At 40.8% G+C, this 68,655-nt stretch overlaps 9 protein-coding genes, 1 long non-coding RNA gene and 1 pseudogene across 14 annotated transcripts; 7 read left to right on the top strand and 4 right to left on the bottom strand.

Annotated features, from left to right (window-relative positions):
* Positions 1–572: 572 nt before the first annotated feature.
* Positions 573–2,936, bottom strand: LOC135609701 (inositol oxygenase 1-like). Its single transcript, XM_065103233.1, has 10 exons — positions 2,789–2,936; positions 2,593–2,710; positions 2,317–2,398; positions 1,738–1,942; positions 1,588–1,647; positions 1,441–1,493; positions 1,246–1,368; positions 1,015–1,163; positions 863–944; positions 573–790 (listed from the first exon to the last, which is right to left on the bottom strand). The coding sequence occupies exons 1-10, from the start codon at positions 2,805–2,807 to the stop codon at positions 764–766; spliced, it is 918 nt and encodes a 305-aa protein (XP_064959305.1). The 5' UTR covers positions 2,808–2,936; the 3' UTR covers positions 573–763.
* Positions 2,937–9,451: 6,515 nt separating this feature from the next.
* On the top strand, positions 9,452–12,794 carry LOC103980921 (RGG repeats nuclear RNA binding protein A). The gene is made up of 6 exons (XM_009397455.3): positions 9,452–9,835; positions 10,057–10,471; positions 10,587–10,731; positions 11,941–12,099; positions 12,191–12,253; positions 12,332–12,794. Exons 1-6 carry the CDS (start codon positions 9,667–9,669, stop codon positions 12,524–12,526), a joined length of 1,146 nt encoding a protein of 381 aa, XP_009395730.2. The 5' UTR covers positions 9,452–9,666; the 3' UTR covers positions 12,527–12,794.
* Positions 12,795–16,469: 3,675 nt separating this feature from the next.
* Positions 16,470–18,804, top strand: LOC135609702 (calcineurin B-like protein 7). Of its 3 annotated transcripts, XM_065103241.1 has the most exons (10): positions 16,470–16,533; positions 16,612–16,657; positions 16,835–17,068; positions 17,225–17,307; positions 17,382–17,441; positions 17,510–17,618; positions 17,721–17,773; positions 18,007–18,087; positions 18,192–18,304; positions 18,551–18,804. In XM_065103241.1, exons 3-10 carry the CDS (start codon positions 16,882–16,884, stop codon positions 18,624–18,626), a joined length of 762 nt encoding a protein of 253 aa, XP_064959313.1. In that variant the 5' UTR covers positions 16,470–16,533; positions 16,612–16,657; positions 16,835–16,881; the 3' UTR covers positions 18,627–18,804. The 3 variants fall into 3 exon arrangements, with proteins under 3 accessions (XP_064959313.1, XP_064959315.1, XP_064959314.1); XM_065103243.1 differs by having other exon boundaries at positions 16,472–16,657; XM_065103242.1 differs by having other exon boundaries at positions 16,472–17,068.
* A 473-nt stretch (positions 18,805–19,277) lies between these two features.
* On the top strand, positions 19,278–22,471 carry LOC135609706 (wax ester synthase/diacylglycerol acyltransferase 11-like; annotated as a pseudogene).
* A 5,280-nt stretch (positions 22,472–27,751) lies between these two features.
* LOC135609697 (wax ester synthase/diacylglycerol acyltransferase 11-like) lies at positions 27,752–31,218 on the top strand. Its single transcript, XM_065103228.1, has 7 exons — positions 27,752–28,129; positions 29,064–29,663; positions 29,745–29,817; positions 29,898–30,007; positions 30,089–30,301; positions 30,575–30,712; positions 30,831–31,218. Exons 1-7 carry the CDS (start codon positions 27,806–27,808, stop codon positions 30,978–30,980), a joined length of 1,608 nt encoding a protein of 535 aa, XP_064959300.1. The 5' UTR covers positions 27,752–27,805; the 3' UTR covers positions 30,981–31,218.
* Positions 31,219–31,655: 437 nt separating this feature from the next.
* On the bottom strand, positions 31,656–32,701 carry LOC135609707 (uncharacterized). Its single transcript, XR_010485847.1, has 2 exons — positions 31,924–32,701; positions 31,656–31,826 (listed from the first exon to the last, which is right to left on the bottom strand). It is a non-coding gene; the product is annotated as an uncharacterized LOC135609707 (long non-coding RNA).
* A 926-nt stretch (positions 32,702–33,627) lies between these two features.
* Positions 33,628–35,744, top strand: LOC135609696 (aspartic proteinase NANA, chloroplast-like). Its single transcript, XM_065103226.1, has 2 exons — positions 33,628–34,320; positions 34,800–35,744. The coding sequence occupies exons 1-2, from the start codon at positions 33,734–33,736 to the stop codon at positions 35,629–35,631; spliced, it is 1,419 nt and encodes a 472-aa protein (XP_064959298.1). The 5' UTR covers positions 33,628–33,733; the 3' UTR covers positions 35,632–35,744.
* Positions 35,745–37,308: 1,564 nt separating this feature from the next.
* Positions 37,309–37,988, bottom strand: LOC135609695 (large ribosomal subunit protein eL27-like). Its single transcript, XM_065103225.1, has one exon. It carries the CDS (start codon positions 37,913–37,915, stop codon positions 37,508–37,510), a length of 408 nt encoding a protein of 135 aa, XP_064959297.1. The 5' UTR covers positions 37,916–37,988; the 3' UTR covers positions 37,309–37,507.
* Positions 37,989–38,301: 313 nt separating this feature from the next.
* Positions 38,302–46,572, bottom strand: LOC135582502 (uncharacterized). Of its 3 annotated transcripts, XM_018824186.2 has the most exons (11): positions 46,329–46,572; positions 46,167–46,246; positions 44,140–44,243; positions 43,683–43,844; positions 42,804–43,035; positions 42,051–42,155; positions 41,718–41,846; positions 40,666–40,715; positions 40,481–40,578; positions 39,150–39,434; positions 38,302–39,060 (listed from the first exon to the last, which is right to left on the bottom strand). In XM_018824186.2, exons 4-11 carry the CDS (start codon positions 43,750–43,752, stop codon positions 38,533–38,535), a joined length of 1,497 nt encoding a protein of 498 aa, XP_018679731.2. In that variant the 5' UTR covers positions 43,753–43,844; positions 44,140–44,243; positions 46,167–46,246; positions 46,329–46,572; the 3' UTR covers positions 38,302–38,532. The 3 variants fall into 3 exon arrangements, with proteins under 3 accessions (XP_018679731.2, XP_064959295.1, XP_064959296.1); XM_065103223.1 differs by lacking the exon at positions 44,140–44,243; XM_065103224.1 differs by lacking the exons at positions 43,683–43,844; positions 44,140–44,243; positions 46,167–46,246; positions 46,329–46,572 and having other exon boundaries at positions 42,952–43,031.
* A 2,024-nt stretch (positions 46,573–48,596) lies between these two features.
* LOC135611312 (E3 ubiquitin-protein ligase ATL42-like) lies at positions 48,597–50,038 on the top strand. Its single transcript, XM_065106980.1, has one exon. It carries the CDS (start codon positions 48,597–48,599, stop codon positions 49,866–49,868), a length of 1,272 nt encoding a protein of 423 aa, XP_064963052.1. The 3' UTR covers positions 49,869–50,038.
* A 1,300-nt stretch (positions 50,039–51,338) lies between these two features.
* LOC103980913 (aspartate aminotransferase, cytoplasmic) lies at positions 51,339–64,784 on the top strand. Its single transcript, XM_009397443.3, has 12 exons — positions 51,339–51,497; positions 51,809–51,880; positions 51,957–52,018; positions 52,533–52,616; positions 61,388–61,487; positions 61,571–61,691; positions 61,831–61,994; positions 62,308–62,445; positions 63,302–63,423; positions 63,610–63,704; positions 64,053–64,173; positions 64,459–64,784. Exons 1-12 carry the CDS (start codon positions 51,396–51,398, stop codon positions 64,541–64,543), a joined length of 1,266 nt encoding a protein of 421 aa, XP_009395718.1. The 5' UTR covers positions 51,339–51,395; the 3' UTR covers positions 64,544–64,784.
* The last annotated feature ends 3,871 nt before the right edge of the window (positions 64,785–68,655 follow it).

Raw genomic sequence — 68,655 nt, 5'->3', positions numbered from 1 at the left:
GTTATTAACTGATACATTTATTACATTCTCTGCAATCTAGTTTTCAATTACAGACGTCGACATCTTGACATCTGCAATCTACTAAGTCGTCTCCAAGAACAATTTCAGTGGGTGACTCCCTTTCTGGCAATTACAGAAGAAACTGACCAAGTCGTCATGTCATTTTCTGTGGCTCGACAAATGATTTAGTCACTTTCTGGAAACGCCATTGAAGTTTCTAAGAGCTCTTCCCATGCCTTTTCTTGACTTATATTTTCTCGTGATCATAACAAATCCATCTTTGTGCTGCATGGGTGGGGTCACAGATGCTGCTTGTTCCATTCTGCTCGTTAGCCTGTATTAGATTGGCTACTAAGCTCAGTAGTCCGTCCCGATCACCCCAAGGAGAGAAGTGGAAACAAGTCCAATCTTATTCATTCCCAGACAAACGGACATCGTACGTTGGATGGATCGACAATAGCTAACAAGTAGCCAACCAAGAAAAAGGATTCCTAGATATTATAAGCCACGCTACTGTGGATAGAATCATTCACCTAACTTCCAGCATTAGCAACTCGATGAAAACTCCTCTCTTGTAGCTCGATAATTGTGGTTTAATTATTCATTTAAATAGATAACATACAGCACGCGATACATGGACCGACCATTACTAGGATGCCTTAAACAAGACTACAGCCCTAACGGAGGCTACGGTGGTAGCACCAGAAGTAACTTTATTCATCCCCGACGCAACTTTACGGTGTCTTACTACTGCCATCGCCATTCACCATCTCAGCTTTTCCGGGAAGTACTGCATTCGTAGATATCAACGAGTCAGTCATTAATGATCAACGATGCACCGTCTCACGAGTCGTTCGCTTACCTTCCCAATAAGAGACAGATAGTATGGTTTCACTTCCTCCAGATCTATCTTCACCTTGCTCTTGCTGTAGAGATCGTACTTGCTGCTCATTCCATACGTCAACAGTCTCTTAGTCCACATACATAAAACGGGATGAGGTAGAGAGGACGTACTTGAAGACCAGAAGCCACTTGAGCATCTCTCGGTCATCCTCGTTCATGAGGTAGGTGTAGGCAACAGAATGGTGCAAGGCATAGAAGGAGTGGAAGCGCACGATGAAGAGTGCTGCAGGGGGAAGCTTCGTCTCATTCCCCTTCATCACCTGTTGCATTCATATGTAGCAGAAAACAAGAGGATTCCATGCAGAGGGTGTGTCATAAACAAATAATAAGATGGAGACCAACCAGGTACATGTACTCATCGTGGCCCCAAGACATGGTGACCTTGTCGAGCCCGCAGTTCTCTGTGTACACTCCCAATCTCGTGCGGAACAGTGAGTTGTTGTAATCTGGGTTCTCCTTAAAATACTGCACGTCAACGAGTTAGCAAAAGAAGGCGTGGTTGCATAGCATTCAGTGTGGAGTGAGTCGAATGCTTACCCGATGGTGAACGATGGATTCGTCGAATGCACAGCCCAAGGGAAACGTATCCCCTGTCAGATGCACCGACACAGACTACCGTCAACAAATGAGGACAGATGACAGCTACCGTGAACATATATGAGCGAGAGACGAAGAGCCGCTTACCAACCACACACCATTGGGGCTCTCCACCAAAAGTAGGGTGCAGTAGTACTTTGCCCAGATCTACCACAAAACAAAGGAATTATTCTATGGAACAGCTGCAGCTGTTACTGCTCTGAAACAGTCATTGTACGACCGGAGAACGATGGATACCATGGATGAGAGCAGTGAGGTGAAGCCAGTCTTGATCTGGGTAGTCTCGGCGGATGGCCTCGGCGGATTGAAGAAGGTGTTCGATCTGGGGCTCATCAAGGTCTGGATCGCTCTCGTCAACGAACTCATTGAGAAGCTCCACGCATTCCCATATGCTCATCTCCCCCTTCTGCAGCTTCCCATACTCTTCCTTCTTCCTCTTGGCCTTTGCGCACCGATCAACCACAGTAACGTAACAATCAATCTCAAATGTTTCGATAAAGAAGAGTCATGGCGTGCAACATCAAAGGAATACGACCGATCCAGTGAGAGTCTGACACACAGACTGCGTAGCAAGTACGTTAACCGTATTCAGTGGATGTTTTGCTGTCAAAGCAGCGTATGTGACCAACGCGTGCATGTCATGTCATTGAAAATTAGGCGGCCTATCTATATACAATTCAACAAAGATTACGTCTTTGATGAACTGGGATCACACAGATATACTAAATGAGAATTTATCGGTCTATTTTGGTACTGGGAAAGATAATCTTTTAACAAATTCCCCAAAGAAATCGACAATATAAAGCAACAGCTCACGAAATCGTATGTTTGGTAGATGTGGTTGACACGGTAGAACTCCTCCACTGTTGCTCTTCTTGCGGTCTCTTTCTCATAGTCCCTGCACCACCAACAAAACAGCAGCTGGTATAGGGAAAGGCACTCACATCTACCGCAAACCACTCAAGAAAAATAATCTGTACCGACTTGTCATCGAAGATAAAAGCTATCCCATGAACACGGCGACAAAATGATCGGAAGAACGAAACAAAGAACTGATGGAGTTGTAAGGGGGAGATGGAAGGTCACATATACCTGAAGGAGTGACCAAAAGCGTTGCTTCCGGGCACTACAAATTCTCCGTCGAGATCCAAAGCTCCGCCATCCTTTTGCTGTTCTTCCACCGAGTTGTGGTTCTCCTCAAGAACCGGCTCTATAGCAAGTCAACATGAAGCCAACTCTAAGGGCCCGACTCTCACGAAACACAAACGACGACGGGAGAGGAGCGTACCGGGGACGATGACCGTCATGATCTCCAAGGAGCGGCAGAGAGAGAGAGAGAGAGCGTCAGCGAGGTGACAGATGTGGGGAGAGGGTGAGAGAGAGAGAGAGAGGGAGGCCTTTTATAGCCTCATTCTGTTCAATGCCCCGACGAAGTAACCCTGCTGATCGTTGAAAACTCCGGGATTGCCACAGAGCCCCCACTTCCATGTGTTGCTTTTGCACACCACTACTGCATCTATCATCTGCGTCACGTGGCGAAGTAATACTGCACTGCGCAGGGTGGTCGGTGTTTTCGTGAATGAGGAGACGGTGGAGCGGATAAAGACAACTACGGGGCTTCTGGATTACGTGACGGTGGAGGGATTGTTATTATCAAGAAGGCCATTGCGTTAATCTGGGGTCCACGAACTACTGACGGGGTGAAAAGTGAGCGGGTGGGTGGAATGGGAGTGCGAGTAAGGATCTGCGTGGAAGGAAGTCCCAGATCTGACGTGGCGGTCAGCGGGTTACCGGTGAGGTGTCAAATATCCCCCATGCAAAATCTCCCCCTTTTTTTCGGGGTGGAAAATATCTGCTTTTAATTTATTTTTGAACGGGAATTTTTCATGTCTTGTTCTGTTTTTATTTATAAAATGTAATAGCATAATTTTCTTTGGAGATATCAATTATACCCATGGATGGATATGGTACTTGCTCGGAGTGAAAATAAGGAAGAAATAAGGATAGATAGAATAATCTTTGTCTCATTATTGTATTCGTACCTTTCATTAATATATGAGTTGAGATGTTAGGCTCCGGAATCTTTGTCTCATTATTGTATTCGTATTTTTCATTAATACATGAGTTAAGATGTTAGGCTCGGATGAATCAATCGTCCACCTAATTAAAATTAGATTGTATCAAGATTTGATTGAGTTGATTACGCACTAATTAGTTTGATTGAATTAGATGACATAATATTAATAAATATTTTTTTTTATAATTAGCTAAATTTATATTTAAATTTTATTATGATATATAAATTTTATAATTATTATTATTTAAAAAAACTTTAGTATTATTAATTAGTATTGATAATAATTTTATTTTTAAAAAATTAAATTAATAGAATATAGAGAACTTAAGTATGGAGATTTTCTATCTTCATTCCCACTCTATTTAAATGAGAGAATGAAGTAAGGGTAGGGATGAAAGAATATAGGAAAATACTCATCATCTTGTCTCGCTTCGTTAACATCTATAGTTTTATTGAATATATTTATTATTTTATTGATAAAAATAGGAGAATTTTTTTTATATAGAAGTTAATCTCAGAGTTTGATTTTATCACCGTGACTCCTAATGCTTAGCTTGGATACTATAAATGAGCTACTAAGTGTGTGTTCGAGATGACGAGAAGAGAAGCCAATCGAGAAAACAATGCATATTTTGTGCTGAGAACACCAAGTCAAATTTCCTCCATTGTAATTTTCTTGTTACAAAGAAATCCAATGATGACGAATGATCATGAGGCGCTTCTCTCGAGGCATATGACTGGTACAGTGGCCGAGACACGAAGGTCGTTTCTTGTGGTCTTTTTAAAATAAAGATCAATTGCATGGCCTATCCTCGTCCTACACATATTAGATATATTATATTATATAATTTTATCTAATATTTTTAGATTCTGATCATGAATTCTTTAAAAAATATTTTTAATGAAACTCTCTTAATTACTTATCATAAATTCTTTATCTCGTCTCTTTGTAAATCGATATCGTTATAGTTTTCGGATTCGATGATATTACACATGCATATTAGATAAAAGTTTTATAAATAAAATCGAAAGGTATATATCATAAATTTGATATATCATTATTTGATTTTAATTTTTATCACTATTTTTTTTTAATTATCCTGGTAGATCGATGTTATTATAATTTTTGGATTCGATAACATTATATTTATAGATCGAATAAAAGCTTCATGAATGATGTCAAAAGATATATATCATAAATTTAATCTATCAATACTTGATTTTAATTTTTGATATTAAAATTTTTTATAATAATAATATATTATAATTTTTATGATTATAAAACTGATGAAGTAGGATAGTTTTACCATGTCAAAGAGACGAGAGCGGCTCTTCTTCTTGTGTAGGCGAGAGTGACTGGCCACTTGGGTTGGGGTCCTTGTGGTGACGAAGAAGCTGCGGGAGATGCCTCGCCTATCCCCCTTCCCAAGTGTCTTGAGTCCAGCCAAGAACAAGCTGTGCTCTTCCTCGGTCCATGGAACTCCTAAGAATCATGGCACAGTCATGATAAATTCATGATATGAGTTGAGAATTGGCTTAACCTGTCTTCCTTTCTTGAGTTCTGGAGTGCATCATATCGGAGAGAGAACCATGGGAAGTGGTTTCTGTGAAGGTGATGATGAAGCCGACGAAGAAGGAACAGCTGCAGGACGAGCGCGGGACAGGCATTCCGTGCTAAAGCTCTTCATCATAGGGGAAGGCGTATGAAGTTGCACCCCAAAGGGCCTCAACCCGTTACCTCCCACCATTACTTTTGGGCTGGTGCAAGACCTCGAGTTGAGGCCGCTGCAGTCACAGCGAGAACACCTCCTCACCATCCTCAGCCCATGGATTTGGAAGGAGAGGTGATGTTCTAGTAGCGTATTCCCTACAATGACATTGATTTACTCTCATATTTACGTGCACGCAATTATGTTGGAAGCATGTCATACACATGTAGGTGATACCTGATAACAGTTATAGATTTTTTCGAGTGCATGAGGAAAATTCTCCCTCTTAACTTGTATAAATAGAGAGTATGTATCAAACATAATATATTGATGTTAATTAGACAGGAAACTTTGATGATATAACATCTACGTCATGGTATATTATTTTCCTTGAAATTAATCCAATCAGTTAGAGTTCTAAAAAGCAAAAGACAATTGCACGATCTATAACTGAAGCTAAATATCATGTCATTGTCATCGTTACTGTAAAACTCAATTGGATCATGAATCTGCTCCAAGAACTTGATATCAACTCCACCTCTACTCCTAAAATATATTGTGATAATGTCATATCTACTTATCTATGCATCAATCCATTGCTTTACTCATACATAAAAAACATTATCATCGACTTTCACTTGTGCGAGATCAAGTTGTCAGACATCAATTCTATATTCCTCACGTGCATACAACTAATTAACAAGCAAACTCACTCACGAAGTCTCTCGCACGTAAATTATTTTCATCACATAGGTCCAAGATCGGTATTCTTGATAAAGCACAATCTTACGGGAGTATGATAGCAGCTAAGATTTTCCCAACTACATGAGAAAATCTCATTACACTATTAAGAAAAATTCTTCATCCTAATCTGTATAAATAGAGAGCATTTATCGATGGCGATGTAGGTGGAAATATGCAGGATACATAGAAGTGGTATAGTAGCTACATTTAGTGTGTATTACGTGGAGGAGGATGTGATGGTGGGATGTTAGCGAGGCTATTTTCCTTACAGAAACTCAACTTGGCGAAGAAGACAAGTACGTCTGAGCTACGGATAATTATATCTACAGAAATAATTCTCTGGTAGTTGACTTCGAAACGAAGATAAAGTACTGCTAAGAAAAAGATTAATTTTCATATGGAATAAAGATGTGAATAGGTACAAATGATTTAGAGAAGACATAGCTTAACTCTATCGAAAAGATTTAAGAGAACTCAGATAAAGATCTTAACATCTTATGAATTACGACTTATAGTGATCAAATCAAATCAAACCAAATGCAGTTGGGAGCTCTTGTCGTTTCTTTTACTAGTACAAGACCCAATCGCGTCATGGTGCTATCATATGCAAGATTTCTTTTGTCGGTTGCCCTTTAAGAACCTTTCTTTCTAAGATGATAAGATGGAGGATGTGGCTGAGGAATTTTATATGTTTGACTTTGTGCTTTGAGTTATGGCATCCATTTTTATGCCTAACTCTCAACACTATTTCTTGTCATCTTCCTTAATAACTCCTTCCATGTATTGTCGGCATTTGAAGAAAATTGACAAGTTATGGTGACTCAAAGTGATGGTTTATGCTTCCTTTCAATAGAATAAGCAACTTAATGCTCAAAAGCATCAAAAAGAGGAGGAAAAAATCTTATACGACATACTTCATTTTTTTTTTGGAAAAATATTGGAAATAATGTAATTTGATAGACAATTATTAATGGAGAATTACTACAACAAAAATATCTTACGCTATCTAAGAAAAATCATCTATTACTATGATTTAAAAATCATCTATCTTTACTTAGAGTTGTCAAAATCACAGGTATATATTATCTTCAACCATAGGTGTAGATCTTGTTTCGATTTAAATCGCAGGGATATATAGGAATAAGCCGCATCGATCTTGTTGCTACTTCAAGTGTCTTATAAAGCTTTGTCCATGGTTGATGGTGATGGTTTAGTTAGGTGGATAGGATTTAGCTGTAGATGCATACTTGAATGTGGATGCAATGATCATGAGATGAGATGCGTAAAGCAAGTTTTCACCATGGCCTGTGCTGAGAGCTTAAAGGTGAAGTCGTGTGATCTTATTCGACAACACACACCGAATGCGGACGTCGTGGATGTACATCTCAGCAACGAAGTCAACGTTTGACGAAGGACATTAGTCGAACACAAATATATGTTTATCACGATCCCTCCGAACAAATCGAGGGCTAATTACATATATTTGTATTTGGATTATATTAGTATCTTAATTTTTTACTTAAAAAAATATATTAAAATCTTAATCATTTAGAAAGTGAAATAAATCATCTCATTTATCTTGACATCGTTGTTGAGTGCAACACAACTAAAAGCCGTGACATTACGTACTTGATCGACACGAAAATGATAAATAAAAATATATTTTTATTTATTTTATTCAAATTAAAATATCTTAATCGATTATAAAATTAAATAAAAACTTATAATTAGAGTTTACAAGTGGGCTTAAATGAGTGTTCTTTTGATCTCTCCACCTGCCAACTCGGTTCTATTTTTCAAACACCCTACTCATCCTCTTGGTAGGGTGTTCAAATGTTTTCCCAAATGAAAGAGAGAGAGATATGATGGTTCCCAAATTTTTTGGAACACCCTACCAAAATAAATGAGAGAGAGAGAGAGAGAGATATGATGGTTCTCAAATGCCAACGTTTTCAAATGTTTTCTTAATGTCTCACTCGTCACTTCCAATCCCTTCTCTTAGCCACCCTCCTTGGTGTAACTAATCATATTTATGATCACTATTTGTACTATTCCCTCGAGTGCAACCACCAGTAGTCCCATCGTCTCTTGCCCAATGAGGTGGCAACTATTGAAATTCACTAATTCAAAGAGGGCCATCATGGATGACGAGCACGTCGACGTCCATAATCACCATCACACCTCGACTACAGGACCCATCGTTACACTAAACCGTATCGTCTCACAAAGGCTATTGCTTTGACATGACAAGGGAAACGAGGAGAGATGAGGGAACAAAAACACATGAATGAGGTTGTTATCGTTAGCTCTTATCTTGGTTGCCACCGTACTCTTAGGTAATACACGTATGTTCCATGAGATGAAGGACTTGGTGCTACAAATTGACAACGTATATGACAAATCATCGAGTTGAACATAGGAGAACATGATTAGGACAAAGAGAAGGCCAAATCCTTTGATATTCCAATTATGCTATCATGTTTACAAGTTTACAATTTATTTTACAGTCGACTAAGATATTTAAGATATTTTAATTTAGATAAAATAAGAAAAAGAGATTAAAATTATCATTTCGTCTATTAATTTTGTATGGATCTTCATGTCATGTGTATATTTTTTGTGATTGTAATTACAATCAATGATATTAGGATAAATGAAATCATTTATTTCACTTTCAGAATTATAGAAGTTTTAATATAAATTTTTTAGATAAAATTATAATTTTAATAGAATCATATATATATATATATATAGTCCAAATGAAGATGCATCGTCACACCTCGATAAAGCTGAGTCCGTACTTTCACAACCTATTAACCTCGGTCTTCACGCCGAAGACAAAAATCACATGAAGTTGATCCATCATCATCATCATCATCTACAACATATTAATCGCCATTTTCATATTGCTGGTTTTTCAGGCGGTGTATACTTTGACGTCGTGTTACATTTTAGCACACGATTTGTCACATTCCATTTGACAGCGGTGTCATGATTCCTTCGACCCACCTCAATATATCACTCTAATATATATACACACACACACACGCTGTCAATGGATAATACAAGAATACAGATATTTTAAGGGCATACATGTGATCAAAATGCAATCAGACAATTGCGATCATTGATGCGACCCGACGTGAGCGGGGAACCACCAAACCGATCGTTGCCAGATACACGATCGCGCCACTAAACGTATTTGATCCGCACGATCTTAATTTAACGGTCTAGATTTTTCTTCTGGCACCATGACCGAACCAGAAAAATGCGACGAGCGGAGGAAGCGAACTATTTTACCCAAACACCCGTACTTATCCTCTCGTACAACGCATAAACTTCCTAAATAAAGGCATCTAACGAGGGTAGTTTAGTCATTTGGTTACCGAACGAATAGCGATTTAAACCCGAAGGGGTTGGTCGGAGTCCCGTGAGGCCGTGGCGGCTAGGGTTTCTGCATCGCTCGTCGCCTCGTTCTACGCCGCCGTCATTCAAAACCCTACCTTTATCGTCTCGATCGAGGCGTCTCGCCGCCGATTCTAGGGTTCTCATGGAGATCGTCGAGTTGGTGTTGTTCTAGTTCGAGGTTTCTCTCGAGCCCCTCCGACCCCGGCTCTTGGGGATTCTTTTGCGGAGATGGCCACCGTCAATCCCTTCGATCTCCTCGTAGATGACGACAGCGAGGACCCGTCGCAGCTCATCGCTGCCCACCAGCAGAAGATCGCCTCCAAGAAGCCCGCTGCGACCGCTGCACCTCAGGCGCCGGCGAAACTTCCGACCAAGCCGCTTCCTCCTGCTCAAGCCGGTCAGTTGCTTCGCGCTGGTTCAATTCCTCGTTAAGTGTTATTGGGATGAAAGTAAAAGATTGCTTTTTTGATAGTTTTATCCTTCCAAATCTGGATTTTGTTTGTTGGGATTGGCCTCAAAAGTTGGGTCTTTTTTCCTTGCCAGTCGAAGTGATCGAAAGGCTTCATTGTTTTCCCCTTCTCTTGTTCTTATCTGATTCGAGTTTATTTGTTCTTGCAGTGCGAGAGTCAAGGGAGGTGAGGAACACTACCGGGGTACGTGGCGGGGCTGGCCGAGGTGGGCCTGGTCGTGGTAGGGGTGGACGAGGAGGTTCGATGAGTCAAAATCGTGATTTTGGAAATGGGAACATCGGTGGAGCTTCACGAGTGTATGAGGGTGCTGATGGTACCGGAGGAGGCGAAGATGGTAGGCTTCAGGAGAGGGAACGCCCTCCACGTCAGCCATTCAGTGGTGGCCGTCGTGGTGGATTTGGTGGCCGTGGTGGATATGGGAATGAGGAGGCTGGAGGTGACTCTGAACGTCCTCCACGGAGGTTCTACGAACGGCGGAGTGGCACAGGCCGTGGATACGAGATGAAACGCAATGGAGCAGGCCGTGGGAACTGGGGATCGGCCACTGATGAGTCTATTCTGCAGTAAGACTCGATTCTTTATCATTAGGATGTGTTTGTAAAGGAACTATGTGCGGGTAGCTTATCATTGTTTTCAATAATGTTTAGTTTTAAATTGTCATTCTGTTTGTGTTGGCAGAGAAAACGAAGAAATTATTAATGTGGGCGACAAGACTGTTGCAACTGAGAAGCAGGTGGAACCGGAAGAAGTGCCATCATCTGATGTGAACAAGGAAAACAAAGAGGGTGCTGCAAATGATGCAGAAGAGAAGGAAGAGGATAAGGTGAGTCATATTTCTTCTGGATGACCATGATAAGCACAAAAGACATGTAAGGGCTTGCATCTTGTGTTTGTCGATGCTTCTGTTTCCCAGAGATGCATCTAAAGAAAGCATAGTTTCTATAAAACTGAGTAAATTAAAAGCAAGTCCATAGTCTGCAAGTTTAATTGCTATCTATTTTTTAAAATAATTTTTTGCAATAATCTTTTCTTGTGGCTACATGATGCAGATCGATATGCATAGAAAAATGACAAAATGTAATAAGAGGCATTGACAAAAGGATAAGCCACCACATCCATTTGTCGAATTTCATAATTTCTTTTTGAAATAAAATCTGTTTGGTGAAATGAGAGATAAACATTATTAACTAGGCAAAAGATAGTTAGTTGGAGTCTAGCATATATATCTTGTTAAATATGAAATCAACTATGTAGGCCAATTGAGAAACCGAGACACCTGTTTTTTTATGCATTGTTCAACAAGATAAGTCTCTACATCATACTCTGACGGTTCAAATGGAGGGGTTTTTTTTTTTGTTAAGGATAATTCTGGTATGCATCTGTTCATGCAGGTGTTTCTCTTATTCAACATAGGTTTTCATTACAAACACTTCATGCTCATCTTGAGGCTTCCAAATTACTCATAAGTGAACCTTTCTAGATATAGGTTTCATTGAGAAATTACTCATAAGTGAACCTTTCTAGATATGGGTTTCATTGAGAAATTGCAGTTCTGAGGAATGTTTATTTTCTAAATCAGAGATGATTAGCAACATCATGACAATAGAACAAATTTTTCATCACTTGAAGCAGAATATACTTCTATGACCTGTGAAGCAGAATATACTTTGCTGAAACATGATTTGCCATCGTCTGTTCCCCACTCGTGTTGTTAACATTTATGCCTGGCATGTCCATCTTAATGGGATAAGTCTGCCTATTTGTTTTAGGTCCATTAAGTTGGTTACATCTCCTTTTTGTTCTTTGGTCTTCCTTATCTTGTAGAAGCTTATAACATTTAAGGAATGATGATATTTTGTAATTTCCATTTAAGATGATCTCGCATCCTTTCTTCTGCTGTTCGTTCAGCCTTTTTTGGCACAACTGATGTTTGGATTTTGGACACCCTGGTGCTTTAAGATAAGGTCTTGCCACTGTTGATGCTTCTCAAACCACTACATTGACAATGATATATTTTGACTTAATTGAATAGGAGATGACATTGGAGGAGTATGAGAAAGTGAGGGAGGAGAAAAGAAAAGCCTTAGCAGCAATGAAGAGTGAGGAGAGAAAGGTTGAAATGGACAAGGAGTTGCAGTCCATGAAGCAACTCTCATTGAAGAAAGAAAATGATGACATCTTCGTTAAGCTTGTAAGTGCGGCGTGACCCTTTACCTTTTTATTTTATCAACATGTGGCATCTATTTAATGAAAAGCTGATTGGTGTAACCCCAATCTCGAAGGGTTCTGACAAGGACACAGGAAAGAAGAAAGAAAATACTGATCGGGATGAAAGAAACAAAAAAGTATGAAGCCACTCTTTTTTTTCTTTACACTAGCAGCATTTTCTTGTCTGTTTGACTGATGAACAATTTCCTTGGTAGCCCATGAGCATCAATGAGTTTTTAAAGCCAGCTGAAGGAGAAAGATACTATAACTCGGGCGGTCGTGGCCGCGGAAGAGGTCGAGGTGGTCGTGGACAATTCAGAGGTGGTTTCATGGGTGGGGTTTCAACTTTCACAACTGATGCTCCATCGATCGAGGATCCTGGACAGTTCCCCACGCTCGGGGGGAAGTGAGAGGGATCTCAATGAAACCGGGCCCATTTTCATACCACCATCCTTTCAGATCCATGGCTTGTGCGTGATTTCGGAGCAATAACGATGCGTCCTGTTCTTCGTTTTACTTTCTTTGTGTTGCTGCCATGTATATCTGAGCATGTGTTAGCAAGTTATTATTGCTGGTGATGTTGTAGGACTCTATTTTGTTATGCTTTGCTCGTTTCTTCGATTTTGTCATTCTTGAACTCACATTTCAATGACTAAGTTGTTATCGATGTGATCCTTCTTTCGAGTTGTCATATATACATTCTTTCCTTCGAACGGTGGATCATTAACATACTATATAGGATGCCTTTACTCCAAATCGTTAGGGCCAATACACTATAGAAGATGCCTTTTACTCCAAGTAGAAGAAGAACAGTCTCTCTCAAACTCTACCCAATGGTGATGAAGCCTAACAAAGTATGCCTTGATTTTAACTAGTTTATATAATTAATATTTTTGGTTAACAGAGAGTCAATATCTACTAGGCATCCAAGATGATGAAGCCTATGAAAGTATCAAGTATGCACTTTAGATGCTCACAAGCCTGTACTAATTTGATTTTGAGATAGATTTTGTTGAACAATTTTGATGTAATTTTATTTATTTTAAGAAACTGAGATATGATATACAATATTGAAGAGGTTTTGTCAGACAAATCTGATATTTTGGAGGAAGTGGAACAAGAGATATGATTATCTTGAAGATTTTTCCTTTGTCAAAGTGGTGAATACTTAATAATTCTATTCTTTCACATGAGACAATCCTAAATACTATTATCTTATGTTAATCTTATCTGATTCAGCCCAACCAATCGACACCCTAAATAAATCATGAAATTATAATATAAAATAAATAATTATTTAAAAATCATCGGTTTCTCACAAAACTTGACGTTTCATGTGTTAAGAGTGATATCTTGTAATATCTAAAATTTTTGTGTCACTCACTAGTCACTGAATTAAGATGAAAGATGGAACAATATAGAGTTTTCTCTTTTAGAATATTTCTTTTTTTTTTTTTTGGCAAAAAGAGATATGATATATAATATCTTTTGTTTTCAAACTAAATGGGGACAAGGGGTATCTTCAAGATTCTTCCTTTGTCCATACTTAATAACTCTACTCTTTCATATGATAATTTTGAATACTACTATCTTATGTTAACATTATCTGATTCAACCTCACCAATTGACACCCTAAATACATCATGGAAATGTAAAAGTAATTATTGCAAAACTCACTGATTTCTCCCAAAACTTGATTTTTCGTGTGTTAATAGTGCTATATTGTAATAACTAAAAAATTTGAATTACTAGTCACTTAATTAAGATGAAAGAGGCGAACAATATAGAGTTTTCACTTTTAGCATACTTAGTTTTATTTAATATCATTTCATGTTAAGAAATTTTGAATTATTGTTCTTCTAGTAAATTATATAGAATATGATTGAATTGTGTAATAGTAGTATTTATTAAGCACATGCCAAACAACATATAATTCTAGATCTCTTTGCCTTCCATTTGTATAATTTTTTTTGGTGACTTTACATTATTAATAATTTCTAACATATAATTCAAATATTATTAACATCTCTTTGAATTAGTTAAGGTCCCAAAAGTATTTATTCTCCCACCTCACCTCAGTACATAGGTGATCTACACTTATTCATGTAAAGAGCTTCAAATAAGATCATATATATACTAGAGGGTAGTTATTATTATACTAATGCATATCCCAACTTGCACCAAAGTCTCACGTCTAAAACACAAGCTCTTATGAGGTTTCTCAAAGTTTATATTATTTCTCAAATTAAACTAAACAAAAGGTGAAAAGTTACTAAACTTTCAATTGTATGCTCAAGTTTTTTTATTACTTCCCAAAACTTAGAGTTCAATCTTGGATTTTGATTATAATATTAATTGGAATCTCATGATATCGAATAATCTCCTTAATGTATATATTTGCTTAAAGAATGAAAAAGAGGAATCCTTTCCGAGGAGATGAGCCCTCGATATAAGGTATTTTTTTAAAATATTTATTTAATATTTATTTTTGTTTAATTTACAGATAAAAATAACATTAAAAAAACATAATATCACCCTATTTTTTTATTATAAATAAAAAATAAAAAATATACCTAAATTAGATATTTGATTATAGTTACAATTTCTAATATGGTGCATTGTATTACCCTTTGGTGATTTCATGTCATAATAAATTTTTTGATTGTATTTATGGATAGTTTTTTCTTACTCGAGTCTTCTCACTATACTCAAATATAGGTATGACCCGAGCCTGATTAGTTAATTAACTTATTAACTTTATTTAGTTTAAATCATTGACCAAAATATTTAGATAGAAACTAACAATAATATATTCTTATAAATTAATCTTAAATTTATTCATACGATGTAAAACTATATATATATATATATATATATATATATATATATATATATATATATATATATATGTTATGATAAAGAAATGAGTCTCGTTCATACTCATTTTTCATTTGAATTTGTATCAAATACTTAATTATTATTTAGATATTAAATCTAAACATCCGAGTGGATTTTATAAGCGCTTATAAAGATATGGAGACCTTTGAAAATAACCTAAGCTTTTGGAATTATGAGTGAAGAGCATCTATAGCTTTCCATCTCCCTTTTCTTTTCTTTTCTTTTTTTCTAAGAGACGTAGCTTTTGTGTCACGGAGGAATGAGAACATATACCTAATACAATTTGTAAAACTCTCATGATATGCCCATATGATTCTCCCACAAAAAGCATACGGAATGTTGAAACACGAGAGGAATTGGACATGGACAATTATTAATTTAGGGTTCAAAATCTTATTGGTATAACTATTTGTTTGATATGACTCACTTCTATCAATTCATTTAATTAGTAAATACTCTATTAAATTATTGTAAAATTCTATTTATTCCCATGTGATGGGGCACAAATTATAAATTCTCTGTTGAGTAGATGTGGGATATATTCCATCTAAAGTGATCTTTTCGTGCAAGTAATGCATGTGATCTTCTAAGCACCACATATCAGCATATAAATTATCAGTCACATCCAATCAAGAATGATGCACTAATTACCTCTACAATATTTTTCTAATAATGCAAGAAGTCTTTTGATTATTTGTACATATTTCTTCTTTCATGGAATCATATTTTCAAAATTAATAATGGAAATCTGACGCCAACTTCAATAATGCTAATCGGTGGATACTAAAAATTCAGTGAATTCATGTGTAATCATCTAACCAATTTAGACTAAAAAAGTTTAATGTACAATCACAATTTTGATTTCTACTTTATGCAAAGGGTAAATAATAAAGACGAATTTTGAACTAATATTATGATACATAAATTAATATTTCGACAAGGAACAAGTTTATAGAGCTCTTATGTATGAAATAATTTGAAATCATTTAAGTACTAGTGGCCATGCTCTTATACATCAATTTAAGTCGTACCTATCTAATCTCGCCATAATACTAAGAGCATCATTCTTCTCCCATTTCATACTCGTTAGGTGAAATCACTTTTGTTGGTCGCCATGTTACAAAATAAATACTTTATGTTAAATAACTAATTAAATTTATTTATTTTTATTAAATTAAAATTTATTTTTATAAATACATATTGAGTTTGAAGGTTTTGATAAGAATAAAGATATCTAAAAGGGATGGAACATAATATTCTTTGAGCAATATAAAAAGGGGATAGTAGTTGAGTGAGGATAATTTAAGAGACACCATTGATCGCATTTGATTTTCTCCATCGATTTCTCTTTTGATTTTCGGTTTTTCTCCGTACCTCTCTAATACTTCCATTACCTTTTAAAAAGAGTGCTATATATATATATATATATATATATATATCAAAGATGCTCGGTGGCCTAAAACTGCTCGGAGGCGCAGAGGAGAAGGGAGAGGCGAAGGAGAGAGAGCGAGGGGTCGGCGTAAGTGGAATCAAGGTCTCAATCTTTCTCGACGGTGTTCTTCGTACCTATTCTCATATCCACCTTCGTTTCGTTCAGATGAGGAATTGATCACAAGATTTTCTTGTTCTGCGATCTTCGTCACGTACGTCGCCGCTTCCTTTGGCTTTCACCCCCCTCACTCCGATGGATGAAACCCTGATTCTTTTTGTTGCGTTTGCATCAAGAACTAGTCTTTTTCTTTCACAGGCTTTTGTGTTCTTGTTCGAAGTTAAATCAAGCTTTGTTATTCCATGACCCGTATCATATGTGCCTTCATTAGATCACAGAGTCCATGTGGTCGTCTTCCTCGTTGCATGCAGCGCACACATGATTCTTCCTTTCAGGCGTGCAGTACCTGCTCAACCTGCAACTCGGCTACTGAAGACCGGTGCCTTTTCGCATCCTGGCTTTTGCTGGCTAGCTTTACTCATGGGGGGCTGTGTTCCTTCGAGATGTACGGAGAAGCACACACTCGCACATGGAGATCTGATTCTTCTTGCTTCTGAAACATCTTGTCAGTACCTAATACTTCTTGCTCGGACAGATTCCCTTCGTTTTGGTTCCAACCACTATGATGCTCCGGCAATTGGTTTCATTTCAGTGAAAAACGCCACCCTTTTCTCATATGTATGCGTCTATGATTTATGAACGTACTTAACATTCTTCACAGTTACGGTGACCGAAATAGCAGCATTGTATGAGCTGTTTAAGAAGTTGAGCTGTTTGATCATTAAAGACAGGCTAATTCACAGGGTATCAAACGCTTTGGGTTGAGTTCTTCTTATCTTAATATTTCTGTAGAGTTTCTGAACACTCTCTTTCATCAGGAAGAGTTCCAACTCGCTTTGTTCAGGAACAGAAACAAGCAGAATGTCTTTGCAGACAGGGTTAGACTTGTGTATTTGCCTGCTACGTTTCTAAACTTGATTACAAAGTGTTGAGAATCTCTCTGCAGATATTTGACTTGTTTGATGCCAATCACAATGGGGTGATTGACTTTGGCGAGTTTGTGAGGTCACTCAGCATCTTTCACCCAAATGCTCCAAAAGAAGAGAAGATTGCATGTACAGATCTCATCGGCTACGCTCATCCTCAATGTTTTAATTTAAGTTGTATGGCTGCATGTAAAGAAGTACTGCACACATGAACTTTTCTTTCCTGTGCAGTTGCGTTTAGATTGTATGATCTAAGGAGTACTGGCTACATCGAACGCGAGGAGGTGAATGCCATTACTATTATTATTTTCTATGGATTTGGTTGTATCATGTCATATACATGATTTAACCTAATACAGGCCATGCATGAAGTTATCGTTTCAGCTTTGTATCTTTGCCATGCATGCCTTTACACTACTGATTCATGGTGTAATTAAGTAGTTTATTCCCAGCAGTGCTATGCTTTGGATATCATCTAACAAAGAGTGTTCTTGTCATTCCTTACAAACTCTAACAGTTGAGGGAGATGGTGGTAGCTCTTTTGGATGAATCAGATCTGTCTCTCTCGGATGATATTATTGAAACAATTGTTGATAAGGTGAGTGAAATATTGAGTCATCCTCACATGGTTTATGCATTTGTATCTTCCAAAAATTTGAAGTCTAATAATCTTTTCTTTCTTTCTATTCTTTGCACTATCAGACTTTTGCTCAAGCAGATTCAAAAAGTGATGGGAAGATAGACACAGATGAGTGGAAGGACTTTGTTCAACTAAACCCTTCGTTGCTAAGAAGCATGACTCTTCCATACTTGAAGTGAGTCTTCTCTCAGCCATTACTCTCAATATGCTTTTTCTTTTCTTTTATTTACCTCTCTAGAATTAGCATAAATCATCAGAGTATGCTTCTTGTTGGAAATATTCATGTGTGTCTTAAAGGTGGAATTATAGCTGTATATTCTTTTTGACAGCATCATGCTTGCAAAGTTGAGTAGCTGTCATCAGCACGTATAAGGCTGTTTCCAGCTTTTTAAGATACACTCATATGGTCTTAATTTCTCAGGGATTTAACCACGTCCTTTCCCAGTTTTGTCATGAACTCGGAAACGGATGATGAAGGCATGACCTCAAATAGTTGAGACGGCTCACATTGTGCATGCTAAGGCCAATGACTCCAGCTGACATACTGCACTGCCAAATGCAAGTTATACAATACATGAAGCATCAGATACCACCATGAAGCTCGTGTATTTTTGTTTCCACTGCACAAACAATGCTGTTGTATAATTATCGTATATGTTAGAAAATATTTGTGTAATAGAGATTAAAAAAACAAAAGAATAGTCTCAAGAATTTAAAGAATAAACATCATTATGTTTCTAGATTAAATTGATATCTAACCCTAAATAGTTTGATGCAGACTCTTGATTTATGGATTTTAATATGGTATCTTACAAAGTGTGCACAGTGTGCTTTTTATTAGAATATTTTTGAGAAAATATAAAAAAAAGATTTCCATTTTAGAAAGGATAAAATAAAAAAGGAATTTTCTCTTTAGAAAAGAGGAAAAGACCCCTTCAATTAGACCGAGCGGTGAACAACGATTAGACCGTTCGCCCACGAGGAATCCGGAAGCGTGGTATGTATGACCCTTACATTTGAAACGTTAGCTTTCCTACCCGGTTTTGTCTCACGGCATGAATTCATTAGTGCCGACTGTGGGTCCTACTGGGACCCGTTGGAAACCGTCACCACTGCCTCCTATTACAACGTGGGTGAGACCGGTGGAAATTAAATGGGTGACCGGTTAAGGATAGATATCCTTCTCGAATGCCAAGCTGGGAAAGACTTCGTTGGCAGCTTCTTCACTTCAACGCACTGTTCTCCGCGACTGCTAGTCCATGGATCCGAACTCCAAGGACGGGACGGTGCTCAGGAAGAGGCCTCTCTCGATAAGGACCGGGAGAAAGAGCGGGGCGCATGGATCTGCGGAGGAGGAGGCAGGAGGAGCGTTGAACAGCAAGATAATGGTGGTGGAGGACGAGCCGGTGAGCCCGTTGACGCTGCTGTTCCACCTGCCGTGCCTCGACTGCGAAGCCCTTGGACGTCTACGTCGTCAAGTCCAACTTGGAGGCCACGCTCGTCCGCCACCCCCGCTTCTCCAGCATGCCGGTATGCTCAGCCACATTAAAAGCACGTTTGTGCGCGTCAGGATTTGTTCGCCTTTTTAAGGTCTGGGAAGTGTGTGTATTCTCGAAAGGGCATACTTTGAGAGATTATGCTGCACTTCTTTTTCTTCACCTTTTCCTTCTTCATTTATGACCCTATAATAATCTCTGCAACTCCAATGGAAGAAGTCGGGTGTTGGGACCATGATGTATGTCTCCAGATGTTCGGGCAATAGGGATTTCTTTTCCTTTTCTTAGCTCCTTTCTGGTCGCTTCACGGATCGTTTACTTTAGATGCTACGCACCCTACTATTCTAACACGATATGAATTGATTTTCTAGAATATTTTATCCGATATCTAATATTCTCCACTTCAGCTATGCTAGTTGTCTTGCCAGTTCCAATGGCATATACATCCCACTGGAGAAAAGTAGACCCACCATTGATGATCTCCAGATTCATTCCAAGTCATTCGATCCCAAGAAGTCATGTGTATTTATTCCAACAAAATGGGATGTCATGTGGATTCTCTTCTTCAATGTTCTAGCACATGCAGAGCTCTATCACGAACAAATATCATCATGTTATGTCTGCAAGAAGCCATATAAGTCAATGGAGATATTGTAGCTCCTACTTGTTACTTTGCAACTCGGTCAGTAGCAGATGAGGTCAACAGTTGATAGTCTGGATTGATCATACCGAGTACTACTAGGATAACGCTTGCGTCTAGGCTTCGTTTAGACGGGTGTGGCCGAAACGCAAGGGAAGTGAGGCGCAGACGTGATGAGGTTTGTTTTCTTCTTTTCCTTTGTTTCGTCTTCACATTAGCTTCCATGATAGGCACGGAAAGAAATATGCCATGGAGAATAGGAAGATAAGTAAGGTGAAGTGACAACACGACTTCTGTAGCGCAAACAGACAATGGAATGTTGGCCGTGAATATGAACGACTGGTTTAACCATTCACTGAGAGAAAAGTCAACCCCACATGTCATTGACGAGGCAGGAGGGAAGAAGGCGAAATGGGTGCGGACCGAGGTGGTGGTGGAGAACGACATCGTGATCCCGAACCTGGAGGACGCAGGCCGCACCACCACCTCCCCGGACCAGCTGGTGGAGGACTACGTATCCTCCATCACTTGCAACCCCATGGACCACTCCCGCCCCGTCTGGGACCTCCACATCCTCAACATCCCCACCTCCGACGCCGCCGCCGTCGCAGTGCTCCGCCTCCACCACTCCCTCGGCGACGGCACCTCCCTCATGTTCCTCTTCCTCGCCTGCACCCGCAAGGCCTCCGACCCCGACTCCCTTCCCACAATCCCCAAACACTACCTCCGGCGGCCGCCCGCCTCCAAGAGGTTCCATGCGGGTGCTTTTACGGGCCTCTTGTGGCTGTCGACATCAAGGACGTCAAGAACGCCATGCATTGCGTAGGCCTTTCTCCGTTTCCTGCCGCTCGTTAATATAGCCCGTCGATGTCTAACGTGAACTAACGCTTCACATGTTGTTGCAGACGGTAAACGATGTCTTGGTGGGAGTCACATCTGCGGGGTTGTCTCGTTCCCTTAGCAGGAGATATGTAAGGACCTGTCTGTAGGACTGTAACAAAGGGTTTCCTGCATGCACTACTGATGTCTTAGCTGGTCTGTCGTCACAAGAACAATAACTCTGACTCTTAGGTCACACTGACGACGATGATAGCGAGAAGAATCAGCTCCCGTCAAACATTCGACTCCGTTCAACGCTGCTCGTTAACATTAGACCGATACCCGGAATCCATGTAAATCAACCTCCTCTGTTCTTAAGGTTTTCGGATCTATTTCTTCTAGTTTTGGATATCGACGAGTTTTTCCTGTCACTGTTAGGCTTTGGCTGAGCTGACGGAGGGCAGAGATGGTGAAACCAAGTGGGGGAATTTTATTGGTTACATCATCCTACCCTTCTCAATCATGAGGTGCAAGAAACCCCTGGACTACATTCGCAGAGCCAAAGCGATTGCAGAGAGAAAGAAGAACTCCCTGGGGGCCATCTTCACGTACAAAGGTGCAGAGTTCATCGTCAAATGTTTCGGCATCAAGGTATTCATGGCCTTCTAATGCATTATGGAAAAGCAGAAGAAAGATTACGGCTTACGCCTTATTTTGTATGAATAAACTGAGGACTTCCTTCAAAAGCTTTCCATAGCTGCAAGTCTTCAGTATTCTTCGAGTCAAAGTTTTCTCATGGTTCTCTTACTCGTGAAATCAACAGGCACCAGCCGCATTGTGCCACAGAGTGCTGTCGAACACGACGTTGTCAATCTCAAACATGATCTGGCCTGTCGAAGAGATTGTGTTCTATGACCATCCACTCGTCAAGTGTATTTGGGCATCCACAAGTTACAGCCCATATTCAACCCAAGGTAAGCTTTATCGACCCACAGCTCATTCTCTTTTTACATAATCCTAATTTATATTAGGACGGTGTGGTAGCTATAAAAAGAGATAGAAAAAGACATCAAAGAGATAGTTTTTGGCAGCCACGAGATTCCAAAGAAAAGGAGGAGAACAAGACAGAAAAGAAAGAGAAAGAAAGGGAAGAAAACAAGGAGGAGAACAAGACAGAAAAGAAAGAGAAAGAAAGGGAAGAAAACAAGGACAACACAGAGAGACTGTTCTCAATCATCTAGCAGTGCTTTCATCTCAGATTAGATCAGATCTATAGTAGATTCTTACTATGATTACTTGGGGAGAATCAGGGAGGATTTAGATATTGTGCACAGTGACGTGATCATCGTATCTCAGTTATTCTCTTGTAATTGTTGCTAGGGTTTTGGGCAAGAGATTGAGATTTGTATATTCATTATTATTATAGTGGATTATCTCTAGTTTGTGGTTTTTACCCTTCATATTGAAAGGATTTTCCATGTATATCTTGGTATTCTATTTGATTGTGGTTCCATTTAATTCCGCTACATGTTATGGCCTGCTAGTATTTGTTCATATACAAAAATTATTTCTCATTATATCTCATCAACTGGTATCAAAACTTTGGTTTTGGTGATTTAATTTTATATTTGAATATGGAGGCCAGTAATGTTTCTTGTATGATTAGTTTAAATGGAAACAATTGGATGATATGAAAACCAAGAATGGAAGATCTCTTGTATTGAAAAGATTTGTATAGATCTTTGCATGGGGATAGTGCAAAACCCACAACTATGACAGATGATGAGTGAAAGAGGTTAGATCGAAAAACAGTTGGGTTTATTCGACAATGACTTGATGATAATGTCTTTCACCATGTTTTTATTAAAAGTTCTGCATATTCTTTTGGAAAAAATTGGAAGGTTTCTATGAAAAAAAAACTGTTGGTAACAAAGCTTTTTTTATTAGAAAACTTGTGAACCTAAAATATAGAGAGTGTGCTTCTATTGTTGAGCATTTGAATGAAATGCAAAGTATTACTAACCAGTTATCTTCTATAAAAATGTCTCTTGATGATGAGTTGCAGGCGTTGTTACTTCTCAGTTCATTACCAGAAAGTTAGGAGACACTAGTAGTTTCCCTCAGTAATTCTACGTCAGATGGTGTTGTCACCATGAGTCAAGTAACAAGTAGTTTGTTGAATGAGGAGTTGAGAAGAAAGAATCAAGCAACATCTAAGAATGATTCATAGACACTTATCTCAGAGAACAGAGAACAGAGGAAGATCAAAGTCTAGAAGCAGTTCACACATGGGTAGGAGCAAGTCAAGATCAAGAAAAGATATTGTTTGTTATAACTGTGGTGAGAAAGGGCATTATAAGAACCAATGTAAATAACCTAAGAAGAGAAAGAAAAAGGGAAAAGAAATGGAGTATACAGATTCAAAAGATAATATCACAACTACAGTACAGGGTGGTGATTATTTGATTTTGTCTCCTTTTGATGATATTTTTTTTGTGTGTGTATTAGGATCTTGAGTGGGTGATTGACACAGGTGCTTCTTATCATGCAACACTACGGAGGGAGTTTTTTGCTATATACAGGTCTGAAAATTTTGGTATTGTCAAGATGAGCAATTATGACACAGTAGACATCATTGGCATGAGTGATATCCATTTAAAGACCAACTTTGATTATAAATTGGTGCTTAAGGATGTGAGACATGTGGTTGACTTGAGACTGAATTTAATTTAAGTTAGAAGACTAGATGATGAAGATTATGATAGTAGATTTCATAGAGGGTAATGGAAGCTCAGTAAGGGTTCTCTTATTATAGCTAATGGAAAGAAATATCATACTTTATACAAGTTGCAGGCTAAAGATTGTGTGAGTAGTTAAATGCTACAGAGAAAGACTTCAGTATGAAGTTGTGGCATAGGTGACTGGGACACATGAGCAAGAAGGGATTGCAAGCTCTTTCCAAGAGAGAGGTATTACCATATCTCAGACGTATACATTTAAACTCTTGTATTGATTGTTTGGTTGATAAACAACACAGAGTTTCATTTGCTAGTCCTGCTTTATCTAGAAAAATGCATGCCTTAGACTGTGTTTATACAGATGTATATAGTCATTTGAGGACAAAAACTCCTGGTGGATCTGTTGATGTTCCTAGTATAAGTGATGCACTTTATTTTATCACTTTTATAGATGATTTTTCTTGAAAAGTTTGGGTCTATGTTTTGAAGACCAAAGATCAAGTTATTAATGTCTTTAAAGAATTTCATGGGAGATAGAAAGACAATTGAAATACATAAGATCATATAATGATGATGAGTATATAGGATTGTTTAATGATTATTGCAGGTCACATGAGATCCAACATAAGCTGACAATTCCTAGTACACCACAACATAATGCTATTATAGAGAGGATGAATCGCACCATCATGAAAAAGATCATATGTATGTTTTCACAGGCCAAGCTACCCAAAAGGTATTGGGATGAGGCTCTGAGGACTACAGTTGATGTGATCAACTTATCATCATGTACAACCCTAGATGATGATGTTGCAGAGCATGTATGGTCAGGGAAAGATGTTTCCTATATGTATTTGAGAGTGTTTGGTTGTTGTGCATTTGCACATATTCCAAACAATGAGAGGTCCAAGCTGGATGACAAGACTAAAGAATGTATTTTTCTTGATTACTCACATGATCAGTTTGGTTACAAGCTTTGAGATCCAGAAAAGTAGAGAGTATTCAGAAGCAGAGATGTAGTCTTCTTTGAAGATCAAACCTTTGAAGATTTGAAGAAGAAGATACCGACCAAGACTTCTATAGAAGGATTAGTAGATTGTGACCCAGTTACTCTTCTAGTATATTAGGGTGATGGGAGAGATGTGCAAGAAAATAATGTAGAGCCTGATGTTGATCTACCTGTAGGACATGTTGAGCAAGAAGAAGTTAGAGAGCAACTTTCCACAGAACCCCAGTTAAGAAGATCTTCTAGACAACGTCAACCTTCCAGAAGATACTTTTCAGGTTGAAGACTCAAGAATATTGTTCTCAACCAAAGTACAAAGCTAGATTGGTTGTGAAAGACTTTGGTCAAAAGAAATGTATTGACTTTGAAAATATATTTTTCTTATGTTGTTAAAATGTCTTCTATTTGTGTTGCTCTTGGTATTGCTGCTAGCCGGGACTTGGAGGTTGAGCAGTTAGATATGAAGACAGCTTTCCTTCATGGTGATTTGGAGGAGAAAATTTATATGGAGCAACCAGAAGACTTCAAAGTCAAAGGTAAAGGGAACTTTATCTGTAAGTTGAAGAAGAGCTTGTATGGGCTAAAGCAAGCTCCAAGAGAGTGGTACAGAAAGTTTGATTAATTTATGATAGAAAATGGATATAAAAGAATGGCTTCAAATCATTTTGTATACATCAAATGGTTTGGTGAGAATTTTATTATTATTTTACTTTATGTTGATGATATGCTTATTCTTAGGAAAGATATATTTAAAATTGACAGGTTGAAGAAGGAACTAAGTGAGTCCTTTGTAATGAAGGACATGGGGCTAGCAAAGCAAATACTGGGCATGCAGATTTTTCGTGATAGAAAAACTAAGAAGATTTGGTTGTCATAGGAGAAATACATCAAGAATGTATTGGAAAGGTTCAGTACGAGCAATACAAAGCCAGTTAGTTCTCCTCTTACAAGTCACTTTAAATTGTGCTCAGAACAGAGTCCATCAAGTGATGAGGAGAAGGAGAAAATACAAAAGGTTTCTTATGCTTCAGTAGTTGAAAGTTTAATGTATGCAATGGTATGTATGAGGTCGGATATTACATATGCAGTTGGTGTTACTAGTATATTTTTTACAAATCCGGGCAAAGAGCACTGGGCAACAGTGAAGTGGATTTTTAGATATCTTAGAGGGAGCTCTAAGGTTTGTTTAAGCTTCGGAGGTAGACCACTTGTGTTGACAAGCTACACGGATGCAGATATGACAAGAGATATAGTTACAAGGAAGTCCACTTCAGGTTATGTACTTACTTTTGTAGGGGGAGCTGTGTCATGGCAATCTAGGTTGCAAAGGTGCATTGCTCTCTCCACCAAATATATTGTTGCTACAGAGGTATGCAAAGAAATGTTATGGATGAAATTTTTTTTATAAGAATTAGGGCTAAAACAGAAAAATTATGTGATGCATTGTGACAATCAGAGTGCCATCCATTTATGTAAGAACCTAATGTTTCATTCTAAGTCAAACCATATAGATGTCAGATACCACTAGATTCGAATTGTATTTGAAGAAAAGCAGTTGCAGCTTTAGAAAATTCACACAGATAATAATGGAGCAGACATATTGATAAAGACCTTATCAAAAGAAAGACAGGAGATATATCGACATCTAGTCGACATGACTTCACATTGAGGAGTCATGGGATAGCCCTTGTGGGCTGAAGGGGAGGTTATTGGGTTGACAACCCATATTCAGCCCAAGGTGGTCTTTATTAGCCAACAACTCACCCCCTCTTAACCTAACCCTAATTTATATTAGGGGGTGTGGTGGCTATAAAAAGAGGCAGAAAAAGGTAGTAAATAGATAGTTTTTGACAGCCACGGGATTTCAAAGAAAAGGAGGAGAACAATGCAGAAAAGAAAAAGAAAGAAAGGGAAGAAGATAAGGACAATACAGAGAGACTGTTCTCAATCATCTAGCAGTGCTTTTATCTCAAGTTAGATCAGATCTACAGTAGATTCTTACTGTGATTACTTGGGAAGAATTATGAAGGATTTAGATATTATGCATAGTGACATGATCCTTGTATCACAGTTATTCTCTTATGATTATTGCTAAGGTTTTGGACAAGAGATTGAGATTTGTATATTCATTATTATTATAGTGAATTATCTCTAGTTTGCCATGTAGTTTTTACCCTTCACGTTGAAGGGGTTTTTCACGTATATCTTAGTGTTTTATTTGATTGTGGTTCCATTAATTCTGTTGTATATTATGACCAGCTACTATTTATTCATATACAAAAATTATTTCTTATTATATCCCATCAGTCTCGTACAACATTTCATTTCATAATTAGGTATTCGTCAGCAAATATCTGATTGCTTTGGCTGGGAATTCTACAGGTTCTCAAGGTTCATTTCTAGAGTTATGTGAACACGATGAAGATAGCTAGAGTTATGTGAACACGATGAAGATAGCTCTGACAGTGGATGAACCGGTGATACTGGATCCTTACTTCTGGATGGTCTCGCGAAATCCCTCCGACTCATCAAGACGATCATTCAATGCATGGGATGAATCTTCACCTACGGTGGCTAAAGAAAATGAGACAATCGAGGCATATGAATAAATATAAATAAATATATTCCGAATTATCATGTTGTAATTCTTAGTTGGATATAAATTTATCCACCTGTGAATTTGACTCTTTCTTGCTACCACATTTATAACGGTTAGGAGACCGTGGTAACAGTTACATGAACCTTCAAAACCATGGTGTGTCAAGCGAATGACATCCGGCGACGTGCCATGTTGTGGCCCGTACGATGTACGGAAGTAGCAGCAAATCCGCCGTTCCTCAGCTCCCGACTGTCTTATTGGCCTTTTCCTTCGGTCAACGCCAAAGCTAGATAAATGAGTGCCGCACGAAGCAGGTCAGAGGCCTGGCGTCGACCGTCTTCCCAGATCCCCTCTGCCTCCTCTCTCATCGAATCGTTCATGGACTCCAAGGATGGAGCAGCGCCCAGGATGAGGCATCTGTCGATAAGAACGGCTAGACAGAGTGACCCGGCCGATGGATCTGCCGGGGAGGAGGTGGTGGAGGGAGGAAGGGGAGGAGCAGTGAAAGAAGGAAGGCGTCTTGAGGGAGAGAGAAGGGGGGAGGAGGAACCAGTGAGCCCGGGCGGACGGCTGTTCCACCAGCGAGGCTTCGACTGCTATATCGTGGCGATCATGGGGTACGCGAAGCCCATCGACGTCGGCGTCGTGAAGTCCGGCTTGGAGAAGACCCTCGTCCGCCACCCCCGGTTCTGCAGTATTCCGGTAAGCGTACCTCCCTCCCTCTAGGAACAGGCCATCTATTTCCTCGTGCAAGAAGCACGATAGATGTAAACGTTATCTACCATGACCAATAGGCTTACCGCCGTGCTTCTGATGACATCTCGACGCTTCCGGTGTGTGAGACCCAAAAATGACAAGATTTAATGGTCTGGATTTTATGTTATTCGCCGTTGTGTGTGTGCGGCTCACCTGTCTGAATCTATTCCTCGAGCAGGCTTTGTTGATGAACAATTAGTTGTCCCGAGAGCACCATATACTTAATTAGAACAGATGTAACGTAGCCAACTAACGTTGTGCAGACAGAAAATATCAATCGACTTGAAAGCAACTTAATTTAATTGCATATCTTTCGGACGGCTTTTCCCGCAATCTTTCGTTAATGTTTTGATTGAATGGATTCGGCAACTTTTATGCTGTTTAAAAGAGGTATTATTCCACAATCCTCGCGATGGCCACACTTTGACTCTCCAATGGCCTGCTTTGTCCGATACGTTCGGTGAGGCAGAGCGGATAAACGGAACACTGCTCCTCCGTCGAACGGCACGCACGCCTCGAGCGTTTGGCCTTCCGGCAAGCCACGGAGTCAGAGTTTCTCGATGGACGACTTCGTCACTTGCTTTGCTTTGGTTGGTGGCCGTCCCTCTGGAAGACCAAAGCAGATCGCTGTAGGACAAAGCATCTGATTTATTTGCGCGCATAGATTGACCAAACTTTTCTTTGGCTGGCGCATCGAGTCGTTGACCGGATTTTTCATGTCAAAGCACGCGTGGATTTGATGCACATTGTTTTCTATTCACTCATCTGTCAGTGTCCAGGAGAGTCGTTTTGCCATCCGCTCGCTTAATTGGAATTGAGAAGATCTCTATGTATCTGCTTGAGATCAGACAGTGCTAAAAGTCAACTCTGAAACGTACAGGTGGTTTTGGACGAGACCGGAGGGACGAAGTCAACATGGGTGCCGGCGAAGGTGGTGGTGGACGACCACATCGTGATCCCGGACCTGGCGGACCCACGTCGCATCACCACCTCCCCGGACCAGCTAGTGGAGGACTACATCGCCTCCCTCACCTGCATCCCCATGGACCACTCCCGCCCCCTATGGGAGCTCCACGTCCTCAACTTCCCCACCTCCGACGCTGCCGCCGTCGCAGTGCTCCGCCTTCACCACTCCCTCGGCGACGGCGTCTCCCTCATGTCCCTCCTCCTCGCCTGCACCCGCAAGTCCTCCCACCCCGACTCCCTCCCCACCGTCCCCAGCCACTACTCCCGCAGGCCACCCGCTCCCAAGAGGCTTCATGCGCGTGTTTTCACGCTCCTCCTGTGGCTCTGGGCCTTTCTGATCCTGACGTGGAACACGCTCGTCGACGTCGTCTGCTTCACGGCTACGTCCATCTTCTTGAAGGACACCCCGACGCCGCTCATGGGGTCCCAGGGCGTGGAGCAGCGTCCCAAACGGATCGTGCACCGGTCGGTGAGCCTCGATGACATCAAGGACGTTAAGAACGCCATGCATTGCGTAGGCTCTTCTCCTTTCTGCCTATCATTAATTGAGGACGCTGTTGTCTAGCACGAGCTAACACTTCAGAGTGCGTTGCAGACAATAAACGATGTACTGGTGGGTGTCACATCCGCGGGGTTGTCTCGTTACCTTAGTAGGAGACAAGAGCAGAGTAAGCTATTTATGTCTGCAGCAAAGATATCCTCTTAGGCTGTTTTGTTTCTTACATAGAAGTTACTCTCTGATGCCTAGATTCCAATGACGATGATAAGAACAAGAAGAAGAAGAAGAAGGAACTCCCATCGAACTTACGTCTCAGATCAACCCTGCTCGTTAACATCAGGCCGGCTCCGGGGATCCATGTATGCATGCATCTCTCTCCGCATAAGATTTTTGGAGCCACTGCTTCTATCTATGTTAATGACTGAGTTGACTATAATCAGGCTTTGGCTGAGCTGATGGAGGGCAGGGATGATGGCACCAAGTGGGGGAATTTGATTGGTTACATCATCCTTCCCTTCGAAATCTTCAACCATAAGGACCCTTTGGATTACGTTCGCAGAGGGAAGGCGATTGCGGACAGGAAGAAGAACTCATTGGAAGCCATCTTCACGTATAAAAGTGCAGAGCTCGTTGTCAAATGTTTGGGCATCAAGGTAATCGCTTTCCTATAGTCTTTGGAAATGCATATTACTTCAAAGGAAAGCAGATGCTATCAAAACGTAGTTGAACTATCCACATCCTAACTTAATTAGATTCCTCAAAGGATTCTGCCAAGATCGATTGATCACCTCCGGAAACTGTTGATTAGTCGTGATGCCACACACACACACACATCAGGCTCCTGAGAGACCACCTAAACAGCATCATTCTTCATGAAAACAACATGGCTATTCTTGTGATTACTGTCGTGTTTGTGTATGTTACAGGCAGCAGCTAAGCTGTGTCATAGAATGCTCACCCACACGACGTTGTCATTCTCAAACATGGTCGGGCCGGTTGAGGAAATCGAATTTTTCGGTCACCCACTAGTCTACCTTGCTCCCAGTGCATATGGACATCCACAAGTACGTCCTCGGGATCTCTGGTTCATATTATTACACATGAATTGGTTCTATTTGCTATTTGGTATAGGCTTCAAATGTCTGATTCTTCAGCTGATGTGACTTCTCAACAATGAAACAGGCGCTCACCATTCATTTTCAGAGTTACATGAACACGATGAAGATAGTTCTAGCAGTCGATGACAAGGTGATATCAGACCCTCACCAGCTTCTGGTTGACTTTGCTGAATCCCTAAAGATCATCAGGGAAGCAATTCCAGCCAGATCATAGGAAGACACAAGATCTCGTGCTAATTGATTGGGGCACAGACACCCAAAAGAAGACATGAAGAACTATATATATATTTGTTTTCTCTGAATTATCTGTTTGTAATTTCACCTCTTGTGCGGTGGTGTGAGGGAAGAAATCAAAGACACTGTATGGTCCCGCATCGAAGCCTGGGTGCACGATTCACTTTCCCATGCTTGCACCCCCGATAGCTCCTAAGAAAAGGGTTTCTTCCATGATACTTGCTTGTACTCACCCGACGATATGCTCTATACTCATCGACGATGGCATCGGACTGGCCAATGTCGCATACACCTAAGTACATTCTCCCCGGAAAACACACACACACACCGTACGAGAATGTTGGGGCGCTCATGTAACGATGGATTCGGATACCGGCAAAGATTCACTGTCAAATCCCCAAACAATAGATATGTGAGATCGCAGGATTGCTCTTGCACCAATAGATTTCCAGAACACACATCATGGGGTCGATAAATTAATAGTACTCGTCATTATCCACCGACAACAACAGATGGTTCAACCCACAGCTCGTAGCCAGCAAAGCAGGGTGAATCCTTGGTAGATGCTGTCCGCATCCACTCCATAACCCCAGTGGCAATAAAATCTAAGGATAAAGATGGTGAAGAAACGCAAATCAAGTAGTGAGTCAATGGATTAAGAGTAAAGCCAAATTGATCGTCTTTAATTCATATAAATCGTCAGAATATATACATAGATTACATGCTTCGCCTTAATCAATCAATAATTATCTTCCGCATGGATGAGGAGTTCCCACGATTCCATCCGCGTTCGAAGCCCTTTCACCACCCAGCGATTCCCAAGAAGCTGACACCGTAGTACATGGCAGGCATACACACAAACACCTCATCAGCAGAAAGATCTACACAGGCTTGGAGAAGAGAGGGGTGGAGGAAGGAGATACCTGAGGGGTCGGGCGGTGAGGCGATGGGAGAGGGCGCGGAAGAAGAAGTTGGCGCCGTGGATGAAGACCACCACGCCGGTGCACCCCAGGACGAACAGCTCGAACATCTCCGCGATCACTTTCCTCTCTCTTTCTCTCTCTCTCTCCTCCAGCCCACGGTTTTCGGCGCACGATAAGAGACAAACACGAACGGGCCACCGAAATATTTCTCTGAAGGGGCGGTGATCTTATCAGCTAGGGTGGGAAGTCGGGCACGTTTATTGTTTCTTGTTGCGTCCTTACCAAACTGCTTACCTTCAGAAGAAGCGAAGTTTATCGGGTGTGCCCCACGTGGGACCCTTGATGCGTTGCCTACCGTGTGTGTGGGTGTAAACCATCGAGGTTGGGGTCATAGGAATAGGTATTGCGTGTGTGAGCGCGTGCATTCGCATGTGTAGGTGGATGGATAAGCAACGACATAATGCACGCTCACCTCCCACGTGCTGGTAGGCCCCACTCGAGACCAACGTCAACAACGCAATGTTGTGGGCGTAGGCAGGAGAGCTCGGATTCGGGTAAGACAGGGGCGTACACGTAATTTTGGTCCCACCAGGCCACCATGACATGCGGCGAGGCGATGACCACCGCCGGAGCCCAACATGATGGCGGGACCCACCCGGCCACCCGCCCGGAAGAGCGTGCTCACCTAAACCCCCGCGAAGCGGGCGCTGCCAGCCGTCCAATCTCCATCGTACGTCTCCTGAGACGCCATCATCCTCTGCCAATCCGACCACCCTTCCCCATGTGGGCGCGCTTCGCCACCATCATTATCATCCTTACCTTCTGCCCTCCAGCTGTCCAACTTGGCCTCTCTTCCTCCTCCTACAGTCAACACCTCCGTGTCCGATCCCCCGCTATACGCACCCCTTCCTTCCCATACCTGCACTCCGTCCTCCACCCCCGCTTGAATCGAAGCTCTAACCCACACTCCATCCGAATTCGCCTCATCGTTATCAACACTGACAGTTCCCCTGTTTTAAGGCATCCCACCGTTGCTTGCGATACAGCGAGATGACAGGCTGCGTGTCAAAAGCACAGTTTCGGTGAGACAGACGAGGCCGCGTTTCTTGCCGCTGCCACACACGGGGGACCGTTGTCACCGTTGCTGTACTTGGTAAAAGGGACATGACCTTGTTGATCGTATTATGCCTATAGTTCATCTTATACTTGTTACCGTTGATGTACTACAAGGATCCTTACTATACCCTCACAATTTCTCCTGTCAAACTATGGAGGCAACAAGATCAGCATCACCCAATAGCATTGGGGGTGCTATTATCACCATTATTACAAACTTAGGAATAACATGATATCATTATTTTCCCCCCCCCACTTTAATTTTCTAATATCAGAGTTGCTAGCTAGCTATCACCAACTGCATCAATTATTATTCCTCTGTCTTCCCTGTGTGTTATGAAGTTCCATAGCCTTCTTCCATGTGCCCAGAGGCTCAATCCTCTATTTTCCAATCATATCAATTAGGACTCCAGCTATTCGTACATTACAGATATTAATCAACCACAAGTTACCACACTATTCTCTCTTCTGATGCCATCAGAGCCCTTACCACGTCAATCACTCTCCCACTCGTTTATCCTTTTGCACGGAGTGAGGAGAACAAAAGACCCAGTGACAGTAGCACACGCAAGTTTCATCACACCATAGCATGCCAATTTTGCCCTGCTGTTATAGGATATAGAGGCTTGTTCGCGGAAGGAAAAGGCTTTGGTCTCGTTCGCTGCCACTGTTAGCCGAAGGCGCTCAGGACCCAATGCCTGCACCACTTCTCCTCCTGCTCCTCCTCGTCCTCTGCTGTAATGTCGCTGCCGCTGCCAAAGCGCACTCAGATTCCCTCCATCTCGAGCTCGTTCGCCGCCCGCCGTCTCCCTCCGCCACCACCCGGCTCGACCTCCTCCGCGAGCTCTACCGCAGCGACCAGCTCCGGCAGCGGATGATCTCCCAGAGCATCGGGCAGCGTCGCCACGGGCGGCGGCCGGTCCAGGCCCCCGCGGCCTCGCAGAACGCCTCTCTGCCGGCGCCGGCGCCGGCGGAGGAGTCGTTCGCGTTGCCGCTCACGTCGGGGGCGTACACGGGCACGGGGCAGTACTTCGTGCGGTTCCTGCTGGGCACGCCGGCGCAGAAGTTCCTGCTGGTGGCGGACACGGGGAGCGACCTGACGTGGGTGAAGTGCCGTCGACCGCGCGCGTGCCGGCGGTGCGGGCGCGGGAGGTTCTTCCGGCCCCAGGCATCGACGACGTACGACCCGATCCGGTGCTCGTCGGACATGTGTAAGTCTGCGCTGCCGTTCGCGCTGGCCACGTGTCCGACACCGGCGAGCCCATGTGCTTACAATTACGGGTAACGTGGCATTGGATCGCATCCCCATCTCCCTACTCATTTTTCGTCCTGCTTTCCGCTAAATTACTAAATATCACTTTCTTTTTATTTCTTTAGCTACATAGTTAACATAAAAAAATCCATATAAAACTTTGCATAAAATTGTTCTACAAGGTAAATTAGATGTAGGCAGCATCGCAGTCTCGACAGGCATAGGCTGTGATTGTATGCTGGGACTGTTTAATGTGGTGTTTGCAAGAGGAATGAACGATCCGAAGATGCCATGGCTTACCCTGTGCTCGTGAGTGCTCACGATGTAACATGATGCTTGGCATTTACGTACGTGCACACATTGATTTCGTCCTGTACTGCATTCCCATTCCTAAATCCCAAAAGCTAATTTATAATCGATTAGTGCATGCCGGTCCATATTGTTTAACGTTTCCCTACGGTAAAATCTTCCTTGGATTCCGTCCAAAGCTTAATTGTAACCGTCGCAGGTACTCCGATGGATCGATGGCGAAGGGGGTATTCGCGCAGGAGTCGGCGACGATAACGCTTTCGAGAGGCGCTCGTCGCAGGAAGCTGGGTGGGCTGGTGGTGGGTTGCACGACCTCATCCGTCGGATCCAGCTTCCGCGCATCGGACGGCGTCCTTGGCCTCGGCTACAGCGCGGTGTCGTTCGCCGCCCGCGCCGCTGCCGGATTCGGCGGCCGCTTCTCCTACTGCCTCGTGGACCATCTCAGCCCCCGGAATGCCTCCAGCCGCCTCACCTTCGGACCCACCCCGGCCCTCTCTCACCCGGCATTGCCGCCCCCTCGCGCCACCGAGCTCGTCCTCGACGCCCGCCTCCAGCCCTTCTACGCCGTCCGCATCGACGGCGTCTCCGTCGACGGCGAGCTACTTCCGATCCCCTCGAGTGTGTGGGATGCCGCCCGCGGCGGTGGCGCCATCCTCGACTCCGGGACGAGCCTGACCGTGCTGGCGGAGCCGGCGTACAGGGCGGTGGCGTCGGCGCTGAGCCGGCGACTGGGCGGGGTCCCGAGTGTGAGCGTGGACCCCTTCGACCACTGCTACAACTGGACGGCGGCGGGGCCGGCGGCGGAAGTGCCGAAGCTGGTGCTGCACCTGGCGGGGACGGCGCGGCTGGAGCCGCCGGCGAAGAGTTACGTGATCGACGTGGCGGAGGGGGTGAAGTGCATCGGCATCACGTCGGCGCCGTGGCCGGGCGTGTCCACCATCGGCAACATCCTGCAGCAGGAGCACGTGTGGGAGTTCGATCTCAAGAATCGACGGCTGAGATTTCGGCGATCCACCTGTCGTTCCATCTGATCATCGTGATGAGGAAGAAGAGGAGGAGGGAGGTTGGACGTCCCTGATTCTTTCTCCAAATTGTATGGCCGATTATTATTATTATTATTATTATCATTATTATTACTTTTTTTCTTTCCCCTCTTTTATCCGTCTGGTGTAATCATAGTGATGATATATGTGTTATGAGATTCTCCTAATAAACAATTAGTCTGATTTGTTGTGAATAAATCACCGAAGATAAGAGATCTGTTGATGATTGCAGACAATCGCGGGGAACCTAATAATTGGATGTTTCAAGCTCAAGCTATATATATATATATATATATATATATATATTGTAAGGTCTTATCTTAGAAGCTTTTCCATCTCACATAATGTATCACTCTAGGACAGAGGTGATGTAGGATATTATTTGATTGCGAAGCAGCATCCACGTCAAACAACGATGTTTGACGATATGAATTAACATAATCCAAATCAACTAACCTTTACTGCGGTGGAAGAAGAGATCAACCGACTTCTATCATCATCAATATGAACGACATGACAGATATAAAGATACGCCTTTATTATTGGTGTCGAATGATTACCTATGTTATGGCATACACAGATTGGTAGACCGAATGGCCCATTCTTGCTCCCCATGAAAACCTATCATTTTGCAGCGGGAGAAAGTGCTCATCGAGGTTAAAATTATGGGCTTGGCAGAGCAGCTTTTGTACTGTAAGTCATCTAATCTATTTTCCACATGACTAATTCAGAGATCTGAAGCTTCTACAAGACTAGTGTTGGAGTCATATACCTAATAAGGGTTTGAATTTGGCCGATACGAGAAAAAGATAGTCTTTCTATAAGAAAGAACTCTCGCTTTGCTTCTGATAGTATATAATTCAGAAAAGTTTATTGAAGAATATTTCATGGCGATATTTGGCATTGAATTAGCATATGAGCTTATTGATTTTGATATGGTTTGATTGATATACGAACCACATGTTAGTTGTGTGATCGACATAAAATATCCAACATATTTAAGTAAATACTATCATAATTATTTTTATGATTAATATATAAAATATTGACGTACCAAACCTACTTACTAAATATTAAAGATACATTTATTTAACATATTTAAATATAAAATATTGATTTGATAATTATATACTATTTGATATTCAAGCTATTCCAAATCAGTTGTATCCATCACATCATCATGAGGTGCAAATAATTTTTTTTTATTTTTATTTTACAAAGTTCGCTTTACTACTCTATGAGTTGAAAGTATAATTCATGATTTGTAAATATTTTTTTGAACTTTCACACCAAACTTTTCAATAATCTGTGATTGTAATATGAACTAATTAGATATTAGTTTCTGTAATTAGTTATCTTTAACATCTCAATCTTCATATATTTTTTAATTATATTAAGATTCTTATATTTAGAAAAATAAAATATTTAATCTTATTTCTTCTATGATAATTTTCCTGATGACTGTTTAATAATAAATCGAAATGAGATAAGACGACGTAAAAAAAGTTACATCATACTAATTCGGTTCGTGAAAGAAGTCAAGCACACTAATGTTCTAATTCATCGAAATTAGCCTAACACAAGCATCAATTTTGAGAATTACCGAAATGTATGCAGGTTACTTGCGACTCATCGCATGCGAAGATGAAAGCACATGAAACACGATTGGCGCAAAGCATTCGACTTATCCGTTTAAGCAACAGATATAAAAAGTCATTCGATCCATGATCAAATCAGTTTCGTCCTCCGATGAACCAAAATGAGGCTAAAAACCTCATAGAACGCTATAGATCTCGTCAGACGATGATGGAAGTAGTAGAAATATTACTGGTAGATAGATCTAAGAAAAGCGGGCTAGAAGAGATTAGAACCTAAGCTTGGTGAAGAACCACCGGTTCTTGCCGGTCTTGAAGCGTTCCTCGAGGTGGGCCTTGGTCTCCTTGCAGGCGGTGACCTTCTTGTCGCGGGACTGAAGGGAATCGGCGGTGACGACGTCCTTGAGATCGACGTCGAGGGTGTAGCGGGTGGGCATGATATGGCTATAATTGACCAGCTTCAGGAACGCCTTCACCCGCGACTTCTTGGCCGTCTTCTTCGCCGAGTCCTTGCGGATGACCTTCTTCGGGTACTTGGCGACGCCGGCCACCAGGCAGTGCCCGTAGGGCCGCTCCCGAGTACCGTCGTCGAAGGCCCGCACGATCACTGCCTTCCTCCCAGCGAATCGCCCTTGAAGGATGATCACCGCCTTGTTCGGCTTCAGAAATTTCACCATCTTCTCCTCTTTTCCCGATCGATCCGAGTTGCTCACCCTTCCCCCTCGCCGCCACTTGAAGTGGAAACCCTAGGCAATGGCGTCTTGTAGCGAGCGCGATCGGAGTTAGGCCATGGTTGAACGGGGTCCAATGGGCCGGGCCTGGGCAATGAACCCCACAAAGCCTATCCTAATGGTATTTATAAACCACGTCATTAAGAGAACAGAAGAAATGAAAAATATCTGTTAATTTGTGATGATGTGAAGTAACATGACAGTTTATGGTAAATGCTATGCTCGAATCCTACATTCGATCATTTATCCTTTGCAATATTTTATAATGCTGTCTTACATGACCTATGTTTCATTATTTTGATACCGAATCATGTTGCAGAGTACATAATATATCATCTCATAATAAAAGCAGATTAGTATAAAAGCTATTTTGCTAGACATGCCACCAAATAAAACAGGTTACATTCTCCCTGAGTTTGACTTCATGATGATTCATTCATCGCTTACTTCATTTTTATAGGATCAAAATTAGACTATTTACATCCTTCACAAGATACGATGATATCAAGCAAATGATTTAGCCCATGTTTGAAGCCAATCAAAAAAATGAAGAGGTGAATTGTTTAGATGCAGTTAGCCACCGGATCTTCTCCTTGCTTCTTTCTCCCGATTTCCACGAGCATGGTTAGCAGAGCTTCACACATATCACTAGCATCAGCCTCGAGCTGGTCCTTCTTCTGAGAGGGATACACCATCCACGCGTGGTCCAGCTTCCGTTCTAATCTCACCACTACTGATCCAGGAACCTCTGCGTCGCGCCTTGTCACTAATCCATCACTTGCCTCTCCATATCGCAACTTCAGATGCAGTGCACAGACCGCCATTGCAGCAGCTGCCGGGATGACAACAGGAACCTTCAGACCAGATATTATCCCTGAAGCAAACTCATCGCCCACGTACAAGAAACGAGGTAGGGGGAGCCATGGCAGCTCAGCATGCGCAATATGAGACATCGTAGCAATGACACCAGGAGCGACTCGAGCTTCTGTGTGGAATGAAACCAATGGGACTTGTTCTACAGGAAGCCTGTGCTTTGAGATGAATTCCCTTCTCTTTTCATATGTGAGATCCTCTAGAGACCTCATATCACCCTATGAAAATAAAAGACTGCCGTTGTGATCCATGACCCAGTGCCAACTTGAAAGCATAATTCATGTTGTCCAGAGGGGAAAAAATTTACCTTTATTATTTTGCAGATTATGAATTCCATAATCCTTCGGGCCTCCTTGTAGGCAACTTGGCCTTCTCGGAGGATATCGGAAACAATGGGGCTACCACCATATGGGCTCTGAACCAGTGCTAGGCCAGCAACCTTGTCCTTCAGGTCTGACCAGTACATTGAAAGTGCTGCAGCTGCATCGACACCACCTTTGCTATGTCCGAGAAGCATCACACGCTTTCTGGATCCCCAGTACAGCTCCTCAATGTATTGTTTGAGTTCCCACGAATTTCTCTCCACCGAGGCCTACAGGAATCATGGTAAGAAACCAGTTATCTGCTTAACTATTCTTAAAAGCTCATCAATATGAAAAGCTGGATCAGTTGATTAGTCTCTGACAATGATAATTCCTCCAGAATTCCATGCTGAAACAAAAAACTTATACTCCTGTTTTACAGCATACTCTGAGCATGAAAAAAATCAATTCCATGTGCGTATCTTTCTCAGAATACTTCATTTATTGATTCTGAGGATCTAAAAGTTCAGCCAAGGAGTCAAATTCACAGAAAGAGAAATTTCTAAATCACAACATCGAGTGTTGCAATGGGCAACTCTAAAATTTAAAAAGCAATCATCGAAAGGGAATTGGACGATTAAGATAGAATTAAGACATAATGCAGGAGTAATTTTCATGCAATTTTCCTTGACTTAAATGACATCAAGTCCTCATAAATAGAAAATAACAAACACATCGAGATGTAGGGTCCCATTTAGTTGTGTTCACTGCATCGTCTACTACCATTAAGCTCTGTGTAGGGAAATATCCTTGGTAAAACAAAGAGAGCCAGGGATGAAACTAGAAATATATGGGACAAGCATCAAAATTGAATTAGACTATTTTAGTAAACATTTGTATCATACATTGATATTTAGGTGCAGAAGATGATGAATGATTTTGAGATAAGCACACTGTGTTGCACTCAGTGTACTTATATGCCATCATCTAAGGTTTACAAGCATAAAATCTACCAAAAACTAAGCTTGCAATGATTCTAGAAAGACTATGATGCGGAATTGGACATATTCTAATCATTTATATTGCTCTAGTAGTGGAAATAGATAAAACTAGTAAGTATGACTTGTATAAGAGTGATGAAGGTTCTAAACCATATATCATTTGATGAGACTTGAGACATTCTGCAAAAGCTTTCTTTGAGATTGAGATAAAGCAAGATGAAATTAGTGTTCATGCTTCATATAAATTAGTGAACTTTGCTGTCTATACAAGAGATGTTGGAGACTATTTAGTTTGCATAAACAACCTAAGCTGGCTTTCCGATGCTCAACGTTACCTCACTATGAATCTTGGCAATATGACAAGTAAGACCCATCTTGGAAAAACATTGTTTGGTGTTCACGAAATACAACGGACCGTGGTTGCTAAAAAGACCTGCAATTTAACATTTTCAGATAACATATTAACCTATGGAATCAAACGTATTCGTGTCAAGACCATATCAGCGAAGAGATACCTCACCAGGAATCAACAAATAAACCAGAGTGTTGGGAAGACGATGAATGCCATTTCTGAAAATGAGAAGATGGAGACTAACATCATTATTTATTATGACAAACAATGTCTAACAATGCCTCTTGTACTATGGCTACTCTAAAAGTTGTATCCTTATTGTAACAATTATACCCATACCTACATGTGAAAACACCAAACAAACCACCACCATACAATTCCCAAGTTTCAGACTAAGAAAATACTCACTAATGGACAAAGCTATGCCCATCCAATCTACCAAAAGACAAATGAGAATGGATGGTTGTGATCACCATCTGACCAATATGCTTCATGCACTTCATGTAGTTTGATAACTCTGCACTCTGATATCTAAATTCCACTTTTTGCTGATTATCTCACCACTTAAAAATAACATAAACCAACAGGATAGTAATTGTTGATGAGGAAGTCTAAGGTAATAGGGCTACAAACCCATGATGATAATTCATTTTATATCAGTTAAACAGCTATTTGAAGACAACTGTCTTAGCTGCTACACAAATGGACATGAAAATTCCCTGGTAATTTGTTGAGTAACTGCAGCAATAATAGATTTACTTTCCTTCAAAAAACATGTACCATTTTACCACATTGACGCCAACAAGAGGGTGAAAGCAAAGCTACTGCCAGCCAATACATTGGTACCTATTTATTCAAAAGCTTCATCATTGTGACAGAAGCTCTTGAAATTTGTAATGTGAAGAACTTAGATATGCAGAAAGAGGACGAGATACAAAAAAGCAAGGATCTTTGTGTCAAGGACAGGTGGCGATAGTGTTGAAGCATATTGTTGGAACACTGAATTAAAAGCAAATATTTTCTAGCAAAGACCAAAAAATCCCACATATTGACAATTTAGACATGAAAATTAGTATACAGATTGACAAAACATCTATATCATTGAACTATAAAGTCCACAATTTAATCAACAATATAAGTCCATGAACCAGAACAAATCACAGGCATGAGAGATACAAGATTGAACAAATTTTGACTGTCTTGTGGCAGAAACAACGTGCCTGACATCATGAAGCAGCTCCATGAAATGGGTTGTACCATCCTCCATGGGAGGAAATTGTTCAGACCTCTGCAACCACCCAATATCATCAGAAGACCCCTGCAACATTCTTTTCACACGGGATATGAACCTATAACACGAAAGGCAAGAAAAAAGAAGTGTGAGCTCAATGCACTTGACAGCCATATTTGTCACCATAATTGCTGGTAACCAGACCATGGTTGGCTGCCAGCTGCCTTGATCAGTTCAAAGCAAGAATAAATTTAAATTTAATGCTGATAATAAAATGACTCAAATAAAAAAAATGCAAATATAAGTAAAGCAATTCTATTACCCCCGAGCTTCTATGCAAATTTGTCTGAGATACATATAAAAGCATCTTGAACAAGTGGACATAACTCGACCTCCTACTCTTAGACCACATAGTGAGAACAATATCCTGCATCCAAATTCAATATCATGCAGTAAAGAACACAATAAACAAAGCATGAAAGAATCATGAGATGATCATTTTCTTCTATGACACTGATGAGATATTTGTCCAGAGAGTGTATCAATTTGATTATTTCTGGATCAATTAGAATAACTCATAAATTTTAATCTTAGCTGTTATAATTTAAGGATAATACAATTTGAAGCAACAGATTCAACTTGCTGCCTAGCTGGGTAACTATGTTATAATGACAAGCCATTTGGCAGTTGTCATGTTTAACATTTCCACCCAGCAACACCTAATATTTTCTCAAGCAAAATTCCATTACAAGATGTTGGAAACAGACCTGTTCCTAACCCTTGACCCACGACAACATGATACAATAGAAACAAGTATAATACACAGATGAATCAGAAGAGAAGAAAGCATAATTCGACGTATACTGATGTTAATACTATGGGGTCCAATGCTTACTTTTAACAGAGTCATCAATGAGATAATAGTACATCAATATATATGTATATTCCTATTTGCAAATTGGAGCCAATCTTGGATTAGCATCTAAAAAGAGCAGTAGAGCACTATACGTATCACAGAGTAACAGACTATTCCTCATGACCAACATTAGCAGATATCATAATGAAGCATACATACACTTGATGTATGAAATATGAGTTTTGCCTAGACCCAATAATTCCATAATTCCTTTGGTGGTTAATAAGCCGCCTTTCAGATTCTAGATGGTATATATTTGCTGAAGTTTTGTATGAAACTGAGAGATCTCCTTGAGAGGACCAATTACTGTTATTTAAGCACTTCTCATGACATCCAGAGACTGAAGCTTCAGAATCTTGTGAGAATCTTTCAATATCGCTGAACAAGATATCTGCAAAGAATTGGATCAGAACATATTCGTTGAGGAAAACTTCGAAGGGTTTAATTGAGTACAAGTAGTACATGTGCTAACAAAACCACAAGATACAGAAAATTATTTGTATGCTCCATAATGGATGTAAACCTATGTTCTGCTTATTTTAATTAGCAAAATGAAATTTCAGAGTGCATTATAAGAATGTAACATTTAGATGCAGAGACAGTAAAACATCACATAACATAGGTTATGCAAACGGAACAAACCTAATTACCTCATGCAGACTCACAAATTACTTGTTGAAATTACAACTTAGAATCAAAAAAGGAAAGAAAGAAATGATCAGAACAAGAAGCTAAGACAAAAAGGTGGCTTTAGATTCCTAAATTTACTCATGATTTGTACAAAAACTAACAAAGATTACACCAGAAAAATGTATACAATGAAAGTTGTCTAACTAGTGTGATCTCCCAACACAATGACCACTTCAGAAACATAAAGCAAAAGATCATTTTGATTGGCCATCGACTTCAATAAGACTTGTCACAGTATAAAACTGAAAAAGTATGCCACTTTCCAAACGACTTATCAATGGTAAAAATCAAATGACATATATTAAAACAAAAAAAAGAAAGACAGAAAGATAGTCCACAAAAACTCACCAATTAATTGAATTAGACGGTGACTCAAATATGAAGCCAATTCCAGGATACGAACAAAATAATCATCCATAGCTATTCCAACTGTAAAGAATGGAGGAGGAATTCTTTTGCTCCGTGTTGTACCATGATGAAGCAAACAACACTAAATATAAAGCCTTTCACCTGTAAACCATAACATGAAATTATAGATAACTACATCAATCTATTGAGAACTGGGGAGAAGAAATTATACTTTTCATCAAGCATAGCTCCAGAATATATGTGCATATTTGTTATTATTGATATCATCAAAACCTTTCACGAAAAATATAAGGCAAGCTATAGAGCATCACCAAAAGTAGAGAGCTCTTCATGAGAAATTTGGTAGAACTTTAGGTTGCTGTTAATTCCTCAATAAGGCAAAATTAGGTAGGATAGAAATTAATCCAAAAACCTAGACAGCGAATAAGAGGTCTACCTTATGTTACAGTTCAAGCTCATGCAAAGCATACTTCATAATCCCAACGAGAACAACCCAAGGGGAAGAAACATGATGAGCTATTCTTTAGGGTGCAACATTACCTTAAAAGCAGAAATGCAGCAATTATTCAATGAAGAAGCTGTTCTACAGGGTGCAACATTATCTTAAAAGCAGAAATGCACCAATTATTCAATGAAGCAGACCCCAAAGCTTATATTTTTTTTTGTCTCTGACCAAAAAAAAAAACATACACTACATGATGAAAATAAAGACAGGAAAGACTTGGCAAGGTTATCGATTGGGTGAGATAATAAAGAACTCTGATCTGAAGGATCACATCAGCTAAGAATGTCATAAAGAACTCTGATTCTAAGAATGTTATAAAGAACTCTGATTTGAAGGACTGCATCATTCTAGTTTTGAAAATTCAGGGGCCAAAACTGAAAGGCAAGCCAACGCTAAGAACCTTAAATCTTACTGTTATATCACATGTTTGTAGTAGTAGTAGTTGTGGGTATCCACCTGTAGGTAAAGCGGCACACTTTTGAAAATTCACCAACATGAGAGGATCATGCCACTTCATAATTCCATTAGGGCTTACCCCACCATGGCCAAGCCTTGGCCCACAACCAAACGGTCCTAAGCCTGAGGACCGTCAGGGCACATGAGACTAACGAAATCTAATCTCATGGCCCTTGACGTGTCCTTCCCAACCATCAGTCTTGCCAAAGGCCACTGTGAGGTCTCAGATGCTAGACCACCACCTTCTGGCTAGAGATGGTTGGAAGCTTGCCCCTACAATCAGGACAGACCTTTCACATCTGGAAGTATAGCCCCTTTCCAAGGGCATCCATCACTAGCCTCACTTGAATATCAAAGGAGATACCGCTGAAGGCAACTTAGGTCCCCCCCATCTAGCAATATCAGTCTTGCAAGTCCCCCACCTAGATGACCTAGCCTCCTCCTATCAGACAACCTAGAATGACCAGGTGATCCAGCCATCCAACATCACAACTGCCTAATCGTCCAGTTTTCGGAGCAGAGACACCAGATTATAGTTTGATGCATTATGTGTTCTCCTCCAAGAAAAATGATTGCCATATCCACAAATTTTACATATAAAAAGCAAGTATATAGAAATTAGAAACAGACTTCTAACAAAAACTTGAGTATAGAGTAATAATTTAATACGAAAATGAAGTCAGCAATTAATAAAAGCCACTAAAAAATAGATTTTCAAGGTAACGTTTAACTAAATATTCATGGGAAACTTGTTTAATTTGACAAATTATCATCTCTAAAACTCCAGAGTATCTAGAACAGTTCCATGTCTCACTATGCAAATAAGGTTTTTGGACATAGAACTAAAACTAAAGGCTCATCTGAAGCATTCATCAATGTGAAGCATGAACTTTGTGATCAGTAGTAATTCACAGGAGGAATCCAATGAGAACAACAGTTTTTTTGTTGGTATATATGTGCAGTTTGATATTGAATGCCTTCTCGCCTACCAAAAACCAGAGACTTCTTCGTAGAAAGTTTGTCAGGTCAGGTTTTTGAGTGGATATAGATTGAGAAACAAGGTTCTATAGTATAAACGCTGCAACAAGGGCAGTCTGGCTATTCTTATAAAGCTAAAAAGTGCCAAATCTGTTTATTGAAATAGACTTAGCAAGATCAACGGAGACTAAATAAAAAATATTTCTGCAATCTATAATACGAGACACCTAATTATCCTTCACCAATGCATACATTATTCCCGAGAACAATTGATCCCGGAAACAGCAGTTAACCAATGTTCTCGATAACGAAGTCCTTACCCAAAAGAAGAGAAGCGATTCTATACATCACTTATCGAAGCGTATAAAGTGGAAATCCCTGACGGTGCTCGAAACATTAGTCACAGAGTCAAATCGACAAATAACTAATTGGCAAAACAAGCAATCAACGTATAAACATAAATCAAACAGAAAACAAAAGAGTCGATCAACAATCAATGCAACTAAATGAAAACAAACACCAACCTTACAGTTGATCGCTGAGGAACAGGGTGGGATTGCGAACAGCACTCTCAGTTCGCAGTAACCCTCATGTTACATCCAACCTATCCAGTGATTCCCAAAAACATAAGAAAATCACAGTGCGAATCAAGGAGAATCGCACTCAAGATTCGACTGCGGCTATACCTTTGGGAGAGTTAGCGATCTCATGCGGCGTCACGCCGCAGGCCTCATCGAGAGGGGAAGAGATCATCCACGAGGAGGTCGAAAGAGCGTCCGCGGAGCCGCCGGGTAGAGGAACACTTGGTGGTGGTGGCGTCGAGAAAGAGTGAGGTGAAACCGAGGAAACGGGAGGAAATAAACGATCGTTATCCAGTCGCCACGGCGTAACAGGGCCACGTCGAAAGCGAGTGGATTCTGCACGGCAGACCGCGCGACCGGGTCGAGTGGGGGAGCGCGATGTTGGGGGTGGAGATGAGAGGGGGTTGCAACTCTCGTGTACCCATCGAAATACCAAACAGGAAATACTCTCCTATTATTGGTTCCAATGTCGACCCCATCAAACTACACGAAGTGCCAACCGAAGGGAGATGTTGTTTCCGCTCGGCTAAGTCAGCTGATCGGGATGGGGGGGGGCGGGGGGAACGGTCGAGCTCGGCAATCGAGCTCTATGGGCATTTGAATACTGACAGGATTGTCTCCTTGTGCGCGGACAGGGTAGTATTTTATGAGAGGAAGAAATGGAAATGTTGGAGAGCCGTGGAAGGCAAGCATTGCTAGTATAAATTATTGCAGGTCGATAGACTGATTTAATATTTTGTAAAATATTTATCTAAAAAAATTAAATTAATCCACATTAATTATGATCTATTGAGACAGATTATAGTGGCATGATCTGAAAGATAATTCGGGTTTGATCATGATTTTTTTTCGAGAATATCATAGGTGGATATGTCCTCCAATTAAGTTTACTACAATATTAAATCCAAAGAAAGCTCGGATCAATGATAAATAGTTTATGAAGATTGGATAAGTAAATGTTAGAATTGAGTAAGAGATTTAAGGTGACAATGTGGGTTATCCGATTATTACTGTACATATAATTATACATTGAATCCAGACTTCTTGAGTCATTTAATGATTTTTATTAAATAATAATATCCTCCCTTGATATGATGCTAAGGTGTCGATTTGTCTATAGTGTATCATTTTATTATATTAGATATAATATTAAAATGTTAAATATATTTTTATAAATCATAATATATTTTCTTGTGCACTGATAAGTATGCAAGGATAAAGATACGACATGGACACAAACCTTAGGATGATAAATAAACATCGATTGGGACCATCAATTGTAACTTTTGTTCATCTAGATTTTTGTGCTTCCATGTTCTCCGATGGACTGCCCATCACCGATGGCTCGATTTGCAATGGGGCAACCGATCATAGATGGCTCATCCTCTTTGATTGACATTCGGTAACAACAGACAAAGATCAATGGACGGAAGATTACAATAATTCTAAAGATATCCAAGAAATATTTTGATCAACTTGGAGCTGAAAATTTAGATATAAGAAGATTCTATCTCCTAAACTAGATGGTTTGATTCCGTGTTAATGTTTCGATAGATCTTGTCACACATAGTTTTCTGTATTTAGTTGATACCTTTAGATTAGGGGACCATAAGTAGTCAAACCTCATGAACTATTCCTATATGTACCCTTTGGGATTGCAGCAGTATTATCCCTTGCAATTATGGTCGGCTACCTGACCCCATTAATGGATTATAATTCTATTAGTAAGGTGGCAATGGCCCACTTTGTCTGTTCTGTTTATGTAGTTCTCTTAATCATGTCATTACACCTAATTATTAAATCGGTAAATAGATAATAAAATTAACTTTTAATACCTGTTCCTCTTCACGTTCAACATAGTGTAATTAAATTCGAGTCAGCTCACGGAGAGAATCTTTTGTTTTCTTAGGGTTTTTGTATCCCAAGCATTTCCTCGAAACCACACCAAAGATTCAAAGTCAAAGCCTCTATCATCCACCTTCCGTCCATATTCTAGTCGGGACATTTAGCAGCAGCAGCAGCAGCATTATGCTTTCATCTCTGCAGTACACCATATAATAATGTCCATTTCTCATGCTTCACATCAGCATTCTTCTCTCCTCTCCGTTGGATTTCTGTCAGCCACGACGTTGTTGACTCCCGATTGCTTCAATCTTCGTTTACTGGCAATCTTAATCTGATATGTCGAGCAAGTTTCACCCATGGTTCTTTATTTCTACACACGAGAGAAGCAGTGCGGATGCAATGAGCTTAGAACCAAAGACAACTAAGAACACAGCATATGATCTCATTCCCAGCACGACAGAGTCGTATATAAATTGAGAGGCACATCGTTTGGTACAAAGCTATGAATGTGCTCGGAATTCCATTGTTATGCCTTCTCTCGATAACACTCCGTTTTCTCTTCGTTTCGTCTTCTTCTTGGTGTTGTTGGTCCCCGCCACCGTCGCCAGCGCACAGCACGCCGATGCGGAGTTCTTGCCGTCGGAGACCGCGAAGGTCTCGTTCGGCCCGAGCGTGGCAATCGCGATCGGCGTCTTCGCTACCATGTTATCGCTCACCGTCCTCCTGCTCGTGTACGTGAAGTGCCGTTGGTCGATGCCCTCGGAAAGCATCATCCCTGCACCCACCCGCCAAACCCGGCATCAATTGTCAGGCATCGACAGGACCGTCGTTGAGTCGCTCCCCTTCTTCCGCTTCGCGTCGCTCCGCGGCGTCCGCGACGGCCTCGAATGCGCCGTCTGCATATCCAAATTCGACGGCGATGAGGTCCTCCGCCTGCTGCCTAAGTGCAAGCACGCGTTCCACATCGACTGTGTCGATCGCTGGCTCGAGGGCCACTCTAGCTGCCCGCTATGCCGGTGCAAGGTCACCGCCGTGGACGTCGCCCGGTTCGCGTACTCCACCAGCTCCAGGTTCTTGTTTGCCTCCGGTCGGCACGAGACCAGCGGACGTGAACTCGAGCTGTTCGTCGAGCGGGAGCGCAACCATGATGCCGAACACCGCGGGTCATCAAGATTCGGGATCGGAACTAGCTTCCGGAACATGGACAGGAGCACGAAGGAGAAGGAAAAGCTGTCAATTCTAGAAGAAGCGACCGGTGGAGATCATTTCTTACACAAGTTCAAGCACAGGATTGTGGTCTCCGACAACGTGTTCAAAGGCCGGTGGAGCGCCCTGAACTCATCGGATTTAGCGTCATTGACCTCCGATCTACTAAGCATTACGTTGAACGAACGGTTTGCGCTTCTCGGTCTGAACGAGCAGACAACTGGAGAAGAGAAGATCTTCGTCGATGGTAAGGAGACGACGGAGGAGAATAGTCTGCTTAAAGCCAAAGTAAACCAGATCGGTGCACTTACGTCGGCTACGAATCCAAACATTCCCTCACCCTCGAATGACAACGGGAATTTGATCAGCCCTGCATCGAGAGCTTCGATTTCCTCGGCAAACAGATCGATGTCTGATATCACAAACCTGTCTAGATCAAGACAAGAACGAGATCCAGGCAACAGCACGTCGAGCAGAGACGAAGATGAGAAGCTGAGGCGGCTTTGGCTGCCCATTGCGAGGCGGACGGTGCAGTGCTTCGCCGGAAGAAGCGATCGCAGACTCAGTACAGCAACGGAGATTTCAAATGTTTGACTCAGAATCTTTATTCACAAATGTTGATCTACAAATGGTTTCCACCAAAGATTAATGGAAGTCACAAACAGCCTGCGTTTTTGAGTTGTCCTGCACAAGCAGCGTAGATTCCCAAATTTGAAGTCAAAAGGTAGGCGTGATCTGCGTATATGATGTAACCAAAATGCAGAAGGAGGGCAGATCACTATGATTTGGCTCGGTTCATAAGAATCGATTTTATTGGATCGAATTGAATTGAAATCAGATTAGATCAAAACCTTGATGCTTTTGATTGATAAGCGTTAATGTCTTGACAGTGGGTCGTTCGATTAACTGAACCAAATCGGCTTAGTAGTTTGCCGGTTTAGAACGAACCCAAATCGGGTTTGGGGGTGATTCCCGTTCCAACTATATAGAATCAATCAAATTATAAAAAAATATATTAAATTAAAAATTATGCACTGATCGAAATTTTATCTTACAGTTGTATGAACAAACTTCCACTCTTCAAATGGAACTTCGACCAAAATTCTGAAATAAAATTATGACTTTTTTTGTTGCTTTAAATTATATTTATTAAAATAAAAAAAAAATAAAAAATAGAACCAGAATCGAAATTATCGAATCAAAGTGATTAGCCGCAGCAGGAATTCCTGGAAGACTCTCAGCACCCTCAATGAGACTGACAAGACAATTCATTACATTAACAATACGCGGCAAATGAGCATGCGATCAACGTCATCGGTGCGACGCACGGATATGTGCGTACGCAAGTAGTTCGTAGGTGTGGAGAAACGGACATGTCGCGCCACGTAATCTAATTAGGCCAAACAGTTACACGAACATGGACCACATTCACATTTATTTCGACGCGCGGATTGCAACGGATGGAACCGAGTCTCTAACACACAGTTAACCAAGTGTCTTACTTCTTTCGTAAAGAACACAATAAACTGGTCACAATAAGTTAAAAGCTGACGCTTAAAGCACTAAAACCGTGGTCCACTGGTACCCCACACCATCTTTGCTCCGTGGGAAGCCACAAATGTACTTACCTACCCATTAATTCCGTCACGCATGATTGACCTGCCTTGTGATTGGAGATCAGCGAATGAACCAACGGTGGGCCTTATACTGGGGGCCGCCAGTCTCCAATGATAATGAAGGTAAGTGTAGAATCGCTACACAACGCACCAAGCCTCCGGTCGCGGCATCTCACGTTCCCGCAAGACCCAATCCAACTCCCGCTCTTCGAATTCGCCCAGGGTTTCTTCCTCTTGCCCCAGCTTGGCTGACGTGACCGTTAAGAAACACTCTCAGCTAGACGTGTCTCCTTCAGAAGGCTGAAGTGTCCTCATCTGTCCTACCACTCGCGCACTCAGCTCTAGAAACCCGCGGGCGCCGCTCACTGGAACGCACGACGCTCGGAGCGGCGCACGATAAGGCCAGAAAGGGGATGCAGGGTGCTAACATGCCCCCGCGTCGGATGTTTAACTACCCTCGCGAGGCACCCGTCCATCAACTCCTCGCATTCTTCGTCTCTTTCCCATGGCATCCCAGAACCCAATCGCCCCCTCGCCAGCCGCCGGGATTTATGGCGGATCCGTTTTCGCCAACGTCGTCCAGGCACCGGAGGACCCGATCCTTGGCGTAATTCCTTCTCCTGCTCGTTCCTCAACCTTGATCGGAATATTTTGATAGCTTTGGGATCGGAATGTTACGGAACGGTTTCCTTCGTATGATCTGGCTTTCTTGGATCAGAAGTAGCAGTTTCGCGTGTCGTGATCGGTTTTACCTGTTCTGTGAGCTTGAGAATGATTCTTCCGTATCTTGTATGTACAGATGGTGTTCGCTGTAGGGGTTTTATGATAGATTTTGAAGTTTTTGGGTTCTCAGACGATTTTTGGTAATGGATCAATGATCGATGCTTTTGGTGTTAAACTTTGGGAATGAATCATTAGGTCACGGTTGCATATAACAAGGATCCAAGTCCAGTTAAGGTGAACCTGGGAGTTGGAGCCTATCGAACTGAGGTATAATGAATGAGACTATCTGATATCTCTTGGTCATCGTTGTTGCAACTCCTATACCTGTTTTCTTTTCTGATAGGAAGGAAAGCCGCTTGTGCTGAATGTGGTGAGGCGAGCAGAGCAGCTGCTAGTCAACGATCCGTATGATCATTAAACTCATCTTTAGCTTAATTTTTGGATCATAAATCACCTGAAAGTTGAAGATGTCGAATGCATGTGCCATTTAGAGTAGCCGGGTGCATGGTAGAATTAGCATGGTTGCAGAGAAAAAATAATACATAGTAGACCAAATGGAAATTTGTAAAACTTACTGGTTTAGCTTTTGTTTAGGTGTTCCCTTGTTGATGCTTTTATTGTTTTCTGAAGAAACATATCCTTATTATTACTTGCTACTGAAACGGTCAGTGATATTTTTCACTACAATAACATAACAATATATTACATTTTCTATGTCTATAAATTTGTAAAATTGAAAAGATAGTTCTCTACTAAAAAAAATTCCCATTGTCAATTATAAAAAAATGTTAAACACACAGAATTTCTTGTTTATTAGTCTTTCTTTTATATATTTTTTGTCATTTCAAAAGAGACGACACACATGAGAATTGCTAATGATGCAGTATACCTACTTACTTTTCTACATGATATGTATTAGATCTCGAGTGAAGGAGTACCTCCCCATTACTGGGTTGGCAGATTTCAACAAACTAAGCGCTAAATTGATCTTTGGAGCTGACAGGTGCGTAGTTCTTAGTAGTTTTTAATCATGATTGTAACATTATTGTGGTGATCATCACTTGTTTAAATGTGATTATATTTTGTTTCATGGTTGATGATTTGGATGCTCTGGTTCTCAGTGCAAAACATAAAAACTGTTATCATGCTACTGTTATGCGAAAAATTTTTAATGCAAAAATATGAAATCAAATAACAATAGATTAAATTTAGGATGCATATCTTTCGATTTCATTTAGAGTGCCTTTCTTTTGATTTGCAAATGCATCGTCCTTCGATTCGAAGGAAGATGCATGGAGAACTAGACTCGTCTTCTCCTCTTTTCCTATCCTTCATAAGATCATTATAAGCAATGGAATAGAGACTAAGGAGAGAGAGAGAGAGAGTAGATCTGTAATCTTTTCTATTTATATATAGTTCATAGGAGACCTTATTTATTTATACAGATGTTCAAGGCAAGCAATTTGGAGTCCCTCTAATCAAGGTCATCCCTTATGAAGATTCTCATCATAATTGATTTTTTTTTTCTATTGCCTGATAATTGTAATCAGACTCTAATCAAACTTGTAATATATCTTATCCAATTAAATAGGGCTATATAATCTAATATTCTATCACTTGACCCATTAATTAGTAAGATAAAAGAGAATTAATATTATAATAAATAAAATAAAAAATAATTTAAAAATAATTTATAATTAGATTTTAAAATTTTTAAAAAACATTTTACACCTGGTCACAAATTTTATAAAATAAGCCAATAAGTTCAATAAATATAATAATATTATATTAAGTTTGTTTATTAATATGAGTCATTACAGTTGTATGTCATAAATGTCATACTTTTTTTTATGTATCATGACACTATTAGTTTTTTTTAATATAGTCCATAATGACTTATGTAATTTATCTTGTCAAGACAATCCTATTATCACATTTAACCATGTAGTCCATAATGATCCATGTAATATATCTTGTCAAGATATTTTTGTTATCACATTCAATGATAACATGTATATACATAAATGTGAACATGATAGCAGAAAGAAATAACTTTAATAACATAAGCAAAAATATTAATTTTGATGTCTATGAGCCCAATCATAAGAATATATTCTTTAAATATTTTAGGTTGTAAGACTTTAGTAAATAGATCAGCAATCAATATAGTGGAACTCAAGCTCTAAATTAACATTAATTATTTTTGGATTCTTTCTCTAACTATTAAGTATTTTATACAATAATGCATAAAATTATTTACTTGTGATTCTTAGAAAAAATTGCTATTGTCAAAATTAGGCTAGAGATCATATTCTTAGAGAATTTTGACCAAATTAGGTCTAAATTTGGTTGCGATCAAAATCCAGTCAAGTTATAGTCAAAATCAAATTTGGTCATAAATTGAGATTGATCGAGGTTATAATTGAACTTCCCCAAATTAAGTCAAAATCGGGGTTGATTGGGTCAAAATCCATAGGATTGATTTGAGGTCAAAATTAAATTTTATTTAAGTTAAAATTAAGGTTGGGTCAAAATTAGATTTAGGGTAAGATTTGGTCAAAATTGATTTTGACCACACTCTCTTAGCATCCTCGTTCCTCGTGGTTGGTTCCTCCCGCGACATGGATTGCGGCATCCTCACTGCCTTTGCCAGCAATGATGCGCCATTGATTGTGCTTCGTTGTGCGTCCTCGTCCATCGCACATCGAACCATCTAAATTACTATCGTTCGCCGCTGAACAAGAATCTGTCATCTGCTCTACATCATAGTGCCTCGCTAGTCACCTTTGGTGTCGTCGTTGGGAGCAATACCTAAATCACCACTGCCCAAGAAGACCTTCGAGGTCGCCTGAGGCGCTACAACATCTATCACTTGCGCCTAACTAGCGTCGTGCACAACCATCTTATCGTGGGTTCTTTGCAGTGCAATTGTTGTGTGACCTCGGTCTTTCGGCCAAATTTTGTGCTACTGTCCACTAGTAGCACCCAAGCCATTGTCATGCGCCTAATGGCCTTCGATTGCGCACCTTATCTGCAATGCTCGGATTGGTCTCTGATTGCTATCAAGTCGGTGTTGATGATCACCATCATGATGCATTGTCTGTGGCAACACTTTTGTATTGTGACTCCTCTTATCTTGTCACGACATCCAATGGCCTCAGACGACGCTTCAATCGCCAAATCCCATCATCGTGATGACACCCAACCGCAATCGTTCTGGTCATAACGTGCCACGACCTGGTGTGACCGTCGCCCTCAACAGCGCTGTTGCACCACCACCGATACCCAGGTCTCCGTTAACACTTTGCGGTGTAAACTTGTGACAGTCATGAGACTCATCATAGCGCCCAATGTCGCGATGCCACCATCACCCTCGGTCATCGGTAGAACCAGTGTACATCAGCGCTAGCAGCTGGAGTCCCATTGCCATGACTCCCTACAACATCGTAAACAGTCGTCCGTTACTCGTAGCAAGGTCAATGAGAAAGCAGGCCGTTGTCTTATGTTGTATAGTCGCGTACAGCAAGCCGTCTTGACACGGACTTAGCTGGTTTTGCCTAAGCCGTGCGGCACCCTTGCGTGTCCGTCCGCAAAGGTCAGCCTCCCCGAAGACTCCCATTGTCCCTTAGGACCAACAAGAGAGAGAACGGGCTAGAGAGAACGCCTCAATCGGGATCCACAAGCAAACATCACTGAAAAACACTTCATAGACAATGCAAATTACAAACAGACTTTACAAGCTCTGAATAGTGGCACATCAAAGGGTAAAATGGTCCATTACAGACCGAAAAGCTCTCGCACGTGTCCACATGACACAACCTTTATTTACAAGCCTAAAGAGGCCACCAACCCAACTAAAGTGGGACTTATAAGCCTTCGGCTGCCCCTCTACACGCTGTACAAGGCATGAACATGCCAACAGACACGGACAGATATAAGCATTACATCAAACACCCTGTTTCAAAGTTTGTCCGTGACATTCTCCCCCACTTATCCCTTCGACGTCCTCGTCGAAGCCTTTGTGAACACTGCAACTCTTCGCCCTTGCTGAGTCTTCAATCTTCTGCTCCAGCTGCAATGTGCCTCCTGGCTCCCAGCTGCTCTCCGTTGCTGTTTTTGGGTAGTCGAACCTTTGATCCGCCATGCTGCTTCAACTCGCCAATGACTCTGACTCTGGTGTGGGGTTGGCTGAGTTGTGTTGATCCTCGTTGATTCCTGCGGATCCACCAAATGAAGGAAAAGACCATCCTTACTGCGCCAGTTTCTCAAAATTTCCACATGCTGCTTGAACTGGGTGGATGCTTGTTGGAGCTTAAACGAGCATCGCCTCGCAAACTTCTGAAGTTTTGGGTCATTCCTCCACAAAATCTGCTCATTGACTCTTCTTTCAGTTAGTTGTCGCATCCAAGTAGGTTCGCATCACTTCCGCTTTCGATTGACATTTCGTTGGGAAATGAAGCGGACAATCTACTCTCAGTAGCACTGATCACCGTTGGTGAGGATTTGACAACTATTGTCTTCCAATATCTTCGAAGGGTCTTTGAACTTATGCAGAGCTCCTCTGCTGGATAGATAAGAGAACTGGGGTACTCGGTTTCGCCCATTCTCTTAAGAGTTGAGAAGGCAAAGGTTACTTGACTTCGCCCGCCTCCTCGAGGTTGTACTTCATGCATCGAGCTGGTTACTGGCCTTCGCCTGCTCTTTGCTCACACTTCTGAAGCACTTGAAGTGTTTGCACTCCTTGCGTTGAGTTAGTTACTGTGATTCACCTTCTCAAAGCCATTGAACTTCTGGAATGCAGGAAGTTTCCACCCCAACTTGGAGTAATTCTCTGATAGATGAGGTCGCCTCTGGGATTGTACCGTCTTCTCCATCAACCCTGCCGCCTACTCCACTGAGTAGCAAAGGTACAGCACCGCGTACTGCCTGCTTCGTTCCTTGGTCGTGCACTCTTGCATGACCCGAAGTCCTTCACTTACGGCTGTCTTGATGAGAAGCACACTGACACCGGTCTTACGAAGTTCCTCGGCCTCTGCCCTTCAGCCTTGTCCCGATACTTGGAGATTGCCTCTGCATGCTCCACCTCCTCGGCCCCTTTCACGACCAAGCACTCTCCCTCCATGAGAGTAAGGGATCAATGACTTTCACGGAAGTCCCGCCTCTGCGGTACCATGGCGCTGCCATGCCCATGACCCTACTATCCGTCGCCTCGCATCTGAATCCCTTTTCTTCACGATCAGTAGAGATGCCTCCGTGGCACTCCTCTGAGTCCACCTCCATTCTAATTGATGCTTGATTTTGGGTAGCTAAGTCCCTCTGGACTCGTCGTCGCTTCCTCGCCCCTTTCGACCCCCTGCTTCAACACCTCTGTGTTCTCCAAGCAGTCTGTTTGGTCGATGGAAAGACAAACTGCAACTCCCATGCATGGCCTCTGCCATCGCGTTGTAGGGTTTGCACCAATTCTGTTCTCCTTAGCTTCCTTGGTAGCAACGTTCGCTTACTCGACCTTGTCCTCTGACTTGTCGGGCTCCCTTAAGCGAATATGAGCTTTGGAGCAGTCCAACACTCCAGCTGCTTCGATCATACCTCTGCATGATCAAGTCCCTCCCATGGAACTCACTGGTACTTGCATCCGAACTTTTCCCTTGGTGGAACCCAGCCCCCATATGCTGATGACCAAGGTTTTCATCCGATGCAAAATTCGGTGCACGCCCGGAAGACCCGCCTCTGCGGTACCATGGCCTTCACTACTTGAATCCATAGCCCTTCTTGCCGTCGTGTTGTTCACCAAAGCGGAGCTCCCAGTAGCTCCCGATCATACCTCCATATGATCTCATCCCTCACGGGACTAGGTTGTGTGTATCGCATTGCCACGAACTGTTCCACCACGATCCGCTGCACCATGTCGCCTCCTGGTGACATCTCCATTGCATTCTGATCCTTGTGGAATAAACTCGAATTGTGAACCCTCCATGTGTGGCCTCTGCTAATACATCGCAGGGTCTCCTCCACCTTCGATTTTGTTCGCTCCTTTGGCAATCGACCTTCATCCACCCACTCTTGGGTCACACCTAGATGAAGCACCGCTCTAGGACAGTCCATCGCTTAGTAGCTCCCGAAGTCCACCGACTTCACTGTAATTTGTGCACCATTGCCTGAATCCTGGGCCTCTGCCCCTACCAGCACAATCTCCGCTGCGCACCGCTTCCTTCATAGCAACTCGAATGGCAACACTGTGGCATATTCTTCAAGAGTACCCACCTCTGCGTCCTCTTGCCCCGTGCCAAGGCCTTCTGAACTCAACTTCGCCTCCGCAAATTGAGTCGCCTTAGTTCCTCCATCAAATGCTCCTCCGAGATAAGGTGCATGTGCCCCGAAGCTCCCTTCGTCTTTGGCACCATGCAAGATGAGTCCGCTCCATCAGAAAGAAGGAACCCATGGAACAACATGATCCTACTCTTGCCTCTGCAAGAGTTCATGTCCTTGACCTCTGTCTAAGGAAAGCACTGTGCCTCTGCTCCATGTTCCAACTTCTATGCTAGGCTCCCTTCATGCGGCTTGGGTACTTCGCCAAGTTACACCCAAGTTGCTCCGCTCCTCGTTTTTGCATTGAGTCGATGGTGGCCCACGTGCCCACCATTCCACGGGTCAGCCCTCCCTTGAGTCCGATCTCCACATCGACTCCAAGTGTGCCTTCATTTAAGTTGCTTTAGGTCGCTCCCCCACTTGATCTCGCAATGCATCCACCAACGCATTCTCTCGAGCGAGATCATGCGACGACTCCTCGCCGCTTGCTCAGTCCATCGAGCTTCATGGAGTTGTTGTTTGTTGAGGTACTCCTCCTCAACTTGTGAGGTCCGTCTCACATGATTCTCCCTCTGGAGAGCCGGGACTTATCCCTCCTGGATAACTGTCCCATTGAAGCAACATCTCTCTTCGTTTCGGAAACCACCATCCCCTTGGACTACTCCGATCTGCTGAACAAACTGTGCATTGTTCTGCCTCCTGCAAACACCCTTGCTAGATTGCGACTCCCCGTCAATACAGCCCCCGTTGCACCCCTCAAGGCCTAGCAACATGCTGAACTCATTGCACACTTCAGCCTCATACGGACGTATCCTTCACATGCCGAAGAGAAAGTTTCAATGCTCCATGGCGCCGAGTCTCGGTCGCCTTGGGATGGTCACGAACATTCCATCGTCCGCATACAAGCCCATGCATGAGTACCAAATTCTTCGAGTTAGCAATTCCCCTCACCTCTGTGAGCTTTGTATAACTCTTTTGGTCGTTGAGCAACTCATTCCACCTTGGATGGTCTCATTCTTGCCAAGCGCCTCGCTTGCCTAGAGCACCATCAAGTATAGTTGTCAACGTTGAGTCGTAGCTCAAACTCAGCCATCCCAACCTTTGTGCGCTCCAAATTCTTCCAAGCTTGCCTGTTCTCGTGGTGCCTCTTGCGCGAAGGGTTGGCCATTCCTCTGAATGCCAATCTCAGATGCCCGCTCCTCTGAGCGACTCCTTTTCCCTACATCTCTATGCCCGTTTTCCCTCAAACGGTCGCGCGTGTGCTGACTGCCCTCAACGCAGCCCCGCTAGGTCCCCCACGTTTGCATGTCAAGTGTTTCTATGAGTGCTTGTCCCGCTCTGATACCATATGACACGGACTTAGCTGGTTTTGCCTAAGCCGTGCGGCACCCTTGCGTGTCCGTCCGCAAAGGTCAGCCTCCCCGAAGACTCCCATTGTCCCTTAGGACCAACAAGAGAGAGAACGGGCTAGAGAGAACGCCTCAATCGGGATCCACAAGCAAACATCACTGAAAAACACTTCATAGACAATGCAAATTACAAACAGACTTTACAAGCTCTGAACAGTGGCACATCAAAAGGTAAAATGGTCCATTACAGACCGAAAAGCTCTCGCACGTGTCCACATGACACAACCTTTATTTACAAGCCTAAAGAGGCCACCAACCCAACTAAAGTGGGACTTATAAGCCTTCGGCTGCCCCTCTACACGCTGTACAAGGCATGAACATGCCAACAGACACGGACAGATATAAGCATTACATCAAACACCCTGTTTCAAAGTTTGTCCGTGACAGTCTGGCGATACAGGTGATCGTAGACCGATGGCCACCTATCATTAACACTCAACATCGTTGCCCTCCTATGCCATTGCACGTAGCGTTGTTGTGGCTTATGCAGTTGTAGCATGCAACGTTGTCACCTACAAAGTTGTGGCTTGCGATAAGAGCCAATGACCAAGGCAGGTCGTTGACCTTCATGGCGTCGTGACAACAACATACTAACGGTGTAGCTCATCGATCAAGATCAGGCAACAACCTTCCATCCACAATTCCACTCCCGTGGGCGAGAAACCTTCATTGCCTACAAGCAGGAAACTACGAGATAAACAAAATAGATCGGATCATCCTTCGCAAGCAAAGGGCGAAAACACGAAACAGAACTAATACAAAATCAGGTTTAATGCTTTTATAATCTAGGGTATTTAATTTTTAAATAGACTCTTATACCAATTGTAAGCATAAAAACTGCATGCTACTATTATATGGAAAAACTTTAATATCAGAATTTAAAATTAAATAATAATATATTAAATTTAGGATGCATACCTCTCAATGTCATTCAAAATACCTTTCTTTTGATCTGCCAACGTACTGTCATCCGATCTGAAGGAAGCAATTTGCAAGGAGAACTAGATTCATCTTTTTCTCTTTTTCTATCATTCATAGGACCAATATAAGTGATGGAATAGGGGCTAAGGAGAGATGAGAGTATATCTATAATCTCTTCTATTTATATATAGTTCCTAGAAGGTTCTATTGATCTATAAGCAAGAGCAGAGGGTCTAGGATAAGTAATTAGGAAAGTCCCTCTCATCAAAGTCATCCTCAATAAGGAATCTTATTATAATTGGACTTCCTTTCTATTAGTTGACAACCCTAATCAAAATTCAGTCAGAACTGTAATATACCTTATCCAATTAAATAGGACAACATAATCTAACACTCAGAAAATTATCTTGTATATTTTTAAAATGTCTCGTTATAACTTGCACATAGAAGCTCTATTCGATTGCTGTTTTACATGGAATAATGGTTCACCTTGGATTTTGCAAAATAAACCTTTAGGGGCAAGGCTGAAAGTGTTTTGACTTAATTTTCAAATTGCTTTATTTTGTATTAGTGCTAGTGGGAAAATTGTGCAGACTTGATATGCCAAGAAGAATGGTTTTTTTAGAAATGTTGCATCTGCTCCATGTGCTAGTTAGCCTTTTGTCCTTTATCATCATATTAATAACAGTAACATGTTTCAGAGTTCTGAGATTTTAAACCAAATGGCTGATAAGAAGAATGGATATCAACACTGATAAGCTCATCTTGTTGATACAATAAAATTCATGAAACAAAGCAGATGGTTAAGAGAAAAGAAAAAGAGCTTTTCAAATGTATCTGTTATGGACATATAATATACCTTGACATTATTAGGCCTTTTAGCAAATATGTAGTTGCAAATGAAGAAGAATGATCACAGTAAGTTAGGAAGCATTTTTTATTATCACTGAACAGGGACTTGCTTTTCAGACTATAATGTTTCAGAGAGGTATAAGAGTTGACAGAACGTAACAAAAGAAGAAACTTCTGGTCAATTATTTTTGTCATTGATCATAAAAAATCTAGTGAATGATGATTAGTTTTGCTAATTTTGTTTTCTTCTTCAGTGAGCGATGACATGTTTCTCTCTTTCCAACAGTCCTGCTATTCAGGAAAATAGGGTGGCTACTGTGCAATGCTTGTCGGGCACGGGCTCATTAAGGGTTGGAGGCGAGTTTCTGGCAAGGCATTACCATGAAGTATGGTGTCATCTCTTAGTTCTTATTTCATATTATGGCAGTTTAAGCAAGTAGTTTTGAGATTCAGATTGCTACTTGTCCAGCGTACAATTTACATTCCACAGCCAACATGGGGAAACCATCCAAAAGTATTTACATTAGCAGGTCTATCAGTGAAGACTTATCGCTACTATGATCCGACAACAAGAGGGCTAAACTTTGAAGGTATGAAACATACCCTTTTCTGCCTTAGAATCCAGTTATACTTATTGTTTATTTTATTTATTTATTTATATTGAGCATTATAACCATTCTGTTTTTAAACTAATATTCCTGGTGATCGGGAAAAACCTGATGATAACAGGTCTGCTAGCAGATTTAAGTGCCGCTCCTCCTGGAGCAATAGTGCTTCTACATGCATGTGCACATAATCCTACTGGTGTGGATCCAACACTCGATCAATGGGAGCAGATCAGGCTACTGATGAGATCAAAAGGCTTGCTACCTTTCTTTGACAGTGCTTATCAGGTAACCATCTGGAAGAACCTGTTCTTTGGTTACCAGCTATACGGTGGACATGCAGGGTGAATGATTCTTCTGGTGCTTTGTTTTTGCAGCAGTCTATGCTAGTGATGGTATAAAATGTGACCATAATGCTTGTAGCAAACTTGTGTACACACATCCTTTTTTTTTAATCTACCTAAATATACACAAAGAAACTCCATGTGGTTTTAGGTATTACTTATCATAAATAGTTCTTCTTCGCTAAACATTTTGCTTCCATGGACCCATAGTGTGTATCTTTATATATTTGAGTTTATTTTGCATCATCTCATTGTAGGGGTTTGCAAGCGGAAACCTGGATGCTGATGCACAATCTGTCAGGATGTTTGTTGCTGATGGTGGTGAATGCCTCACAGCTCAAAGCTATGCGAAGAACATGGGTTTATACGGGGAGCGTGTTGGTGCACTAAGTATTGTAAGAGGCTTCCATTACGTTTAAAACTTCTTAGATGCTTTTCTTGGTTATATTTTAAGTGATCTACCTTGCAGTTGTTTTGATGATTACATGATTATTTTGATTCCTTCATTATAACTGTTCTTTTTCTGTTAAGGTATGGTTGATGAAATCAACACTTTCACATGTATCACTTTCCTCTGAGGTGTCACTTTCATAGTGTTAACGACAATCAGTGTTCTTTAAGAGAAGCTAGTACTTTGTAGTTGGTTGCACCCATCAATCTCTGGTTTCCTATGATCCAACCATACAGTAAATAAATTACTGGATGAACCACAATAGTGTGTTTCCAAGTGATAGAATGAGCCTACTTCTCATTTTTATCAAAGATCTCTCAAGTCTCATCACAAAATGTTAAATATACAATGCAAGGTTTGAGGAGTGATTTCAACAACTTGCATTTGGAGTTAAATTTTCTTTAGTCCGAGTCCTAACAATTAGGAGAGTTCGTCCTTTTAGCCACTATATTAAATTTGAATATGCTTACATGCCACACAATTTTCTTATGGTTCGCTTTTTACAACAGATCACACAGCCATGATGCACTAGATACCAGTCTTAAGATGTTTTAATGGTTATTGTAAATAGTTTGATACTTTGAGATAGATTCTTGGTATTTCTGTTTGGTCATAGATTGCTTTGTTGCTAAATTGGCATTCTAGCTAATTATCCAAAACCACTTTTAAGTCAATTTAGTAGTAGTTTGCAGCTACCTCATCTGTAATTAATGACAACTGCATCAATGTTCTTGACTTAATAGTTTTTGGTTTCTGCTCTTTCTTAGATTTTACCTTTGATTTCCACTTCAAATTTATAGGTCTGCAAATCTGCTGATGTTGCAACCAGGGTTGAAAGCCAGCTGAAGCTTGTGATTAGGCCCATGTACTCTAATCCTCCTATTCATGGTGCTTCCATTGTGGCTACAATTCTAAAAGACAGGTATTTCATTATTCTAGTCTGCTAAAATCATTCTCTTAATCATATTGGTCATTAAACTTTAGATGGAGATTTATGAAAACTTCTATGGTCATTGTTTTATTACAATGTTCATCATATTTGTAATCCTCTTTCTTTTTCAAGTTCATCATATTTGCTATCATGTTTTCACCCGATCCTGCATTTTAGAGAGTTGTACCATGAATGGACTATTGAGTTGAAAGCCATGGCGGATCGAATAATCAACATGCGTCAGCAGCTTTTCGATGCATTACGTGCTAGAGGTATGTGAATTCTCCAACTGTCATCTCAGAGTAGTTTTTCTTTCAATGTTCAGTCTCATGCATAATTTTTCTTACTTATAGCATATGCTAAGTGACTACTACCTTAAATGTTTCACATCTATTACATTGTTACATCCAATGTGGAGATCAAACAAGAGCTCATTAGGTTACATTCATTGTGAACCAATAAATCGATCTGCATTGGCTATATTTTTCTCTTATATCACTGTATGAAATGTGCAACATGTATGGTCTATTTAGAGAAGTTGTATTTACAGTTTTGAGCTACACAAGTGGAAATTGTGGTCACTATCAATGAACTGAGAAGCTTCTTTTCGGGACATACAGGGACGCCTGGTGACTGGAGTCACATTATCAAGCAGATTGGAATGTTTACTTTCACAGGGCTTAACACCGAGCAAGTGACCTTCATGACCAAAGAGTATCATATTTACATGACCTCTGATGGGTAACCTTGTCTCTCTTGCCTTTAGGGTTCCCCTGATGTAGTTCAAGCTTTCATATTATCTATCTCGAGTATAAATCGTCTTTTCTCTTTTCAAGTTTTTGTTATTTTGCATCTTTTGAGTATTCTGCTGACATCTTTCTCGTACTGTTTAGTTCCACTAGTCTATTTCCGATAATTATAATTTGCATTTTGTAGTGTGATAAACAATTAACTTGATACTTTGTCTCCTTGGTAATACACTAGTTTTGTCTAGAGTTTTTTCTGATAAGCAAACGTTGGTTGCAGGAGGATCAGCATGGCCGGTTTGAGCTCGAAAACAGTTCCTCATCTTGTTGATGCCATTCATGCTGCAGTTACTCGCATGAAGTGACAAATGAAGATCTTGATCCAGATTCCACTGTTGTCACAGCACCTTTTGGAACAGTTAGTCTGTTAGGTTCATCAATTTTGCCATCTTCTGTTTCTATTTCTGCAATGATAAGTCCAATAAGATGTGGACAAAAATCCTTCCATAACTATGCCTTCGCTAGACATAGTTGTATGGATTCTAACATTAAACTCATATGAGATTTATGCAGTATTATATATGATTTCCATTGTTCAGGTTTTTACTACTGTTCATCATCATCTATATTTAACTAGGAATTGATAAAAGAATATCCAGATCTGTGACCTTGCAGACATACTTGTAAAATTTTACCAGTAAACTCATATGGGATTTATGCATTGGTATCCATATCTTTTATTGTATAGGTTTTTGCAACCATTGTGTCTGATTTACCAATTTAACAATGTATGAGCGAGTTTTTTCCTCAGCAGAACCTGTGACAAAGGTCCGTAGCTGTACTGATACTGGTTCTATAAACTGGTGAAGTGATGTCCCACGGAGCAATTCAAAGAGGTGGAAATATGTAACTGTGTTACAGTCTTTTGGTTATCGTGTGAGAGAAGAATAGGATTAAGAGATGGGAAGAGGAGGTAAAAAAAAAAAAAAAAAGGAAGGGAAGAATAGGAGGCGGCGACATACCAGATAGGAGTCAGGCGGTAGCGGCATTGGGGACGGAACAGGAGAGCGAAGACGGAAGAATGAGATGAAGAGGTATATGGGAGCGAGTGCTGCTCATTGGTGGAGGAAGAGGAGAGTAAAAGAGGCGACGGAGGTAGAAGAGGAAGAGGATAGAAGATTAGAGCCGGCATACCGGAAATAGGGGCACTTTTGATAAAAAAAATAATAATAAAATATATTATATATAATTTAATATTTTTTTATAAATATTGATAATAATAAAATATTCATATAGTCGATCTTAAATAATCGAGATTTATTATTATTATTATTATTATTATTTTATATGATAGTAATTAATTTGGATATTGATATGTTTAAAGAATATTATATATATTTATCTTATAAATTAGTAACTTTTATATTTATCCTTTAGTTTCAGTAATCAACAAAAATTATAAAATATATTTGAGATTTTTAAAATCTGAATTTTGTTGAACTAGTTCGTAATTACGATTGGTAATTTTTTTAAACAATCCAACACTACATGCATCATAGATTAATAGAGATCTTGACCACCCTAACCAAATGTTACCTTCATTATATTAAAAAAAAATTAAGATAATATTTTAGCTTGCAAAGACAAATTTAGTAATGTGAATTCCAAAATAAATTATCCATGAACTAGTTTAATTATCATCCCCCTTCCAAAATAAATTTCTCATCGGCCGATTTAAACCATCCATGAAGGATTCAGACACTCAAGAGACTGATAAAGGAGGGAGAGGGTAGCCTTCAATGCCGAGTTAATCAACATCACCTCACGGGCTTGATATGGTGTTGCACCGTATCATGCCCCCTATTTATAATTATTGGAATGCAACATGCCCACATAGTAAGGGCAATTGTAGCACCAAGTACTTAAACTGAAAATTTCCTTCTTTAATCTTGAAATAATTATAAGTTGTGATCCTCAAGTCCATACCAATATCAGAAAATAAATTTTAGATTTGTGAAAGTTAATCTTCTGATTAATAAGTGCCCATATATAAGATAAATATTTTTTTAGTAGAATAATAGGATCTTGGCATGAAAATAAAGCAAGATATATTATGTATATGGCAAATCCTAGAAGAGTTATTAAAGCTAAAATGAGTTTTTTTTTTATCAAGAAAGATATAAATTGAGTGGTGAGAATGTAATAGATAAGGAAGGCTGAGGTCTCCTTATCTAATGCCTAGGCAAGAGGGGAGCATTTAAGAAAGTCTATCTTATCGTATGTCATCTCCAAATCAATAGTATACTTAGCTCATGGGTTAGATTATGTCTAGTCACCTGGATTGAGTCATGTCTAACCACATGAGTTGGGTCATGCTTGGCCATATAAGTTAGATCGCACTTGGTCACATGGGTTATATTGTAATTAGTTATATGGGCTAGGTGCCACAAAGGTTTAGTTATACTTGACTACATAGACTGGCCATAGAGATCATGCTCGGCTTCGTCATATAGGCTAGGTTGTGCCTAATCAGACAATATCTAGTCATATGAATTAAGTTTTACTAATCACATATACTAAATCGTATCTAACTACATGAGTTAGGCCATGCCTGATAATATGGATTGGACCATACCTAATCATATTGTCACATACAAAATTATAAATAGGGCGTTCGATGTAATACTCATGTATGTTTATGTCTTTCGATTTTGTTCATGCTTTGTATAGTATGCAGAGTGTTTGTAATAGGTTTGATAACTCTATTTTGATTGACTTTTGTGGTTGTTTCATGCTTGTAAATGTAAGTTATATGCAATTATCATGTAGAGGCAAAACTATCCAAAAATAAACCATCGAGAGAGTTATTTTGTGGATTTTTTAGCCCCACGAAGTGATGCAAAGTGTTAGCCAACATAACTCTTAGGAGCTATCTGGGTGGCATATGACTGGATGGGACATTGGGATAATATATAGAGCTAGTTCATTGCTTTGTTTCGTTGTAGTGTTATATGAGCACATGTGGGGGCTTTTGGCCGCAACAAATCACCTTGGACCATTTACGCATAACCATTCAAAGCTTGCAAAATATATGATTGTAATTTGTCTTGCCTATCAAGTATTTGCTGAAATGACTATTTGTGAGATCTTAAGTTAAACGTTTCCTCTAACCCGTCTTCTCTTTTATATGTCCTTAAGGAACCCTAAGAGGTTTCAGGGAGGTTGACTCTTTGCGGATGAACAAGCAAGAGTGTTGCACGACTTATGCAAATCCAACTAAATTTATGACCATAGTATCAAAATAAGATAAGTACACTTAGAAACACTTGACATACAAATGTGGGGACCTAGTGGGATTGCGTTGAGGACAGCCAGTACGCGCAACCATTTGAAGGAAGCGAGCATTGAGATTTAGGGAAAGAGTCGCTTAGAGATGTGTGCATCCAAGATTAGCATTTAGATGAATGGTTAACCTTTCGTGTGAGAGGCATCATGAGGACAAGTAAACTGGGAAGTACGTATAGCACACAAAGGTTAGAATGGACGAGTTTGAGCTAAAGCTCGATATTGACAGTCAAACTTAATGGTACTCAAGGCAAGCGGGGTATTTAGTAAAGGATGAGATCATGTAAGGTATGATGGGTTACTTATCGACTGAAATAGATATGTAATGCTTATAGAGGCGAAGAGAATTGCTAAGTCAAAGAATTCAGTGAATAACACGATTACAAGAAGGACTATAGATTTAAGGAGTGCATACTATGGTACCATAGAGGTAGATCTTCCCTATGTGCATTGAATTTTACATCAAATGAAAATCTTGGTCATCAGCATATGGTGGTTGTGTACCACCGAGGGAGAATTCAAGCAAAACTTCTTATATTCTAAATGTTTGATGCCAAAAAGTGCAAACACTTCGGGTGCCTCGGAAGTGTGACCAAAGAGCAGGTGAAAACTAATAACTAACTCAATGTATGTAGTACAACTCTTAAGAAGGCGAACAAAGTCAAATAATTTTTACCTTCTTATCCCTTAAGAGAATGGGTAAAACTAAGTACCTCAATTCTCTTATTTATCTTGTAGATGAGCTTTGCACATGTTCAAAAACATTTCAAAGAAAGTTAAAGACAACAATAATCAAATCCTCACTAGTGGTGATCGATTCTAAAGTAGATTATTCGCTTCATTTCATAACATAATATTAATAAAAAATAAAATTGATTTAAATCTAATTGGAGGTGATAACTAAGTAAAAGAGGAATCAATGGATAAATTTTACGGAGAAAAGACTTCAAAAACTTCAAAGTCTACTAGGTGATGCTCATTAAAGTTTCAATCACCTAATTCAAGTGGTCCAAGATGTTTGAGAGACTAACACACAACAAGAAATGTCTTTTCTTTTATCTGAGAGATTCGTAGGAACCAATAAAGATCAGCATAACTCGACCAACCTCACACTAGAGTTAAAGTCATTGGC

Source organism: Musa acuminata, chromosome BXJ2-4 (genome assembly GCF_036884655.1).
Source record: "Musa acuminata AAA Group cultivar baxijiao chromosome BXJ2-4, Cavendish_Baxijiao_AAA, whole genome shotgun sequence".
NCBI lineage: Eukaryota > Viridiplantae > Streptophyta > Magnoliopsida > Zingiberales > Musaceae > Musa > Musa acuminata.
Note: the sequence above shows the minus strand (reverse complement) of the source record. Positions and strands in the feature narration are given on the sequence as shown.

What these genes read in the sequence shown, in the direction of transcription:
- LOC135609695 (XM_065103225.1), bottom strand. Translation starts at nt 37,915, where the DNA reads ATGGTGAAATTTCTGAAGCCGAACAAGGCGGTGATCATCCTTCAAGGG.
- LOC103980921 (XM_009397455.3), top strand. Translation starts at nt 9,667, where the DNA reads ATGGCCACCGTCAATCCCTTCGATCTCCTCGTAGATGACGACAGCGAG. An exon ending in GCTTCCTCCTGCTCAAGCCG is followed by an intron (nt 9,836 to 10,056) that starts GTCAGTTGCTTC and finishes TTGTTCTTGCAG; the next exon opens with TGCGAGAGTCAAGGGAGGTG. An exon ending in GGGATGAAAGAAACAAAAAA is followed by an intron (nt 12,254 to 12,331) that starts GTATGAAGCCAC and finishes TTTCCTTGGTAG; the next exon opens with CCCATGAGCATCAATGAGTT.
- LOC135609701 (XM_065103233.1), bottom strand. An exon ending in CCTCACTGCTCTCATCCATG is followed by an intron (nt 1,648 to 1,737) that starts GTATCCATCGTT and finishes GTTTTGTGGTAG; the next exon opens with ATCTGGGCAAAGTACTACTG. An exon ending in ATCTGTCTCTTATTGGGAAG is followed by an intron (nt 791 to 862) that starts GTAAGCGAACGA and finishes CTACGAATGCAG; the next exon opens with TACTTCCCGGAAAAGCTGAG.
- LOC135609702 (XM_065103241.1), top strand. Translation starts at nt 16,882, where the DNA reads ATGATTCTTCCTTTCAGGCGTGCAGTACCTGCTCAACCTGCAACTCGG. An exon ending in AGAATGTCTTTGCAGACAGG is followed by an intron (nt 17,442 to 17,509) that starts GTTAGACTTGTG and finishes ATCTCTCTGCAG; the next exon opens with ATATTTGACTTGTTTGATGC. An exon ending in AAAAGAAGAGAAGATTGCAT is followed by an intron (nt 17,619 to 17,720) that starts GTACAGATCTCA and finishes TTTCCTGTGCAG; the next exon opens with TTGCGTTTAGATTGTATGAT.
- LOC135582502 (XM_018824186.2), bottom strand. Translation starts at nt 43,752, where the DNA reads ATGGATGATTATTTTGTTCGTATCCTGGAATTGGCTTCATATTTGAGT. An exon ending in TCATATTTCATACATCAAGT is followed by an intron (nt 42,156 to 42,803) that starts GTATGTATGCTT and finishes ATTTGGATGCAG; the next exon opens with GATATTGTTCTCACTATGTG. An exon ending in GGTTTATTTGTTGATTCCTG is followed by an intron (nt 40,579 to 40,665) that starts GTGAGGTATCTC and finishes GTTAAATTGCAG; the next exon opens with GTCTTTTTAGCAACCACGGT.
- LOC103980913 (XM_009397443.3), top strand. Translation starts at nt 51,396, where the DNA reads ATGGCATCCCAGAACCCAATCGCCCCCTCGCCAGCCGCCGGGATTTAT. An exon ending in TGGCAAGGCATTACCATGAA is followed by an intron (nt 61,488 to 61,570) that starts GTATGGTGTCAT and finishes CTACTTGTCCAG; the next exon opens with CGTACAATTTACATTCCACA. An exon ending in GTGTTGGTGCACTAAGTATT is followed by an intron (nt 62,446 to 63,301) that starts GTAAGAGGCTTC and finishes TCAAATTTATAG; the next exon opens with GTCTGCAAATCTGCTGATGT.
- LOC135609697 (XM_065103228.1), top strand. Translation starts at nt 27,806, where the DNA reads ATGGACTCCAAGGATGGAGCAGCGCCCAGGATGAGGCATCTGTCGATA. An exon ending in TAGTAGGAGACAAGAGCAGA is followed by an intron (nt 29,818 to 29,897) that starts GTAAGCTATTTA and finishes TCTGATGCCTAG; the next exon opens with ATTCCAATGACGATGATAAG. An exon ending in TCAAATGTTTGGGCATCAAG is followed by an intron (nt 30,302 to 30,574) that starts GTAATCGCTTTC and finishes TGTATGTTACAG; the next exon opens with GCAGCAGCTAAGCTGTGTCA.
- LOC135609696 (XM_065103226.1), top strand. Translation starts at nt 33,734, where the DNA reads ATGCCTGCACCACTTCTCCTCCTGCTCCTCCTCGTCCTCTGCTGTAAT. An exon ending in CCATGTGCTTACAATTACGG is followed by an intron (nt 34,321 to 34,799) that starts GTAACGTGGCAT and finishes TAACCGTCGCAG; the next exon opens with GTACTCCGATGGATCGATGG.
- LOC135611312 (XM_065106980.1), top strand. Translation starts at nt 48,597, where the DNA reads ATGCCTTCTCTCGATAACACTCCGTTTTCTCTTCGTTTCGTCTTCTTC.